Below are 72,089 nucleotides of genomic sequence, written 5' to 3' on the forward strand. Positions count from 1 at the left end.
ATATAAAAATTGTAAAACATACAAACAAACTATGCAAATTAAATATACATAATACATGGTATGTTATTCCTCCACCACCATTACCCGATAAAAGTCATAAAAATAGCCCCACCCCACTCCCCAAAATAAAATAAATAAATCTGAACTACGATATGTTTGCTTTTCATGTTTTTTTAAGTATGCCCTGGTTATTCTCATGATGCCCTTGGATTTGCTTTTTTCTTTTTAATAACAAAACTATTTATCATGGTATGATGGTGTGTGTGTGTGTGTGTGTGTGTGTGTGTGTGTGTGTGTGCGAAAAATTATTAATAGCAGTAAGCCAATATTTTCCTTGTTCGGATACAGCAATGATTGATTTCTTTTTCCATCCGTGACTTTAAACGTTGATTTGGTTGGAACATCGATGAATCAAATTAAGTGGAAACCCACCTTTGTATTGCCTGTTTTATTCAGTATTTCTCATATTGATTTTCCATCTTTATCTAATAAAATTCGATGAGTGTATATGTTTTTCTCCTAGAGAACAAGCATTTTTCTTAATTTATCCATTTTAAACTTTTACAAAAACTTTTTAAACTTTTTCTTTATTCAGCCAAAATTTATGACCTCAGTTTATTTTAATATGAAAAAATAGGAATTAAGTGGAAACCATCACTCACTAATATTTCATTATTTAATTTATCAAGTTTTTAAGCGAGTATCATTTTATAGAAAATATGGAATTTGTTTGTCTTCGCTTTTTAATTCTATCTGAAAATTAAGAATTACATTATTTCTTGTATCAAAGATTGTCTAGTTCTTCAATCCATCCTTAAATATTATGATTTGTTTAGTATCAATGGATTTTTAAACCGATCTGGTTTAAGGGACAGAAATCGTGCAATCAAACATATATTTGTAAGAGTCAGCTCCATTTGACCATTGAATCAAGATTTGTTCTTCACAAAGCTAGAAAACGTTTCCACTATAATACGAACATTGGCTATTTTTTCACAACAAATATATTTTAATCTCTAAGTAGATTTTAGACTTATTTGAAAGAAAACTAAACCAGAATTACATTTATGAGTGACAATCGTTATGTCCTCGGTGCGACCCGTGATTATGTACCAGCTGAAAAGATATAGCAATGTGTAAGAGTTCTGTTCTGTATAAGAAATTTGACTTACGTTTGTATTTAACAGAATTGTTACACGATAAATAAAGTAATTCAGAATATAGTTCTTAATGGCGATATAGTACAACCGATGTTTCTTTCTCGACTTGACAGACAAAAACCGAGAATATTCCGATTAAACATACATGACACTCTAATTTCCGTGATAATTTGCTTTTTTAACGAAGTGTAACGGAGTAGAGAGCAATCAGGGAACTTGACTTACGGGAAGCTCTACATGTATTATAAGAGCCTGAGAGAGTGACAGGTGTAAGGTGAATTTGTTTGCATTTGCAACATGCGCATTGGTGAGAATGTTGACATACCTTTGTTAATCGCATTCACTGTGATTGACATTTCTTTGGATATTGTACTTGTGCAAATTGTAACTGATCTAAGCATACAGCTAACCAAAATGACTGATCCCATGTTCTAAATAAAAATCAGTCTGAATTTGTCTAAAGTACAGTATCTATAACGGTTATTAAAATAGGGAAATGAATTATGGCAGACTAGACAATACCAGCTCCTGAAAGTGAAATGAATGAATTATCAAATATATAAAATGAAAAAAAAGAGACCCTCCCAAAAAAAAAAAAAAACCTAAGAGGTTATCGCCTTTTTTTTTTTTACAACTTACCAGAAGTCCCAAAAAATTATCAAGCGGAGCTAGCAGTTTTTAATAGATGCAGATCTGGAGTAAGGCCAAGCTTGTATTCTATAACCCACACTACACCAATCCAGCATGCACGTTGATATATACGAGGTATTTTTAAAGCTAGTTTAACCAGTGAGGAAGCCGATTAAATTCTTTATTTTGCAAAATACGATACTCTAAAACGCTACATAAGTTGGCGGAGATCTCACGGAACGAGAAACATGTTTTTACATAAAACAAGGAAGGGCTCCGAATGAGTTTACAGCTTTGATACGTAACTTCCGCTATAAATGTAAATTTATGTTCACGTTGACAGGTCGACTCAGAATATTGCTTGTTTAATATCTTATTCTTTTTTTTTTAAATTCGAAACCATGCAGTTTGATGTAAGAAGGTTTGTATTTGTTTATTGAAATAATGCTTATTTGCCATTCGTTTAATTTGCAATGGTAATACTGGGTAGTTTATAGGAAAGGCCCAAAACAAAAAAACAGAAAAAGCGCAGGGGTTCGTCATAAAGAAAATGAGGAGCATTCTCCATGAGTCAAGGGATGGCGGGTTTAACCTGTAACAATATAGTGTTACATGTTAGACCTCCCCTCCCTTGATTCATGGAGGATACTCCTAATTTTCTTTGTAACGAACCCCAGTGAGAAAAAGCGTTATAGTTATTTGTGAGGCAAAGCATACCGGCGGCAGGTATTAGCAGCTGTGCACACGAATGACAAATGTTATTGAATATTGGATTATCTATATATTGTATTTTGAAAGTGTATGCTCCTCAACACGAACTACAACACAAACCAACGATCTGTGTTTTGTTCGTACACCTTCAGATAGCTTTAAATCACTGGCCTCTTAAACGTGTCAATTTGAGGTTACTCGGAGACACACTAATGTTGGTGACTAAGATGTTTTCCTGTACATTTGATGATTTGTAGCATTTGTTTCATAATAATGTTCGAATGTTGTAGACTTGGTCAGTTTTTGGTTGAAGTTTTAGACATTAATAAAATATATTTCTTGTAGCTGTTTGTTTAAATATATTCTGTCTACAGTAAAATCGGATTTGAGTGATCACTTCTAATGCACAATCGGAATCGTCGTGCATCAATTGGTTTCAGTATGTACATGCACTGGCGTGATCAAACGCCTACACAAAAGAGTAGAAAGCATGCGTTTTTGGCAGGGTTGTGAATCATTACACTTGCACTGAGCCAGATACAAATACATGAGACCTTTATTTAATATTTTGTAACCATGATTTTGTTGATGGAAGGGCATTAATTTAATTATGGGGCATGATCTAAGTAGAAACAGACCAAGGCACATTCACATGTCATTTAAATTAATTTGCATGCTTATTCTGAATTAAACAGAAACATTGGTGAAATAAGTTGAAAACATTTTTTAGTTAACAGCAGAGGCAGAGGTGAGGAATCAGAAGAGCGCTGAAGAAAGAGGGAGGTAGAGTGTCTCTGTTTCTGTCTGGTGGAGCACAATATTTGCTGTAGGGTTGTATATGGTTATAATTTTCAGTCATGCATGAATTTGCTCTTGATGTCTTTACACTTTACATTTAATTTGTTCTTGAGATTGGGTGGGAGTAATCTGTGTCACAAAGCCAGGGGTCAAATGGAGAATCCTTTTAGCATTAGCTGCGTACATTACTGGTTTTCAAGCCATCACCTTTGTTCATGTGTTATTCAAGCCTATATTTCATTTTCCCTGTGATATTTAAACATTTCAGAGGCAGGTCTTCGTGTCACTAGTAATTCTCTGTTGTTGTCTTTGGACACATTCCTTAATGGGATGGAAATTGGTCCCCTAGTGGTTACCTTAGGTTTACTTTGAGCATATTCAAAGAATGGGGATGGGAGGTTGCTCGTACTTTGATTACTGGCTTGTCGAGTGCCTGTTTACATTTTGAAATTACACTTCTTTTTTTCAGGTTTGACATCTATAGAAAGATCCCCAAGGATCTGACACAGCCAACACTAACTGGAGCTGTTGTGTCCATCTGCAGCATGATCTTTATTGCCTTTCTCTTTATTTCGGAGCTTTCACTTTTTCTCACCCATGATATGTGAGTAGCACTTGTAAAGTTTCAGTATGCAAAACAAACATTTGTATATACATCTAACATATCACAATCATGGCTTTGTGAATCATGTCGTACCACCAGCATGTGTGCAAAATGATTATACAGTGATAATTTTCACACTGTAACATGTACAAATTCAAATTATTTTGAAATTCTCATAATAAAGCAAACATTTTGTGTGATTACATTTGCAAAGGAATAAATTTAGTTTTATAGAAAGATGTTGTAATGAGTCTTGCATGGTAATCTAACATATGATTAATCATATTACAGAGGTAAATCCTCATCAGTCACACTTTTGTAAAATTTAACAAATGTTTATCTTGTTAATGAATACAATACTTGTAATGTCTTGTTCATCTCTAATAAAAATGGGATTGATATTATGTGCAATATGGCCACCAAGTGGCCATCTTGAAAATTTTCTTAGTGCTGCTCTTGAATGGAAAGACTTAACTTGAAAATATTGTTATTTTACTCCTTTCAATAGATGGCTATATCATATCATCATCGGGTTTTCACCATTAGCGTTCTTATGATACTTAGTTGATCCTGAACGAAAACAGTACCAGTCATGCATCTAATGTGGCTGCTATAATGACTGTCATCAAAATCCTGTTGTCACTACTGTCCCTGCATGGATGATTGCTAGGATGGGGTTTTTAAGTACTTATGATGTTTGCTTCATCTTAAATGAAAATGGTGCTTAGCTGACATCTACTATGTGCACCTCATTAGCCAGTTCGAAAAGAAATTTATCACTCAGGAATATCATTGATGGTTTCAATGCTTGACAGTTAAAAAATAGAAATGGGCTTATCTTGTATTCTTGGAAATTCTTTTCGTACAATAAAGCTCCAAGTACTTTCAAGGGACCTCATATTTTGTTAGGGATAACCACTCTCATTCTGGTCCTGCATTTGAAAGCATTTACCTGGAACAATTTCAATCCAGCTGAGGATTATTTAATACCTTCATTCCTTTTAAATTTCAAAACCAAACCTTGTTCTGTCATCACAGACTTCTGTAATTATAAAAAAAAGTGATGAGTGCACTGCTAAAGAAATGCTATTTTTAGTAGATACTACAGCCTAATGTGCATTGTAAGATGCAATGTTATGATACAGATGCTCTTGCTGGTAGAAATAAAAGTTGATACATCTTTACTGTTTACAATGTGCATAATACCGACCTTATTTATTGGTAAAATTAAAATAAAGGTGATAAAACTAAAGTACCATGAAAGAATTTTTCTTTTCCTTTTCTTTTTTTCTTCCTGATATATTGCCATTCACATGTCTTTGAAAAGAAGGAATGTGATGCCAAACACAAACTTAATTACCCTATGGATTTGGGATAGTCGGGTACATTTTACATTGTGGTTATCACTCCATGGACTGGGGACAGTGAGTTACATTTTACATTGTGGTTATCACTCCATGGACTGGGGACAGTGAGTTACATTTTACATTGTGGTTATCACTCCATGGACTGGGGACATTGAGTTACATTTTACATTGTGGTTATCACTCCATGGACTGGGGACAGTGAGTTACATTTTACATTGTGGTTATCACTCCATGGACTGGGGACATTGAGGTACATTTTACATTGTGGTTATCACTCCATGGACTGGGGACAGTGAGGTACATTTTACATTGTGGTTATCACTCCATGGACTGGGGACAGTGAGGTACATTTTACATTGTGGTTATCACTCCATGGACTGGGGACAGTGAGTTACATTTTACATTGTGGTTATCACTCCATGGACTGGGGACATTGACTTACATTTTACATTGTGGTTATCACTCCATGGACTGGGGACAGTGAGTTACATTTTACATTGTGGTTATCACTCCATGGACTGGGGACATTGAGGTACATTTTACATTGTGGTTATCACTCCATGGACTGGGGACAGTGAGGTACATTTTACATTGTGGTTATCACTCCATGGACTGGGGACAGTGAGTTACATTTTACATTGTGGTTATCACTCCATGGACTGGGGACAGTGAGTTACATTTTACATTGTGGTTATCACTCCATGGACTGGGGACATTGAGTTACATTTTACATTGTGGTTATCACTCCATGGACTGGGGACATTGAGTTACATTTTACATTGTGGTTATCACTCCATGGACTGGGGACAGTGAGTTACATTTTACATTGTGGTTATCACTCCATGAACTGGGGACAGTGAGTTACATTTTACATTGTAGTTATCACTCCATGGACTGGGGACAGTGAGTTACATTTTACATTGTGGTTATCACTCCATGGACTGGAGACATTGAGTTACATTTTACATTGTGGTTATCACTCCATGAACTGGGGACATTGAGTTACATTTTACATTGTGGTTATCACTCCATGGACTGGGGACAGTGAGGTACATTTTACATTGTGGTTATCACTCCATGGACTGGGGACAGTGAGGTACATTTTACATTGTGGTTATCACTCCTTGGACTGGGGACAGTGCGTTACATTTTACATTGTGGTTATCACTCCATGGACTGGGGACATTGAGGTACATTTTACATTGTGGTTATCACTCCATGGACTGGGGACAGTGAGTTACATTTTACATTGTGGTTATCACTCCATGGACTGGGGACAGTGAGTTACATTTTACATTGTGGTTATCACTCCATGGACTGGGGACAGTGAGGTACATTTTACATTGTGGTTATCACTCCATGGACTGGGGACAGTGAGGTACATTTTACATTGTGGTTATCACTCGATGGACTGGGGACATTGAGTTACATTTTACATTGTGGTTATCACTCGATGGACTGGGGACATTGAGTTACATTTTACATTGTGGTTATCACTCCATGGACTGGGGACATTGAGTTACATTTTCCATTGTGGTTATCACTCCATGAACTGGGGACAGTGAGTTACATTTTACATTGTGGTTATCACTCCATGGACTGGGGACAGTGAGGTACATTTTGCATTGTGGTTATCACTCCATGGACTGGGGGCATTGAGTTACATTTTACATTGTGGTTATCACTCCATGAACTGGGGACATTGAGTTACATTTTACATTGTGGTTATCACTCCATGAACTGGGGACATTGAGTTACATTTTACATTGTGGTTATCACTCCATGGACTGGGGGCTATATAACATGTCCATAAGGCCAAAACAAACAAGTTTGTAATAATGGACACCAACAAAACTGGTTATCCAAAGGAACCGAGACTAAATAAGCTTCAGTTCCTGAAAATAAGTTGTAACAGTCTTTCTGCATTAGTTTAAAGCAGATACCATGTTAGTTATTCACCAGTTTACAATGTTACCAAGCAAACATTTCACTCACAGTTGTTTACATAAACTCAACTGTTGCAAGAAAATAGATCTACTTCCCTTTTGCCAGCCACTTAACTTTTTTTTATGACATCTACTATGGGTAGAATATAGTTGTTGTAAAATAAACACTGCTCGATGTAAGCTATTTTTCCCATTATTCTAATATTCTGACACGAAACCAGTTTACACAATTCTGAAACAGTGCTATAAAATAATCTGGTAGCCCAACACCCTGGGACCGTCTAATTCTAGATCGGGCCCAACTTATATACCAAAAAAAAGGTGCCTGTTGGGCTTGTAAAAAAAATAATCGAATTTGCCAGAGAAAACTTTGATCACATTGATGAAAGGCAGAAATATACTTTCCAGATGTTGACATACCTGCCATAACACAATGGAATCGATTAAAATCAGATCACCTCTGTCCTGTATGAATGGGACATCTGGTTTTAATCAAATTGTAACATCACATATCATGCTAAAAATGTGATTTGTACTCCCAAACCCCCTCAGTAATCTTCAAAAATAGAAGAAAAACCCCCACCACTTTCAGTATATGCCCATTACATGTATAACATATATAAACAGTAAACAGTCATGATTGTAGCAGACTATCCTTTGGGCAATTAAAAGGCAAAGAGGTCAGGTTATAAACCACCATTTCACATATTAACTAATTAGCTGACAATAGCTAGTGAGATATGTTTGAAGACTGCATTGTAATGGAGCAACCCAATAGGTAAATCAATGAGATGTTAGATGCGTGAGGAGAACAAAATGTATTATGTATCTATCATTGCTTTGAATGAAAATGTTTAAGCCATATGTATTATAGGTTTTTGACAAGTTTGTGAACAGTGGCAATGTTTTTATGCAGTCAGATTTAACTGCATATTTACAATGCATGATCATTTCAGTTGACAGAATAGTGTTCAAGTGCAGTTCATTTTCAAAGACATTTTAGGAAGCAAGGTTTTCACAGAAGGTTTCTTCTTTAAATACGTTACCTCGTCATAATACCTTAGGAGAACTTATACAGCTCGTAAATACAGTCCTCCAAGGTTAAAAACTTTTAGCAAAAAAAGCTAAGTTATTTGCCCAACTTGGTACTTGAAATCATAATTACATATCTCGGTTATTACTTCTGCTTGTGCCAAGAAGCATGCTTTTGTTATGAGAGACCTTGCAAAAGCCAGAATCTACTTGGAAGATATACAATTACAGGTTGGAGAATTTTTTTCAGTTCTAAAGAAAGTATACTCCATCTGTATTTCCAACTGTTTATTTTCCTGTGCCAACAAAGTTCTGGGTTTACAACTTTTTGACACTTTGTCATCGTCACTTATTTAGGACTTGAGTCCTAAAGTTCTGACATCAGGTGAAAATTACCTAAGGAAGATTCTTCTTTCAATTGCTTCTACAATTGGAATCCTGATTGGTCACCACCATAGGAGTCATCATTGTTGGCTTCATAGATTTGCCTGTGAATACTAAGTCTGGTGGAAAGCCAAAGCCTTTCAGCTTTACGGCGGTCTCTTTTAGTATAGACATAATCAATGATAGTAGCATTCTTATCTGTTACTCTAGTTGGGGTGTTAATTATTTGAGTTAAAGTTGTAAGTTTCAAAGTTACTTATCCATGTTAATGGTAAAGTTTTCATGTAGTCAATGTTAAAATCACCTAATATGATAGTTTCCAAATCTTCCTTTAGCATTGTTTTTTGAATTTGCACCTGAAAGCTATCAATCCAGTCAGCTGTGATACTAGGTGGCCTGTAAACTGAACATAAGAGTATTGGCTTTGATTGAGCAAGGGTTACTTCAATCCAGATACTCTCTACCCCAACAGTCTTTAGATCAACACGTCTGTTATAACTAATGGAACTGTCTGCATAGCGAAGAACACTCCCACCTCCATGGATTCCCTGTTTTTTCCTTTAGAGAATTTTAACCCCTGTATTTGGAGTGTTACGTGTTTAGGCTCTTACAAAACGTAACAAGAAAAAAGACAACAAGCTTTATAAACTTTAACAAATAATTTATTTCCCTATAATAACAAGTTAAAAATGAGAAAAAGAACTTAAGGTTTTACGAACTAAATCCAAAAATAATCCAGGAATTAAAAAAATTGAAGTTCTAGAAACAAAAAATCCAAATGAAATTAAGTTCGAAACCCAATGAAATCCATAATGGAAGGCGATGACATGTGTTGTAGTCAGCATCATACTGATGTGTCAACTGGTCTTTGTTGAATCACAGAAAGTAATATTTCAATTTAAATTCTGTATAATTTCAAGAATTAATTTAGAGCACTAGGATTTCCAGGGAAAAGAATCACTTTTCTTTAAAATAAAATAAAATAATTAGCCCCAAAGCTGGTCATGACATAAAATACCTGGATGTCTCCAGTGTTAAGACAAGTATGACTATTATTTCTCAAAACATCCAACAATAAATCTAGCTACCATGCAAACCTGATGCCCAGATATGGGTCAGTCCTCTGGAAAAACCTAATTGATACATGTTATTTAAAATGTAGTCCAAAAATGGCCTCGAGTTAACTTAATCTTACTCTGAGAAAGAATTTAAAAATATTAAAAAAATGTTGTTTACTACAAACTGACACTGGTTCTGAATCAAGGCCAGGAACTAGGTCAGCATTAAATACAATTTTTCTATAAAGTAGTTTACATCAGAAATACAAATAAAATCAGTCAGAACTGAACTCTATTCCAGTAAATAAAGTTACATTATAATAGCAAGTACAGTAATGGAATTAAAAATATTAAAACTTAGAAACAATTAAATTAAATCAAATATAAAATAAATCAAATATACATAACACTTCCCACATAAAGAAAAAGAAATTTAGCTTTCTTTTTACCATAGATTAATTATATATGAAGTTTTTTAAATAACAAAAACATAGGAATAACTCTTTTGAATTATGCAAAGTATACATAAAATAATACATTTCCTATCTGTACGATTTTGGAACTACAATTTGATAGTTCACTGACCACTCGTCACCAGCAGGTATCTCGGGAGGTCTCCATTTTCTCATAAGAATTACATTTTTAATGAAATAACAAAGGTATTTTAGTGGATTTAGTTTCACTAATGGCCCTTTGAAACAAACAGGAGATCTAAGGATCTTTCTCCTGTTCAGTGACAAGTGATTGTCGTGTCACCCTGATTAGAATAAAGAGAATGAGTAGTTAAAAGATGATCACTGTGATCGATACCATTTGATTGATCCAAAAAAGGAGTGAAAGTTACCTCATCAAAAGCCTGACCAGTACATTTGTCAGCTAAAGGAATACTTTCCTGATTGACATTCTCAAGAGCCTTCTTTGCCATAGCTCAAGTAATTGCATAAGCTGGGTATAAATCAGGGAATTCTTTTTCAATAGGATGACTTTCTGACCCAAGCAAGGCTTGTCAGTTACAAGTGGATTAACCACAACCCTATCTTCAGCTAGGTTGTTGCCTAGTAATAAATGAATCCCCACGACGGGTAAAAAAAACACTGTTCCAACTGTTGTGGGTCCTGAGACTAAGTCTGATGACAACTTTACACAATGTAGAGGAATATTAACAAAGCCACACTTTACTCCCTGAATAAGAACATTCTCATTAGAAGAATACTTCTCAGAAAAAGGCAAAGTACCTGACAATAAAAGACTCTGAGAACCTCCTGTGTCCCTTACAATTTTAATAGGGATAGGATGGGCCAAATCACCCAAGTGATATAAAACCCTTAGACATGAATGATTCATAATTCTTCATAATATAATCAGACTGGGGTTTATTAGACCCAACAAATGTATTGCTTTCAATATGTGACCTTGACCTCTTAGAAATAAGAGCATTTGGAATAGGTCTGTCTTGAATCTGATGCTTATTTTTTTCAATTTGTAATAATCAGAAATAATGTGTCTTTTCTTCTGACAGTAGGTACAATGATTTTTGACCAAGCTTATCAGAAGCTTGATTTCTAGAAGCTGTGCCAGTCTGAAATTTAGAAGGACTTGTATTAAGCTGAAATAATTTTTACTAATTTAAAAGACTGCTGAGTGGAAGACTTGCCTACAAAAGGAACTTTATAAGCCAAGGAATACTCGTCAGCAGCACGAGCAGCATTTTCCAAGGTTTCAACCTTATGTTCATCAATGTAAGTCTTAATGTCACTATGGACACAGTTCTTAAACTCTTCAAGTAATGCAATTTGTCTGAGACTTTCATAATCTTGATCAATTTTCTTGGCTGACACCTTCTTTCAAATAACTGCTCTTTTTCTCTTGCAAATTCGACATGAGTTTGTCCAGCTTCTTTTTTTAGAGTTTCTGAACTTTTGCTGATAAGCCTCAGGGACTCGCTCATAACCCTTTTAGACGGATTCCTTAACCGGATCATAGTCACCACTTTGCTGTAATGGCAGTGAATGGTAAATATCACTAGCTTTAGCAGTAAGTACAAATTGTAATAACAGAGTCCATTGCTCCCTTCGCCATTTCATATTTTCTTCTATTTTTTCAAAACGAGGGAAATATTTGTCTACTTTGTTTTTCTCTGAAATATTCTTTGTAACATCGAAACTTGAATTTGTATCCAAAGTAGGAATGTGCTTTTCGCTTGCCAGCTTCTTTTATTCTAAGTTGATTTTCCCTCTCTTGCTTCACTCTTTGCATTTGTATTTCCATCTGTCTTTCTTTCCACTTTCTCCAGTTGCAACTGCATTTGTTTCTCTTCTTTCTGTAACTATGTTTGCTCTTTTTGGTACCTGTATTTGTTCTTTTTGTAACTGCATTTGTCTTTCTCTCTTTCTTCCTTATCTAATTGTATTTGTTTTTCTTCTTTATCTTTATGTAAATGCATTTGTTTTTCTTCTTTATCTTTATATAAATGCATTTGTTTTTCTTCTTTATCTTTATGTAAATGCATTTGTTTTTCTTCTTTCTGTAATAACATTTGTTCTTTCTTCTCCAATTGCAACTGCACTTGTTTTTCTTCTTTGTCTTTCTGAAGTTCCAGCTTACTTAATTCTAATTCCAGACTTACTGATTGAAACCAAAGCACATTTATCCAAAACACTCTTTTCTACCAAATACTGGACCAAATTGTTCTTAATTTCTTGCTTTATTAAGGAAGCTTTTGCCTCAGAAAGTTCATATTGTCTGGCAAGTTGAATCAATTCATATTTTCTCAAACAGTCCAACTGGGTAGGATTTGAAAGAAAGATTTCCTCTTTTGATGTCATTGTAAAATTGCCTGTTGATTTCACTAAAGATTCCAAGAATGAAAAATAATGCTTGGGATTTAAAAAAAATTCAAAAACATGGGAATTTAATTTAAAGAAAACAAACAAAGTTTTCTGAAATATCTGAAACTTACAAACAATTAAATTAAATCAAATATAAATTAAATTAAATTTACCTAACATGGGAGCCAAACCATCAGTATCGTCAGAAAGAAAGGTTCACATTGACCTAGGATATTGACTGATCTAATTTGCTGTAATATAATTTAATCTCATTCAGTTTAGGGAGGATGTGTTAATATTTAGGTTGATTACTTGCAGACCTCATTTGAGGAGTACAAATACATGATAATTTTGATCAGAGGATTGATTTTCAGACATGGTAGTATGCAATGTATTGTTTTTAGACTTGACAAATTTTGTTTCATCGCCTTGATTATTTACATAAACTCATTGGGTCTATTTAAAATCTCCAAGTCATGCAGGAAGGATGGGCACCTGCAGGGGGGTGGGGGTCAGTTAGTCATGGCCAGGAGAGTTAGTTGCATAGTGCCGTGCATAAGCAGTCTGAAAGTAAAGCTAATATTTACTAAGTGTTTTGAACAGAATCTTGTGATATTTTCAGCTCCATTTGCATTATATATATATATATATATATATATATATATATATATATATATATATATATATATATATACATATACACAGTATGATGGGAGGGGGTCATGTGACCCCTCCCCCTTGACCTATGTTGCGGGCGCCCATGCTAGGAAGGTCATTCGAACTGGTGAATTAAAAAGGAAATTATCACTTAAGGAACCAAACTAGACTAGTAATAACTTGAACAGAATAAAGGAGTTTAGTGGTATGTCGACAAAATACTGACTACATAGCTTCAGTTATAAATATTTACAATGGCTACTGGGGAGTAATAAAAGTTTCATTTACAAGGGTTGGCTGATTATAGATTACATGCTAAATACTTGCCCTGTGGGCAAATGGCGTAAGAAATTCTGTCAGTTTGTACAGCATCGGATTCGTACTCCAAAATTGCATATTCATTACCCACCCCGTCTAGCCCATATTGGCTACTTTGGTGGGTCCTTGTGAAAGGTACTTGCTCACATTTCTTTTGCATGACTTCACCAATAATGTATTCATCATGAAGTAAAGTGCAAGAAAACAAAGAAACCACCAAATAACTACCTGTTTTGGTAAATTTCATAGACTACTAATGAGGGCATGTCATTTAATTTTTGCTGTGTTCAGTATAAGTATGTTTAGAGTTGGTTCCCACCAACAAAAAAGAAACAACCTCGCTACATATCATAGTTTTACAACCTTCCATTGCACTGACAATAAAAATGAAATTTATGGCCTGTTGATAAACTCCCGAGGCGTGGATTTATTGCTATGTGTATACACCGCGTAATCACTTGACAGCCGTGTCCGTAAGGTAATATACATGTCGTTTTCATGCCAATCTCAAGGTCAAGCTGTAACCACATATGAGCAGAGGTACACTGAGCCTATTACGTAATATTAAAGCTTGTGTGTTTCATTTAGGAGTCTGAAAGGGGGAATGTGAGTGAATCTGTCTGTCTGTGTAAAGATATAATATCGATACTCGCTTATAAGATGAATCAAATTTCAGTCAAGATCCTGACCTGAAGTATCACAATGCACCTGAAGATCAGCGTCTGTATTGTTTGTTCTACTGATTATTTTTAATAATCTGCACAGAACCAGATCTGCTGGTGTATTATTTGATGGTAGGTCCAGGTTTGTGCATTTTGCATTTGGACTAAACTTATAAGTGAATATATGCGGTTCTGATCTGTAATATGTAAAAAAAAAAAATATATGCAAATCTGGAAAGCAAAAACTTAAAAACTTTGTTTTATCCCATAGTAAATACTAATACCATTATAGCGTCATTTGTTTCATACTTTGATATATATATATGCATAATGAGCTGGTATATCAGTGTGTGTGCATATTGAGCTGGTCTGTGCATAATGAACTGGTATATCAGTGTGCACAATGAGCTGGTTTGTTAGTCTGTAAATAATGAGCTGGTATATCAGTGTGTGCATAGTGAGCTGTGTATCAGTGTCTGCATAGTGAGCTGGTATATCAGTGTCTGTGCACAGTGAGCTGGTGTGTCAGTGTCTGTGCATAGTGAGCTGGTATATCAGTGTCTGTGCATATTGAGCTGGTGTATCAGAGTTTGTACATAATGAGCAGGAACATCATATTCTATGTATAGCATTGGTATGTCAGATTATCTGAAAAACTGCTACTTCAAAGACCGTATTGTTTGCTTGAAATATGCAGTACACTGGTTACTAGAGCTTGGTATGCTGGTCATTGTGTGATGAAAAATCTAGGTTTACATTATTTGCAGTTGGATGTACAATATACATGAAGAAATATACCTTTTTATGGTTCATATTTACTGTGTATTTCAGCATTAGTGAATTAACAGTAGAAGATCCTGTCCGCTACTCTGAGAAAATCCCGGTTTTTGCAAATGTCACCATACTTAACACTAAATGTGATTGTAAGTATTATATATAAGATTCACAAATCTGAAAACTTTTTCCCCTCAACAGATATTGTTTACAATCACTGTAGATTTCTGCTGAGAGAAATCAGGGTGTTTATTTCATTATGAAATTTAAAATATTGTTGAAGAATAGTGCAATGAGCTATTCCATGATCCTGCTGGAGGATTGTGATTATATAAAGTCTGTATGAATGTGTGTGTGTTTGTGTGTGTGTGTATATATATATATATATATATATATATATATATATATATATATATATATATATAAGCATTACCAATACACAATTTACGGTCCATGAAATATTTACACTGTGCATTGAAAGCTCCCCCCCCCCAATACACATACACATTCTTTATGCAAGTACCATGGAAATTTAATATGTCAACAAAATATTAAGTTGCTCGGGATTGTGTATGCCTTTTCAAATTCATGACGAGAAAACATAATATCTTTATTCATATTTTATTATCTTTTTTCCAAAGTTTCTAAATTAGGTACATATTTTATGTTGCTTTCCATTTTTTACACTATCCAAGAGATAAAGTATGTAGACTGTATTTGCCAGACTGCAACATGTTAAGTGAGAATATTTACTGTATGTCAGAAACATATGTGGGACTGTCAGCTTTAGACTACTGTTCTGGTTATTATTTGCAATTGTGTCCAGCTGTGGCCAGTCAGTACTATTTAATTTCCCTCCCACATCAAACTATAATTTAAATGATGATGACATAGCACTGCAGTTATTTTTATCAGTACCAGCTGTTAGCACATGGTACACACAGCTGGCTTCTGTGTTGATATAGATGATCTGAGGATGCATACATTTATCTCTAAACCAGTTTGGTTAAATATCAGCCATTCCAGATGTGTTCACCATTGATTATAATTTGACACCAATGCCACATTTCACATCCAAGTATGCTAGTCATTTAAGATAATTGATTACATGCATAGTGGGAGTGGCTGTGTGGTTGGGTAGTTAAAATGTATATGAGATAGAGGGGTGGGGTGGAGATCATCTATGTTAGTTACTTTTGAAAGCCATATCGAAAATATAGCCTGATAAATATCATCAAAATTATTTAACAATTTGAAAAACCATCACACTAATTAAAAAACTAGACTATTGGATTTTCAGAACAGTGTAATAGATCATTAACATCTAATCTCTGTCTCTTCTCTTTTCTTTTTTCTGGATTTTAAAAGGGACGGAACCCGCATGCTAGCAAAGTATGAGACATAGATGCTGCAGGGCTATGTCACAAGGCGTTATGCGAAGTGAACAGGTCTGCAGCAGAAACTCAGAAAAACTGGCATTCTGGACACATGCATACAGTACACAAACACAGGGTATAGGTTTTTTAAACTAAATAACACTAGACAGGAGAATCCAAATAACCTTAGGGATTAACACATTTTTTATCTTTTCTTGTTCAGACCCTTTCGGACCCTTTTTGTTCAAGAAGGCATATAAGGCAGTGCCCACAGATGCATTGTAATTTCCAATAAAGAAAAATTTGGCTCCTTGTTTAGGGCTTAGCCTTAGTACTCCCAAATCAGTCCAAGAAAAATAAGAATTGACACACCATAGACAAACACATAAAAACACTAGGCTTTGTTTTAAATTTTTAATTCAAGTCACCGATTCTTATTTCATTTCTGATAAATGCAACAAAAATTATGAAATTCCCCCAAATATGTCTTTCTCTTCTTCCTTTTTATACCTCTGAAAGAAAGAGGAACAATCAGAAAAACTCATGGGGATTTGAAATTTGACATAGATGCTGTCCTTATACATATATCTATAGCATGCACACAATATAGCAAAATACACATAGCTAACACAGGATGTAGGAGACTTCTAGCAAAGGTCACTATATCTGTATGGGGGGTGCTTCGAACTAGGTGAATGAAACCTGGCTCGGATGAACAACCCTGTAGAAAACACTAGGGATAAGAAATACCTTTAAATAAATTTTTGATCTAAATTCTTTTTATAATAAAAAACAAACATACCTGTGAGGGAGACAATTACACACAAAACACCTTTTTCCTCTTTTTTTGGGGAGGATTTGTCTGATGCCCCAAAAAGCCAAATAAAGATAAATATCATCTGTTGCTTCAATAAAAGATATAGAGAAGATTCAGAACGCTAGGTAGCAATTTAGCTATCAATCTCTTGTTGATAAACAGTTATAGTGGGCAACAAAGCTAGACAGCAAACTTCTATTTTTGAAACACACACACACACACTTCAGAGATTCCAATCAAAAGTCAATGATCGCAGCAGTGATTAAGCATTGGCAGTTTTTAATGTGAATCTCTTCTCATTTGCAGCTCTTACTGTTTATAAAAAAAATTTTTTTATATCATATTTGCTTTACTGACCTTTCATCAAATTTATGTAATTTACATTCAGAGATACAAATGGAATTTCCTTTTCAAAAATAATTTTTTTATATACAGTAATATCTCGTGCATTTGCGTTTCTGGATTAGCAAATTCACGGATTCGCGAAATTTTCATTGGAACCTAACTAACTGCTGGAAGGGTTGGAAGTAGCCAATCACACAGGAGGGTACCAGCTTTCCTGGTTGTTGATTGGCTTGTAGCTTGGATGCTTTGTGTACGTACTGTCACTTGTATATGAGTGAAGCCGCAGTTCATCTTCCTGCATCTCAGTTCAACACGCGCGTATTCCGTAAATGAAATTAAAGTGCTTTGGGAGCACGATTTGGGTCATATTTAGGGTTTAAACCCAAGAAATAAGCATTTATTAGCATTTTTAGTGACTCGTACCAAACATTCGCGATTCCTCCTGATCCGCGACTGGTTCTGGAACCTAACCTCACGAATGTTCGAGGTATTACTGTACAGATTAATTTGTTATTGCAGAAAATAATTATTTTGATGTTTGAAGATGAAGATTTTTGAGATATAAAAATGATGACTTTTAAAATATGAAAGCAGTAACAAATGTTCCTTTTTAGTCATTATTGAAACTGTGCAAACAAAAACATGTTCTCTGGCATTTATTGTGTGATTAATTCATTAGGCCCCCCCCCCCCCCCAATTTGTGTGTTTCCTATTGCACTGCTTTTTTAAATTAGGATAGGTAGGGTTGTTGTTGTTAGTTCTTTTTTTGTTATTTTTAAAACAATATGTATATATATATATATATATATATATATATATATATATATATATATATATATATATATATATAGAAGAACATGACTGAGTGAACTCATTGATAATTTTGTGACTTTTTCAGTGATGGACTTATATTTATCATGTTTTCCTCATGAATAAATAATTAATCCTGCAGTTGCCATTTGAACATTAATTGGAAAGATAATGAATAATGTGATTTATAAAAACATGGTTGAAATTAAATTAATGCAGCTGTATTATTGGTTGTTTAAATAAAAAATTCTCAATCCGTCTCTCTTAAAAATCTAGTTATTCAAAGCCATATTCTATATGACCATTTTTTTCCCAGGGGCAAGTTCAATTGTCCAATCTTAGAAAATTTGTAAATCCCTGTGTGTGTGTACTTACCACTTCAGTTCAATGCATAAATAAATTTGAAGATTTTTAAAATTTATTTTTATTATTATTGTGTTAAACTTTATATATATTATAATGATTAGTATATATAATGTACAAATTACTTGAAGTACTGAGCTAAACGTACACACAACTTTGACAAAATTCATCACACTGTCAGCTGAATAACATATGGCAAGTATCAAACGAATGTCTGGTACAGGTACAGAAAGGTAACAGCTAGCTTGCTGTACAACTCAGAAGAAGGTGATCATTACTGAGTATGGTGTCAGGTTTTACCTTCTTGTATTATAGCACAATGAGATTGAGTCTAGAATTAAATAGGTGCAGCTTCTGCCTCATATTTATGGTAAAAAGGAACTTTTACAAAGGCATTTTTAATAACTGTAATAAGACTTCTTTGGGAAAAATGAAAAAAAAAATAAAGATGACAAAATGTATTGGAGATCTTGGGAAGTCTATAGCATTTTAGATAGAGTCGACTGTAAATTAGCTTCCCTGGCTTTCTGTTGAGAACGTTTGTTTCATACTGAAATAGTTTGCTCACCAACAACTTTTCTTTGTGTATTTATTAAAAGGAGTCTGCAGTCTTCGGCTTTTGTAAAATTGATGAATTATTAAACTCATTATTTTATGAGGTATTAGTGACAGGGTATATTTTCCCAAATGTTTTCTAGATAATGAAGTTAGAAATGGGGTGCTTTTTCCCCAGACTTTTTCTTTGTAATGATCCTTACTTAAGATGAATGTTCAGTTTGAAGTAGCACAAGCAAATTAACACCAACCTATACATTTTTAGTCATATTAGATTGCTTTGAAGCTTAGATACTAATATTTAGTATTTCACAAGTAATCACCCTTAAGTTAGATTTAGATTGACCTATTCAAGGTCAAGACATAAACTTGGTGGGGGGGTATGTTACCAGTAGAAAATTCGTGTTGGATCCTTTTTCTGTTTAACTCTTGTACCTTTTGCATCATCTGAGTTTGTGTGTGTGTGTGTGTGTGTGTGTGTTATAAACTTTATAATTAAATTTCATCAACATCTTATATATCAGTCATTTTGATTACTTCTGAAAGACTGTGAGAAAAAAGGTACTAATTATGTATTAATCGTTAAATGTATCTGAGCTTAATATTTTTTTAAAATTTAGGGCAGCAACAACATTTACCCATTATTTATAAAATTTTATTCACATCAATAGGAATGAAATTGTACAATCTGCATATTGACACTCAGAAGATACTGATTTAATAAAATATGCAGAATTTACACAAATTTTTATATCTTTATATAGTCTGATAAATTAGCCCCAAAGCTTGTATTGGAATGGTGGTACAGTGTTGAAGGATCTGATCCCATCTATAATTCATAAAACATTTCAATCATTGCAGACATATTTGTGCATGGCAAATCAGTGCTCATATCAACCATGTGTAGACATTTGCCATTATTTCTTGAGTCCCATGACTTGTGAGTCATTTAGGGGACTTTTTGGCAATGTTTACGTCATTTTTTAAATATTATATCAGATGTTTGACAACTAGTAAATCCACATAGAATCACATAACGCTACCTCCTGTCCCCATTTTGATTCATATTAAGTACCTGTCTTCCACCTGGCAATGGAATAAGCAGTATGCCAGACTTTATGTAAGTTTTTGTCTTTGATGTACAAACTGTAGACAAACCTCTTGAAAGGTTTGCTCTACCATTATTGCAAATTAGATATGTAGCACCACTACTTAGCCTTTATGAGACCATTGTGTATGTCTGTATGAACAATGGATTCAGGCAGTTGCATTGCATCTAGGGGTCAGTACAGTGTACTGCCATACACCATGGTCTAATATGAAGTATCTAACCTGTTCCACATATTGGCACTGACTTCACTGATTTTAAATGGTTATTTTGGTCATACAGTTCGTGTATCTGTTGATTGATAATATGACATTATCATATGACTAATTATCAGGGTTTAGAAATGTGCCAAATTAGAAAATAGAGGATTCATTCAGTGTTCTGTGTGAATTTAATTACAGTATAAAATTAATACATTCATTTTGTAATTTGATGTATTGTTGAACCAAGATAGATGCAGTGGTCACATGACAAGATATTCATCATGAAATAATCACATAATTTAAACAACTAAAATATTGTGAATGAGCAAAATTGCATCTTATTTATCACTTAATTAAATGGAATGGATACTTGTCTGCTGGTGTATTCAAAATGGTGACTGGCAATAGGGTTGAGTTTTGGTACATGGATTTACAAGTTGTCAATCATTGAATTTGATATGAAACATGCTGCATAAATTGATTAAACTGACCAAAACTCAGGAGCAACAAGAAATACCAAAAAATGTCTAAAATCAGTTTATGTGTATACTGATGTGTTGCAGACAAATCTATTTGCAAAAGTTGCAGTGTTTTATGAATAGGTGAGATCAGATCTGTACTAATCCAATAATCATGCCAATACAGGTTTGCGTGATGATTTAATTGACTTGTACTTATGATGCTGTTGGACAAAATAATGTGGTTGGGAGTGTATTGATGTGGTATTTTTGTTTATTCATCAGCCTGTCTGTCGATACTGTTCAGGTCAGTTACTTTGGCACTGTCGTGGGTGCTTCATGTTCTGCAAATATTTATTGCAAAGTTTATCATAAACATCAATTGTTCTGCAGATTTAGGGATTGATATACAGGATGACATGGGGCGTCATGAAGTGGGTTTCAGAGACAACACACAGAAGTTTCCAGCCAATGAGGACAAAGGCTGTAGAATAGAGTCACATTTCCTTGTTAACAAAGTAAGTCCCTTTGAGGTTTAATTTTTGGTTAAAACCCAGATTTCTGATGGAGGAAAATGGAATATGTTAACTAATGCCTGTGTACAATTTAATTCATGTATATTATGTTCATTTTCCTTGATGCACTTTTTCTTTACTCATCAGCAGATTGCTTTTTTTTCCAAAAGATTTAAGATTTATTCTCACAAGTGTAATTTGCTTTTAGGAGACAAATGGTACAATGATGGAACTTAGGAAGAAAATCTAGGTACATATTCACATAATATTAATGAATTTATAATATCCAGGTTGTATATGAAAGTGAAAATACGGATGATCTACATTTTATACAAATAATTTAGGAAATAATCATGGTGCTTCTTAGCTTAAATGCTTGTTAATATAAATTCCTTGAATAAACAGAGATTTCTTACATTCATTTAAATATTGATGGTAGAAGTATTAAATAATCTTTTCTCTTTATCATTCAGTAAAAATGTGGTTATTCATCCCCATTTCCTGTGTATTGCAAAATGCGCAAAGCTGTTAATCAGCATCTGCCTGAAAAGTAAAGAACACAAGGAAGCTATTAATTTTTAAACATGTTCTTTGATTCAGATTCTTTAATATTTACAGATTTTTTGCATAAATTATTTAAATATGACTTTATTAGCTTAATAAACCTCAAATTTACTTGAATTTCAAAACTCCTTGAATTAATGCAAATATCTTTCAGTCTGTGCTCTAAGGTCATTTCAGTAATTTCACTGGATCTATCTAAAATAGTTTGGACTACATGTGCTGCACACAAAGGCTTATAAGTTTGGTTCAACTGAAAACTGCATTGACTTAGACCTGCCATTGCATGTAATCTGGCAGATATGGGTCTGTGCAGTTTGTTAGGAGTAATCAGTAGAACAAGCAACACAGACCCTGATCTGCCAGTGCATTATGTGGCTAGAGATTAGTCTTTGTTGTTAGCATTTGTACCAGACCCGTACCTGACTATATAAGGTAGCCAATTCACACATTTATTGTTTGACACTTAGGTAGATCATACATTCTCTTTCATATAAATGTTTTTATTTATTTGTACTATAAACCAACATTTAATAGGTCTCCAATTCATGGAAGATATCTACTTGTTCACCATACAAAACCTGGCTGTATGTTGAATTTTTATATTTTACAAACTTTACATAAATTAATGCTGTCCTTGTTCAGTTGCATCAACGGATGAAAAAACTCCTAATGAGGCATAATTTGATATAGGTACCATATGTTCTTGCTTATAAATTGATTCTAGTTGCAAACTGTACAGACCCATATTTACCATTACATAATATACTAGTTGATCTGGGTCTATGCAGTTTTCTTATAGTAATCAGATGAACAAACAACATAGACCTTGATCTGCTGGCACATTGTGCAGTGGCAGATCAGGAACTATGTTGTTTGCAGTTGGACAACTTATAAGCAAGTTTAAATGGAAACATACACGTGTCAGATATTTTGTTGTGCATCATTAACATTCAAACAATATTTAATGAGATGCAGTAGTTTCACAGCGTTATCTGCTATCTGTTCTTGTGTCGACAAAATCTTAACATTGTTATTGAGCAATAAACCTAAATCATTGCATAGTTCAACATTATCTAGCTATAATCTAGATCCATGCAATTTGACATCTGGGTTTAAAACCCCACTTTTTCAAACACCATTATCTGTTTTTTTTTTGTACTTAACACCAAATCCCATTCTATTATACATGACATATTCCAATAGCTTCCCAGGGCCCCAGGTGAATGAATGGTCTTAGGCACTCACCTTTGCAGATAACTGACATCTCACCATAGTTCATAAGGGTATGAGTCTTGGGCTTGGCCAACGTGGATATGTGAGAAAGCCTGCCAGTAGCTTCCTGCAGGTTGCTGATTTTTCTTGGAGTTGTCCTGTGTTCTTCCTCCTCCAGACATACTGGCTAATGTACAGCTCTAACAACAACCAGTTGTCTAGTAAAAATTTTAATCCCTCAACAGTTTTCAATTGACATCACCAAATAACAAAAAAAACCAAAGTTTATATAATGTGAGACCAATATCTCAACTTGTCTAGCTTGTAAACAAAATTTATACAATGTGATAATATTTCAACTAGCTTGTAAGTAAATTTATACAATGTGATCTCAGCTAGCTTGTAAGCATAGTTTATAGAATGTGAGACCAATATCTCAACTAGCTTGTAAGCAAAATTTATACAATGTGATCTCAACTAGCTTGTAAGCATAGTTTATACAATGTGATAACAATATCTCAACTAGCTTGTAAACATAATTTATACAATGTGAGACCAATATCTCAACTAGCTTGTAAACAAAGTTTATATAATGTGATACTAATGTTTCCACTAGCAAGTATGCAAAGTCCAGAATCTTCCCCAAAAATTGTATAAAAAAAACCAGTACAAGTGAAATGAATGATCTTTAATTTGGCTTACATTAGAAAATCCTACAACAAAAGGTAGATTTATTACACATGATTTTAACCTGTGTACATTAATGTTAAAATCTCACCAAGGTTGATTTTATTTTTATAAATTGTTTCTGGACAAGAGAACAAAGAAAATTTCATTAGGTGTATTCAATTTGGAGAGTTTTTCTGGCTGCTGAAGCAGTTTGTTTGTTTTACTAGCTTTTATATTGCTTAAGATAAGGTTGAGAACATTATGTTATGGTTTTTTTCTATCATTCAGTCTGTCTGTTACCAATTTCATTTCAACACAATCACTCAAGTTATCCACCACTTACATTTACCAAAACCTTTGTAGAAAGCTTGCACTTGGGTAAGAAGGAATCTTATTGATTTTGGGCTCTAAGGCCAGGGTCACTATGGCTGAAAGAAAAAAAGTTTCAGCTAAAAAGTTTCAGTTATCAACACATAGGACTGTTATACATGGAGTGGGTGTGTAGTGTGCCACTCACAGTACATTTGTTTTTCTCTTTTGTTCACTTGGATCCTTTTTCAATTAAAACTATTTTGGCACACCTTAGAAGAAAATGTTTGACTTGGGATAAGACAATTTTTCAAGCTTGTTTAAAAACAAGGTTGATGCAGTTAACCTGATTATAACTTAAAGCCAATGAAACATTTTATGTGATTTTTTTATTAGCCTTTTTGCACATTTTATTTTCAGTAAAACTCTTGTTTCTAATGTAATGCAGAAAATCTTCATCTTAAGCAAATGTATAAGAGTCAGTTTGATTTTGGGACACTTTTAGAAATATCAGCAATATTGTTTCAGTCATTTGCACATTGTGGACCTAGACTTATGGTGGAAACCTATTTCTGCATATGTTACAGAAAATGTTCAGCTTATGACGTTTAAATTTAGTAGGCTTGCTTATATAGATATGTAGATTACCTGATTAAATCTCTGTGCCATTATAGTTGGCAGGTTTTATTTGTAAGGAGTAATTTGCAAAACAAAGAATATACCAGTAGACCCTGATCTGCTGGCACATAATGCGATGGCAGATCAGGGTCCATATTGTTTGCAGTTGGACACAGCTTATAAGTAAGTTTGTAAATTATACCCTGAATACTTGGAATCGTGATATCTTAATTTGGTCTTGCCCTTCGATCTGTATGTTCTTTCATCATGAGATGCTTGTTAGCAAGAATGTGAAAAAATATTCAGATTCAGCAAATGACATTTAGCTAGCATATTTTTATGCATACATGTGTTTAGATGATTGATTATATTTTCAGAACTTTAAAGCAGTGTTGTAACTTTGTATACATTTAGAAAACCTTTTTGTATTTAGAGCTTTACAAATAAACCATGTTAGCAACATTAAGCAAAAACTAATTGATGTGTTCATATGAAATTTGGTAGACATGTTTGTATTCTTATGCAGAGGACATGGTTAAACTTTCTGGACATTCAAGATTTTATACTTTCTTTTAACATAAACATTATTGATGTAACAATTAAGCAAAACCCAATTACGGTAGAGAAGTTAAAATCAGTTTGCATGTTTGTATCAGCATGGAAGATGAATGATATTTGATAGGCATGTTTTTATGTAGATGCCATCATTTCATTTTCAGGCGATTAATACAGCAAATTTTCATTTTTTAGACATTTTTATTACATTTTGGATTTGCACCTTTTTATGTAAAATCATGGTAATACAATTAAGCTGTATCATTATGGGGGTGACCTGATTATATGTTCATGCCATTATAGCAATTTTTCAATTTTTCATTGTCATGATTAATATGCACTAACAGAACAGGTAAAAGGGCAAATATTATTATTTTTGTATTTTGCCCTCACAAAATTGTAATTTTCTTACACCACCAAATGCATATATACTGCATTTGTGTACTTTTTCCTCTTTCTCCAGGTGCCTGGTAATTTCCATTTGTCAACTCATTCAGCCCAGGATCAGCCACAGAGTATGGACATGACACATATCATTCATCAGGTTCGATTTGGAATGGAAATGACTAGAGGAATTGTAAGTTTTTGTATTGTCTTCTCAATAGGATACGTAGTAACTGCAGACATCAGTATGTATGTATTTGTGTGTGTGGTGTGTATGTATGTATGGATGTATGTATGGATGTATGTATGTATGTATGTAACTGCAAACATCAGCATGTATGTATGAATAAAATTTATTGTCACATCAGCACACTCCTGGCTATAAAATGCTGATAGCAAAAGCTCAGTACAAAAATAGCAAAGGCTAAAACTTTACAGAAATCCCCCAGAAGGTAGACCCCTCAGCCAAAGTAAATATGCACCATATATCAACAGAAAGGTAAGGTTGCAGTAAAGTCCCTCGAAGGAAAACATAAAACAAAGATAAAGGAAAAGAATGCATTATAGTCTCTTCTAGTGAACTCTTATACGAAGGGGCGGGGGCATTTAGGGTCAGTTCTATACTTCAAGAGGTACAAATATTAGACACACCTAGTTATTGGATAAACAGGTTTGATTTAGAATTTTGTTGAATGCAGTTGTTATTGACCTTGCCTAGATAGAAACTCAACATAGCGATCACTTTGGTGTCAGTGCGTATGTCTTTATACCAGTGCACACACTAGATGAAGGTAGGTACATGTATTTAGTATATTTTATGTATATATTAACTGATTTTATAAGAATAATGGTCAAACAATGTTTTCTATGTGCAAATAGGGCATTCATAAAGACTTGGAAGTCTTACACCCATGGGTCAACTCTTCCCACATATTTTAGCAAACATCGTGCACAGCAGACTACACGTTATTTCATTATTAAAGAGAGCTTGAGATTTCTTTAGATAAGAAATTGTTGCTACTGTTTACATGTCTGGGTTATTCAAGTATTACATGAAATTTTGTTAAGTTACATTTGATTGGCACATTGTGCTCTGGAGTAAGCATTATGGCATAGTTTGAACCTTCCATCAAAGAAGTTTTACAAACACACATTTGTAAAACTTCTTTGACAGAAGGTTCAAACTATGCCATAATGCTTACTCCTGAGCACAATGTGCCAATCAAATGTAGCTTAATAACCATTCATGTCATACTTGGATAAACAGGAGTGTAGAAAAATTCCCCCCAACAAAAGTCACCAGGATGGATGCTAGTTGATATTCCCACAATAAAGGCCCTTATAAACTTACGTTTTGCCATGGGAATAATTCATCTTCCATCAAGACATAATTATTGGTGGAAAAATAAGTATATATTTGTCTCATCCTTCTATAAAATCATGTCATATGACAGATCTGTTTTGATTTGGAGATACTTGCATCTCCATGACAACAAAGAAACAGCTGCAGAGCCTCAGCCAGAGGGAAGACCAGATAAATTAAAGAAAATCAGATGGTACGTGGATTATTTAGACCAGAGATTTTCATCAAATTTCATACCCAAAACAAATGCAACTATTGATGAAAGCATGATCAAATTCAAAGGAAGGCTCTCTTTTAGACAGTATCTTCCAGCAAAGCCAACTATGGAATGTGGCCAACAGCTCAACTGGATACATGAAGTAAACAAATTGTTCCAGGTGTCTTGTTGTCCAATTTTAGTAAAATTATTATAACTTTTGAACTAACAGTGCTAGAAACTTCAGATTTGGACCAAAATACTTGAAATAGAATTATCTTTATTTTCTTCACATACCATTAGGAGCATTTCATTCATCTTCATGAACAAAATACAGTTGTGAGCACGTATATTGGGAAATGTTAACAAAGCATATATCACTGTTGCAAATTTTATTACCTTTTCAGAGATATATAGTTTTATATACTTTAAAAAAGAAATAACATTGTTACAACAATTTTAGTAAACATGGTGAAGGTAGTCACAATTTCTGCTGTTGCTGCTGCTCTATGATGCTCCGTTTTACCACAATGTATTTAGAATTGCTTCTCAGGAATCAGGCACTGCAGTTGAAATTGGTAACCGATCCGGTGGCCTAGTGGTTAGAGCATCCGCCTTGGATGCGATAGGTTGTGAGTTCAATCCCTGGCTGAGTAATACCAAAGACTTACAAAAATGGTACTAACAGCTCCTGTGCTTGGCGCTCAGGATTAAGAGGTTAGTGTTAGGACTGGTCGGCCTGGTGTCAGGATAATGTGACTGGGTGGGACATCATGCTACATGTCTGTGGCATGATGCCTCAGTGCCTGACATAACTATAGACTGCCACACTGCAGACATCATAGCAATGTGACTGAAAAATTGTTAAAGCTATATTAAAAATCTAAATCACACACACACACAATTTTTAGTAAACATGGTGAAGGTCGTCACAATTTCTGCTGCTGCTGCTGTATGATGCCCTGTTTTACCACAATGTATTTAGAATTGCTTCTCAGGAATCAGGCACTGCAGTTGAAATTTGGTATAAGGGATAAAATGGGTTAATCAGTTATTGAATGGAAAGGTATATATATGAGAGAGAGAGAGAGAGCGAAGAGAGAGAGAGTCTATCAATAAATTGTTGAATGGAAATCCAGAAAAGTGTTCATTAACTATTGCAGGAGGTGAAAGGGTCCTTCAATCCTTTGGAAAATGTGGACAAATCTAATGGAAATGGTAAATAACTTGTACTTAAAATCTTTTTAAAAAATTTCATTTAGATTTTGTAAAATACTTTGCAGGTTAATATTTAGTTTTGCAATATTTATGCATGACAATATGTTATTTTCTTAACATAATGAATTGCACATACATATCAATTTATAGGACTGACTATGAGAAATGTTTCAGCCATAGAAGGGACATCAGTAGGTGGGGGGGGGTAAAGAAAATTTGTTAAAAAAAATTGTCTTAGTATATCTGTGTTTTACTGATATTGACCATTGTTGTATCTGTCATCAGCGTTTTTCTGAGCAGCAGATTCCATGTCTCTGTTGTAATCTGAATGCAATAGCTATTCCTGTACTAAGAGTTTTGTCCCTTGGATAACACTTTTTTAATAATAATAATAATAATAATAATAATAATAAAAAGAAGAAGAAGATTATCAGCTTTATCACTTATTCATCATGTTAGATTGAAAACCTGTACTAGAAGTTATGTTCCTTGGATAATACTTTTTAAAAAAAAAAAAAATAATAATAATAATAATAATAATAATAATAATAATAATAATAATAATAAAAAGAAGAAGAAGATTATCAGCTTTATCACTATTCATCATGTTAGATTGAAAACCAGTACTAGAAGTTATGTTCCTTGGATAATACTTTTTTTAAATAATAATAATAATAATGATAAAAAGAAGAAGAAAATTATCAGCTTTATCATTATTTGTCATGTTGCATTGAGACAAAACAAAAATAAGATGTCTTTATAAACATTAGCTGTATGGAACATTCCTTCCCATTCCAATTCATGCTGCTTCTGAGGAATGCCATGGAGTCATAAACGTACATTATTATGCATACAAGTTATATTGTGTATTGTATTGTTTAAGGTAGAAGTTCCTCATGATCTGACTTCAAGATCTCTCTGTGTATTCCTTCCCTTGAAATGGTTTATCACATGGTATACCCTGGTGTTTTGTGTTTTATCACATGGTATACCCTGGTGTTTGGTGTTTTATCACATGGTTTACCCTGGTTTTTGGTGTTTTATCACATGGTATACCCTGGTGTTTGGTGTTTTATCACATGGTATACCCTGGTGTTTGGTGTTTTATCACATGGGATACCCTGGTGTTTTGTGTTTTATCACATGGTATACCCTGATGTTTTGGTGCATGGGATGTAATGCATGCAATGGGATTGACTGAGTTTGGGAAGAGTTGTATCACTTAAACTGTCCTTTCGTTTTAAAATGTGCATTCAGAGACCTGTGTGGAGGTTTTCTAAGTCTGTTCAATCAAATAGATAGCCATTTATATCCTTTCTTAACTTTTTTACAGCTATAGGAACCCATGATTACATCTTGCGTATTGTGCCAACAGTATTTGAAGACAGATATGGAAATATAAGGTTTCCTTACCAGTATACCTACTCTTACAGGGTAAGTCCTTTTAAATCTATTCATTGTAAACACAACATAGTGATCACTTTGGCATCCATGGTACATCTCTGTCCTTATGCATGTCCACAAATACCAAATACACTGTTTAAGTGTTTCCCTTTTTATGCATGTTATTTCTGGGTAAATTAAAAGGTAGACTAGACAAAAAGGAGTTATGTATTTAAGATAGCCAGGGATATGTAAGATGTTTAGAATATGCCTACATGTGATTATATGTAGTGTGTGTGAGTGAGTGAGAGAGAGAGAGAGAATGCATTATACACAGTAGCCAGTCTTTTTTATATTTAATCATTGTTCATAATAGAATTGAGCAGCTTGGCATGTCTGTGTATCTCGGGGAATAAAGGACACTTACTACCTCAGTGGAGCATTGTGACCTACCATTTCTGCTTCAAAGACTTTGGTGGACAGAAAATTTAACTTCACATATGATTGAAAGAAAAAAAACAATTTCAGTGGACAGAAAATTTAACTTCATACCTGATTTTAAAAAAAAAGCGCAGAATGTTTTCAGAAAATAGGTCTTGACCATATTTTGCATGAGGTTCCTTTCTTGCCATATTTGAAGTTCCCTACAAGTTTATAACATAATAACATGCAGTTTGATTATTATGCCCCTCCCATGAAGTTTAAGGGGTATGCTGGAGTTGGCTTCTTCCATCTGTCTGTCACTTATTTGCTTATTTAATATCACCTGAACCCTGTGAGGCCTCTTCATCAACATGGTTTGTTGATGTGTCATGACTAGACATTGTATCCTGTAAATAATCTGTTGCATCTCAGGTGTTATGCCTTATTTTATTACAAATTGTATTCATCTGTCCATTTGTCCTAACACAGTTTATCTGGTTAATATCTATTGAACTCTTTAAAATATCTTTATAAAACTTGGTATGAATTTGTACCATGACAAGACTGGTCCTTCCAAATAAGGTTTGGCTTTGTCAGCTTAGTACTTTTGGATTTATTTCTCTATGTTTGAAAGTTGTGTTTACTCTTCATATCACCATATCTGTTTACCTGCAGAAATTTTGAGATGCCATCATGAATGTGGCATGGTTTTGTATTGTAAACAGACATTGTGCCCTTTACATAAATGTAACCTATATGATTAGCATTTGAAAAGTTATCCCCATTGTTATTACATATTGTGTTCACCACACTTTTCTCCAGCCAATGTCTTCTAAAATGTTTGAGATATTGTCATGAAATTTGATTTACTTTTGCATTATGATAAGAAATTGTGCCCTATGTAAAATGCAGCTTTGTTGGATTAGTTCTTTCAGATTTATCTCCCCATGTTTGAAAATTGTATTTGAACTTCACATCTCCTAAACCATTTAAGGTATCTTCATGAAACTTGGTATGCACTTGTACCATGACTAGACAGATTTTGATAAGTTAGCCCTAATCTGGTATTCTTACGTTACTGCTTTGAGACCTAATCTAACCTACTTACATGGCAATCATTGCAGACATATTTGTCTGTAAGACATCATTCCACACATTGACTGTTTTTATATACTTTTTGTCATGGCTCTCGAGTTACAGACAGTAGAAAGGTCCTTTCTGAATTTTGTACAGTATATTTTCATATCGAAACCTATGCGGGACAATTTGTTAATCATTGGAATAGCACAACTCTCACACCTATTGCCATTTGGGTTTATTGGGCTATCAAGTTCACAGTCAGATGCTGCTTTTACTATTTACTTTAGTGTTTAAAAATCTGATGGCAGAGTGATAAAATGATTTGAATACCAGCTATTTTTATGTAACTGGGTTTAAACTACAGGTCTTAAATTATGTAATTCTGGGTTGCCCTGGACCTACATTTTTCCTCATTTCTTCATAAATGCTCTTAGCCCTGTTGTTATTTCACATGGATTTAATATGAATGTTATTTCACATGGATATAATATGAATGTTATTTCACATGGATTTAATATGAATGTTATTTCACATGGATTTAATATATGAATGTTATTTCACATGGATTTAATATGAATGTTATTTCATATGGATTTAATATATGAATGTTATTTCATATGGATTTAATATGAATGTTATTTCACATGGATTTAATATATGAATGTTATTTCATATGGATTTAATATGAATGTTATTTCATGTGGATTTAATAGTTATGAAACATCAGATTAGATGCAGAGCTATGCTGTACAGATTACTGAAAGGCCCCATAACTGTTTAACTCCTATGAACAAATCTGTCAGCAAATATTGCAATGAATAGGAAAGATGAGACACCAAAATGCCAATACAGGTTTGAAATCTGATTTATCTTTCTCTCTCCTTTACTCTTTTGACAGTTAATATCTTCTGAACTATTTGAGATATCTATAGGAAACTAGATATGTGCTTTTCTTATGATGAATTTATGTCACATACAAAAGTATTCATTATCATATTATTATTTTTAGAGTGGGGGAGGGTGGTTTTCTGCTTCATTTATCGACAGATCTAGGTTTCTGTGTAACTGAATGTTGAAATAAATGATATTGATTTGTTAAGTTTACTCCCTTCTTCGAGCGTTAGATTGGATGTTTACACTGGAAATTCATTTTCACATGCATTTTTCATCAGAAGAGTTCTTTTGGTGTCTAGTGGATTCTTTATAAAAATAATGCAGAATTACCCTCAACATAGCCACTATGGTGGCCATCTTAAAAGTACTCTTATATTATATGTACTCCATCCAATTGAATGCCTATATCAACACAGGTTTATCCCCAGTAGACTTATTATGAGATATGGTTGGTCCTAATTGTAAAATAGTGCCAATCATATACATGCTGCCATAATGACTGTCTTGAAGATTTTACTGTCACTAATTCCCGTGGATGGATGGTCATACTGACATGGGGTTTTCAAGAAAAGACTTCAGTAATAGTCTTAAATGAAAATGGTGCCTTTCTGACATTCCATATTTCCACCACAGCAACTAATTTTAAAGTCTTGTTATCAGTGAAGAATATCCCATTTTCCTTGGCTGTTAAATGGAAGAAATGGTCTTATCTTATCTTGAATTCCTTAATGTTCTTTTTTTCCAGTTGAAAATCATTCGCAAGTGAGACTTCTGCAGAATTCTTTTATGATTGTCTGATCAAATCATTCATTTATTTCAGGTGAATTCTTTATTCTGTTAAGTTTGTTATCTTGGATAGACTCTGTTACTGAAAATGGTTGCTGAAAATTATACAAATATTTTATAGATAGGTATGGAAAATAAAATCAACAAAAGCTGTAAAAGGTTGGATGGAAACATTCATCAGCAATGGCAGTAGCAATGCAGAAGGTTTAGTTATTTGTTAGTCTATTATGAGAACTTAGTTGCACATTGAACTTTGTGAGATGTTGCATTTTATGCAATACATTTATTACATCTGTTGGGTTGCCATCAGTGTTCAAGTTTTGTGTTAAGTTTTCCATCAGATTTTGTAAAAAGTGAAACATAATATTGCAAGGATGCAGTTAGACATCAGGTTTTGTGGAATTCTTGTGAATGAAAATTATTTAATACTGGATTCTTATGCCAGAAAAACATCAAAACATTGCGAAGCTTATTAATACTTTTGTGTGTTGTTTTCCATTGACATTGTGACTGATAATGGCAGCTGCTTAATAGAATTTCACATAATTCTTTCATCTGGTTAGATGAACAGTGTGCCTTCAATTTATGCTCAGAATGTTATGGTGGTAGTAATGTAATTAGGTGGCAGGAGATAGAATTTGATGCAACACCACATAGGTGAACATTCTTGATCAGTCATGTGCCACTGTAGTCTGTATTGTAAGTATTATCTTGCCTATTTGAGTGGACTGCATCACTCGCCTTTGCAGATCACTAACATCTCAACTCTCTCGATATTGGTTCATGTCTCAGGCTGAGAAAGTGTGCCAGTAGCTTCCTGTATGTTGGTGGTTCTTTCCGGTGTTCTCCCTGTTTCCTTTTCCACCAAATGTACTGGCCGCCATGTTATGATGTATATCCTATTATGTGCTGAAAAATGGCATTAAACCATTTACAGCAGAAACAATTGTCTTGCCTCTACCTTTTTTAATCAATAATAAATAAAAGAGCCTATGTAAAAAAAGAAAGAATATAAATTAAAGCAAAATGTTTACTGAGGTGGTGATCACTCCAGTGGCCTAGTGGTTAGAGCGTCCACCTTGGATGCGGTAGGTCATGGGTTCGATCCCTGGCTGAGTCAAAACAGAGACTTACAAAAGTGATACTAACAGCTGCTTTACATGGCGCTCAGCATTAATAGGTTTGTGCTAGGACTGATCAGCCTGGTGTTAGGATAATGTGACTGGGTGGGACGTCATGCTACATGTCTGCAGCATGATGACCCAGTGCTAGACATCACTGTAAACTGTAAAACTGCAGACATCGTAGTGATATGACTGAAAAATTATTAAAGCTACGTTAAAAATCCAGATCACACACACATTACTTTGGTGGTAGATGACAGAAAAGCAGCTTAAACCAAGGAGCCTGTTGAGCAACTTTGCAGGGCGAGTTGAAAGCATACTGTCTTTGCTAAAGAAGAAAATATTGCTATGAATTCATTTAATCCTGTATATATTAAATCATTTTAGATATTTTGTAGGCCATTTGCTTTAATAGATTTTTAGATGCAGCATTAGGTATTGCCATTTGAAAACAACTATAATGTTTTCTGTGTGTGCTAGCATCACAGTGTTTCTACTGGTAATTTGATCAATGTGTTAATATTTTCTTGCAGGAGATGGTACAGTACAGTCATGGAGGGCGTGCAATGCCAGTAATTTGGTTCCGTTATGAGTTGAGTCCAATTACAGTCCGCTACAAGGAGAAGAGAAAACCTTTCTACCAGTTCCTAACTACAGTAAGTGACATCTGTTGGAATTTCATTGTCTGATTTTTGTCTTGTTATGTATAATTTTTGTAATTTTTGTTTATGACTGTACATTTTAGTGATTATCTATAGCTGTATTTGGTGTATGTGCACATGGTCTATTTTATTCTATTTTATTCTATATACTTGCATATAAGCCAAATAAATTTCAGAAAAATAATATCCGGGGAGGGTAGGGGTTGGCTTATCTGCTGGCCAAGGTCTAAATTTGGAAAAGTTTTTTCCTTTGTGATTACCATATAATGGCTGTTGGGACATGAAAAATTAATTATTTTATTGTGTCCCAAGACATGTTAAAAACAATACAACATTTTCTGTAACAAAAACTACTACAGTAATGACAAAATTGGCACGATCAACACTGGTCACAGACCAGTGACCAGCTCTTTCAGTAATCACATCAATAAACTGTTATAAATTAATATGATTGTTTTTGTTATTATTGTACATGTGCTTATTTTCTGATTTCTCAAACATGAAATTAAGTAAAGATAAATAAAGTCTTAATAATTAAGGACTGCTTCAAGTTTTCTGGGAAGGTCTGGCAGTAGTATACTGTACATTGCAAATCATACTTAGCATGACTTAAATCCTTGTTTATTCCAAAAATATTAGATGTATATTTTGTTTTATTCACTGTTTCCACCCAATCACATTCTTCCAGATCACATTTCAGCTTGACGTACATAGCTGTTTCATTTATACTGATCCACTCACTCACGTTTTACTCTTTTTAAATTTTATAAGTGATCCTACAAATTTAGGTAGTCTTTATAAAAAGTTACACATGTTTAAATTGTACAATTTTAACAACAAGCATATATTTACAGCGTAACTGTTACATGTTCATGAACATACGATAATAATAAAGGCTAAAATTTGTATTTGTATTTTGTTTTCTGACCACAATCAAAGCCAGTTAAAACTCTAAAACTGGCTTGGTTTAAGATGGAATTTTGTCTGGCAACTATGTTAGTACTTTGATGTGCAAATTGCCTTTTATTCCATAATATTAGCACTATTACTGTAGATGTGTAAATGACGTTTAAGATTGCTAACATTAAAGCAAAGAAAAACTCGGTTTGTACAGTATTACAATAATTTTTGAATGATTATTTCTGGCACTTCATTATTGTATTTTGGAGATATTATTTTAGTTTAGTGCCTATGATGCATACAGCAGTTCAGACCTTCAGTGAAGTGGTGCTCCATTTCCAAGAAAACAGATGGGTTTCTTTAACTTGAAACATTGCCTTGCAGATTCATTATATTCATGGTCAACTTGGTTAGCAGATCAGTTGGTACTTTTAAAGAAAATGGTGCAAGATATTAGGCCTAAGTGAAATGGGCTTTTACGATTTGACTTGTGAATGAAAATTCTTTGAGCAGATGGGTTTTTAAATATTTAAAAAAATATGTACAGTAGTCCCCCTCTTATAAGGCCACCCCATATGCAGCAGGGAACTGGCCTTATAATGCAGGTGGCCTTTCTAGAGGGGGATGACAAATGCAAATAGTAAATACATATGAAGAAAGCCACAAGTACATTTAATTTTAAATATCTAATATTTTCATTAAAAAATCACATGCATGTGAAATAAATGTAAAACAAACTGTGTCATCAGTTTCAAAAGACTGCTATGAATAACCATTGATATAGTTTTAAAACTGTCTTTATAATTATGTTACAGATCACATCATCTGTCACTTTGTTGGTAACAGTCTAAAAAACAAACCAGTCTCGTCACATTAAAAATATCCTTGCTGTCATATCCCCTGCATATATCATTTAGTCTTTTGTTCCAGTCTTCGACAACTTCATTATTAACATCAGCTGATTCTCCACTAAGGACAGAGTACTTAATATTGTGTCGCACTTGAAATTTGTGCAACCATCCGTTACTTGCGGTAAAGTCGTCATATCCCAATTCAACTGACAAAATTGTTGCTTTTTCTTGTCATTCAAATCAGGATACAAATGTCACCTGACTCAAACAATCTTCCTTTCTCCGTCCATTTCACCTTCCCACTTCTGCAGAATTGTTTCATTATCATTCACGATATTGTTTATCTGAGTCTTCCCGACATTAGTTTTCTGCAAGGATCCTCGACGCCTCCACACCCCCCCCCGTCAGTTGAATTACTTTCACTTTCTCTTCTAAACTGATAATTTTTCTTTTCCTCGATGACATGTTGATCTTTTTGCAGTAAGTTATTCATGTTTCCAACTACAATACTGATAAACCAATTTTGTATGCATCTAAACAAATTGCCGTGTATTTTTAAAGGAAGTGATCTTGTCATGTGATTCGTTAGTCACAGTCTGGTACCCTATTGTTTTTATACGTTCCTTTACACTAAATGAGAGAAGCCAAAACGGCTTCGATATGTACCATTAACATCACGCAGATTTGACCTCGCGGCCGTTAGGATTCGTAATTTTGACAATTGTTGTCAGTAGTAATAGCCACTGATTATTAAAGTGAACAAGCTCAACATCTTACTAAGGGAAGCCATAAAGGCTATCAAACCATTTTCCTGCTGACTTGGGTATTGTACATCGATGCTGCCACTTCTCAGCTGTTACTACTGTTCAATAATTGTAATCTTGACAATTATCAGTGACTAAACCGGACATCTAATGATAACACAGCAGTAAGGCTAATTGGATTACATGTACGTACCCTTTTGTGTGGATTAAAATTTGAGTCTTTCTCAGTTTTTATGGAATAAATTTGGCTTCTCGTGAGGCGTAAATGATATAATATTAACCTTAGTGGTAAATGTACTTTACTCAACACTTATTTCAGTAATGAAAACCTGACAACGAGGAAACAGAAATCGGATTACTTAACACACGTTATGAATAAAATACTGGTTCTGGATCTATATTCAAATAATATGCGGCCGCTTGTGAGGGGTACATTTTATATTATTGCACTAACATGCTGGCCGCTGGTCGCGTTAGCTGGGTGGCCTTTCGCGAGGGGTACTTTTGAACACAAACTCGTCGGTGCCAACGGATTCTGTCCGTAAGGAGCAGGTGGCCACTGGTCAGGGGGGGCCGTTCAAGAGGGGGACTACTGTAATCAGAAAAAAGACAAATCAACACAGCTTTACAAATTTGTAAAGAAGAATATGAAAGTGATGCAATACTTTTATTGCAGAATTTGTGGACTTCACAATTATTCAGTGTTTTGTGTTTGTATTCTGTTTTTAATCCACATGGATTTTGGTGATTTTTGCCAAATATTTTGACCTGCAGAACCAGGTTAGTAGTAACAACAAATTTACATTTTTCATACAGTGTGCTATAATCATGGCATGTAAAATATTAGCTGTGATGTTGTAGCCTCAGTGAAGTAGGGGTACTTATATTAGTACTAGTAATATAGAGATTACGCTTTTAATGGTCCGATTGTGCATTTTTGCTAATTAGCAAAAATATGCTTGTGTTTCTCAAAGGGGTTTGCATGTATGCTTTATACATACATCTTTTTTTTATTAAACTTTATTTTTTGACAATTTTGCATGCATTCATATAGTCATAACATTTTATATATGCAGGTTGATCGGAAAAGTTCTAGAACAGATATCTTCTAAATAAAGCAATGCAGTGTCATAATTATTTGCTGATCTATGGTTGAAAATGTTCCAGTTCCAGCCAGACATCATCTTTAGCTCTAGTGAACATAGACCATGAAAACTTTAATAATGGCCTTTTATCCATCATGCATCTTCCATTAGCACAGGTTTTTTATCATTACTCCTCCTAAACTACTTGGAAGATTGCTTTGAAACTTCACACAAAAATTCATCCCATGGTCTTGTTCATCCTACAATAAACTGGTGCTGCTCATACTCCTAATATGGCTGCCACATTGGTAATCCTGAAAATCTAGTCATAATCACTCTTATTATATGGTGATCCTAAAAATCTAGTGATAACTACTCTTATTTTATGGTAATCCTGAAAATCTAGTCATAACTACTCTTAATTTATTGTAATCCTGAAAATCTAGTCATAACTACTCTTATTTTATGGTAATCCTGAAAATTTAGTCATAACTACTCTTAATTTATTGTAATTCTGAAAATCTAGTCATAACTACTCTTATTTTATGGTAATCCTGAAAATCTAGTCATAACTACTCTTATTTTATGGTAATCCTGAAAATCTAGTCATAACTACTCTTATTTTATGGTAATCCTGAAAATCTAGTCATAACTACTCTTATTTTATGGTAATCCTGAAAATCTAGTCATAACTACTCTTATTATATGATAATCCTGAAAATCTAGTCATAACTACTCTTATTATATGCTCATTTTATTCTCTGTTACCTTTACATTGTCAGAATCGTTCAATATTTTATGATATTGCACACCTTCATATTGCATTCACGTGCACAAAGGAACTACTTTCTATTGCAAACAAACAATTGATGCAGAAGCCAGCACTTTTGATTTGTAAACAAATCATGTACACTCGCGTAGTAGGTGCTTTACGTTTTGATTGATTAAATTTGTTTCTGAATGAAGTAAAGCAGATGTTATGCCCATGATTTGACTCCAAGGGATGTACTTAAATCAGCACGTAATCAAACCTACAATGTACATGTGGTGGCACCATTATGTAAATACATTCAGTAGCCAAATTGCAAGTGTTGAATCTAACCGTATTGTTGTTTGTTGTGTTGGGATTTACAATTTCAAAGCAAAGTAAAAACATAATTACCAGTGCACTGATATGAAATGTCCAATGCAATAAATGCAGAAACAACAATAATTGAGTCAAAAGGGAGAGCTAGTGTTACAGCAACTCGCGATTCCTAAATTCTTGTCATCATTCGATCAAATTATACACATATCTTAATTGTATTAGGCAGAAACAATAAGAAAACAGAAAATTAAATTAGTTGTCAAACAAGTTTATACCATTTCTTTTTAATAATCATGCATGCCAACCTCTCGATATGTATACATGTCATTTTTTAAGATATAAGTTTGCCTAAATAAATGCATTTAGAACTTACCGTGTGCATCTTGTAATGTTTCGGAGTTGTGGATCGGCTTATACTCGGGTCATGCACTTCTTCGTGTTTATACGTGTTTGGTTTGTGGGTCGGCTTATATGCGAATGGACTTATATGCAAGTATATACGGTATCATGTGACAAGCTACTGCAAATGTTCAGGACATAGTTCACAAGATGGAAGAAGCGTATTAAATTGAAAGGAAGTTAACACCGAGTACTACTAAAGGTCATTATAAATGGTAGCTTTTTCTTTAGAGCATTTCTTGAACGTTTCGATCAACCCTCTTTATGCAATCATTTTGATTATGGTTTGTTCACACCTGAAAAGGTAAGCCACATTGACTTCATTAATCTCCTAGCACCCTTAGGTATTTGAATATTGCAGCAGAAGTGCACGCAAGACATAGAATTCCTTGGAAGTCTGGTTTAATTTGTTTCTTTAACTTTCTTTGCAGGTGTGTGCAATCGTTGGTGGAACATTCACTGTAGCTGGTATCATAGACTCATTTTTATTCACTGCTCATGAAATTATCAAAAAAGCTGAACTTGGCAAATTGAGTTAATATAATGGTGAATCCGTGTAAACTGAATGCTGAGTTATCATCCGTTGATACATGGGGCAATTAGATTACATAGAGAGGACAAGTTTTATGAATGTTTTATGCTTCTGAAAGGTGTATGTCTTGAATGAAATGAATACAGATTCAATTTATTATTATGTGGACTGAGGGTACATAGTTTTCTTTTAAATTGCAGATCAGGGTTTTGCTTCTTTTTTTTTTTCATGATGTCCAAGACATTAAAAAGACAATTTTCAAAATGGTTGTGACTCGTAGTCCAATTTATGTCATGCAACTGACTTGGCTGAAACCAAAGCAGTTACATTTTGCAGAGTACACCTTGCCTTATGAGAACTGTATATTCTTGAATAATATGGGCTGCAAAAGTTTGAATTCTACTTCAGAGTATACAAATTTTGACATTCCATAACTTTATTTTTAATTAAGCAAATGTTAAAATCATGCAACTTTCAGTCTGTCTGATTTTGGTTTAGTAAAATAAATGAGAAGTGTTCTTTTACTTTATTCCATGAGAAAAGACTAAGTTCATTCCAGATGAATATATTCGTTACCAAATTCATATCTTGTTATAGCTTGACAAAACTTAACTATTTGACCCTTCAGTAAATATATACAGCTCTCCTTCGTTACAGTGCAAAAATACATTGGACCCCATGACCAGAATCATGAAAGAAAACAATATAAAGCTTATTGTTATGTCTTTATTTCCATTTCAAAACACAAGTATTTAAATTTTTTATAATTCTTGCTATACAGCTGATTGGTATATAACACTGTTCTCAATATATTACAATTCATCACATACTGTGGTTCTCATTATAGCATTGTTTGCTGCAAAAACATCGCTGGTAGTTTTGGACCCCGACTACCATGTTATGGTGAGGGAGAGCTGTGGGATATTAATATAAATGCACTGTACTTCCATAGCTGGATGAAGTACCTTGTGTGCATCTACTTGTCTCAAGGGGGGCCCCGAGTGGCCGAGTGGTCTAAAGCACTCTTCGTTACGGATCACTGCCATCTCACCTCTGTCTGCGTGGGTTCAAGTCTCGGATTCGGCCAATGTGGGTATGTGAGAAAGCTTGCCAGTAGCTTCTCGTGGGTTGGTGGTTCTTTCCATGGTTTTCCTCCATCATTAATACTAGCCGCCATGTATAGCCTATCTTGTGCTGAAAAATGGCGTTAAACCCTACAACAACAACTTGTCTCAAGTGTAGTAGGCTTTACTCAGTTTTGTAATTAAAGGTCTGGCAAACATGTTAATTTTGTCAACTCCTATCTTGATTCATATTCAAACAGGACTTTTGTGAAAGGTGCTTGCTTATGAATCATTTCTGGATATGAATTATTTGAGTTCTTTTCTACATGGAAGAATCTTATGTATAAAAACACTTCATAATAATTAGTCAAGTGAAGTCTTAGCTGTTGGGGTTTTGCTTGTGTTCAAAGTATTTTTCTTGTGAATTTCATAAAACTGATCATCTCCAATAAAACAAACAGTAGAGGTTTAGATAGTGTACTAGTTTGTGATGGCAACCAATATTTACAGAAAAATACATTGTACAGGATAAGTTTTCATTTCATTTTTATTTTACTGTTTTTTGCTATGTGTGTCACCATGATATAAACTAGTTTTCTTTGATAATAATGGTCTGAGGTTAATAAAAAATGTTTATTAAATTTAATTCTACCAAATCATTTGATCACAATTTTTTAAAAAATTGTGTCATTTTAATGGTTTTTTTTATATATTTAAATTTAATTTTCAAATATTGACCATATCATTCCTTATTTTCTCAGGTCATTGATTAAACTAAAGTGAATACTGTAAAATTAGAATTATTCCTGGGGATAAAATTTCATAGGGACTCGGTGAATACCATTACACTTGTTATTAAAAAATTATTTTTGTGTTATGGATTTGATCACATGGGTATTTTTAACCTTTAAAAATATCAAATCTTTTAGATTATGATTTACCTGTAATTGCCTAGTGGTGACATTTTGTAAAGAGCATGACAAAGAAACTAAACACCAAAACCTTATAACTACCAAACATTTATTGTTGTTCTTAGGTATAAATTTAATATATCTAGTGTGATATAGCCATTTTTTTTTTAACCTACAGATCACTGACATCTCATCTCTATCCGTGTTGGTTCGAGTAGAATGGGTATGTGAAAAAGCCTGCCAGTGGCTTGCATTTGGTCAGTGGGTTGTTCCTGGGGGTTTCATCTGCCAAATAATCTTGCTGCCATGCATATCCTATAATGTGATGAAAAAAAGGTGTTAAACCCATGTAACCAAATAGTCAATAACTGAACAATATTAAGTCTTTATATTTTAAACTTTTTGTTTTGAAAATCAAGTATTATAAGTCCTGATCATCCTTGGGTTTTTTTGTAGTAAGACTCATTTATCACTTAGAGTCACAACTTCTACACAAATTATAAAAAAGCAGCAGATAGTTTTTACATCAAATCTGAGGAAATCATTTGTATGCCCTTCAATTTTGTCCATCTGAGGAAGTCATTTGTATGCCCTTCAATTTTGTCCAACTGAGGAAGTCATTTGTATGCCCTTTGATTTTGTCCATCAGCAGAAGCTTGTTAGTACAGTAATGCAGAGCAGAGTTCATCTGACAAATAAGTTAAATTTAGTTGACATTTTATGTATGTATGCATATTTATTTAACCTAATTAGATTTTCATGCAATTTAATACATTTTTCATTTGTTAAAATAATTTTTGAAACTTCTTCCTACTTGCACTTCAATGAAAACTTGGCATGATTTTGCAAACAGATCTATTCCAACACTCATAATTCAAATTTCTAAAAAAAAACGTGAAAATCCCTGGACATTACATTATTTCTACATTAAACACCTCATATTTACCATGACACATATATGTGACATATTTGCCTTTACCTGTTGTTTTTTTTTTTAAGTGGAGGAGAGAATTTCTGAAAATTGTCAAAATAGACCCTTATCCATTATATAGACAGATTAAATTTGCTAAACATCTTTACATGCCTATGTAGACGTATTTTTTCATACCTTGAAGAAGTGTGCAAAACCTGGAAAAGACGTATGACAATTATTTGATACATTTGATGGAAACTGCTGGTCAGAGTTAATGATGGATGAATGTGTTATGCTGTGATCATCTTTTTTGATGAATTAACAGATTAATTTCATGTGTTGAACTTGAGAAAATAAAGGAACATAATGCAGACATACTGGATTGTTCTTGTGACTTGCTTTGAAAAATACATAGCTTGTGATTTCTTTTTACTACTTTTGTTATATAATATATAATATTAAATATTAAATTTAAACTGTCCTGAATTTCCATCCAGAAGTCAACCTATGAACATGATTATCAGGAATCAATTTTGGGAAATCAGGAATGGACAATTCATTTTTTTTCAACAGTGACATACTTGTATTCAGGCATACACTTATGATCTTATACACACCTGACCACAATCTCAGTAACAATTAAGGTTCATTGAAATTAAATATGATGTATTTATTCATCCAATTCCAGTCCCTTGAGATCCTTTAACAATTTTGCAAAAAAATAACCATAAATATCAGTTTTTCTCACATATTATCTGCATCTTCTTTCACCTACTTCATCTGCTGCCATCCTATTTACAGTCGTAATTGACTGATTTCTTTTGGTTTATATTGAGAAATTATATTCAGTGTACCAGTTGAAGATATTGGCACTTAATTGCTTTTCTCCATGTCCACACTGTCAACATTAAAAATTGTATCTCACAGTTTTTATTTTTTTGAAATTGTGTCGGCATAATTCACCACAAAGAATTTTCACACAAAATTTTAAATGTGGTAGAACAGTTTGGACTGAATGATGAATTGGCCCTTTTAGTTTTAGATTGGATAGAACAGTTTGAACTGAATGATGCATTGGCCCTTTTAGTTTTAGATTGGATAGAACAGTTGGGACTGAATGATGAATTGGCCCTTTTAGTTTTAGATTGGATAGAACAGTTTGGACTGAATGATGCATTGGCTCTTTTAGTTTTAGATTGGATAGAACAGTTTGGACTGAATGATGAATTGGCCCTTTTAGTTCTAGATTGGACCTCTTCCATAAGATGCCTGCTGTGCTAGTCAAAAATAAACTACATTAAACCTCTATGAGATCTAACTTTATATACGATTTGGCTGACAAAACCTCAAGCAATTTAAATTTAAACTTCCATAAAGACACTGGTAACTGATTAATCTCAGGCCCCCCCCCCCCCCAAATCATAGGTCCCTCACCCAATGGAAATATTGTTTTGATTCTGGTATATAAAACTCCAACTTCTGTGTACAAAGGAAAGTGCATTACATTCTTCTCATGTGTCATTCATGAATAATAATGAGTGTCTAGAGTGCTTCATATCTTGCTTACACTGACTGAGTTAATCTAGATGTGTGTAGTACCTTTACAGCAGCAACCAGTATTTTAATCCACTGATTCCATTCACATGTGGCATGGGTTGGCTCCCTGCTTTATTTCTTATGGGTCCACTGTACTTGACTTTTACAGTAATTTAATGTTATTGCTTCAAATGACATTATTAGTCCTGGTGTAAATTTAAAACACATGCAAGAACTATGGATCTTCCAATTCTTTTTGGTCCAGCCTGTATCAGTAGGATGTGAGACGTGGCAGTCTGATGGTGGCAGAGGCATTAACAGTTTACAGTTCTTCATATACCTACATTTCCTAAACTCCTTGGGGTCACAGAGATAATGTGTAATTTAAAGGTTTTGATAAAGTTTTTTAATTTGCTTATTTTTGTCTAAACCCCATGATGGAATTTCCTTATATTTGGGATAATTCATCATGACACTGTGACAATTAATTTGGCATGTGCACACTTACCAAAGTCCAGTCAAAAAATCTTCATGAAGGTTTTGGTTCAGATTTTCTCCTTATATTTTGTAAACCCTTGATGGATTTTCTTCATACCTGGGATAAATGATTATGAAAGTAAGATAGTTCATTCTGCAGCATGTTCTAGCCCCTTAGATTTGGGGTTCATAGCCACTCTCATAGAAAGTTTGCTTTAAGGTTTTGGTTATAAAGTTTTCTAATTGCTTTTATTTCCTAAATTCTTTGATTGATTCTGTTCATACAATGAATAGTTATAAAGCTAAGTCAATTCATTCTATGACATGCTTGCTCTTCCCTTTTGACCTTGGGTCAAGGTGACATGTTTTACATCAATGCTTCAGTCGTGTGTTTGTGTATTATCTCAGTTGTACAAATGATGTTATTTGCCATCAAATTTGACTGATATGACTAAAAATAGAAGAACCTTTTCATGACTTATCTCAAACATTGCTGGACAAAATTTGGTCAAATTTGACTATAAGCATAACTAAGATCTTTCCAATTTTCACAAATCAGAGCGATCCATCTTCAACTATGGCCACCATTACTAACAGGAGCAAAATCTACCCATTGCACATCAATATTATTTTCAACTGTTTGAAACCCACCAACAAGTTTTCATTGAAAATCAACACAATGCATTCTGGCATGAAGGCCTTTAACTATGTCCACATGATGCCAATTAGCTTTCAGATATGGCCACCATTACTAAAAATACAATGACCATTAAAAACACATCATCTCCGCATTTGGTTGTATTTGATGAATGAATTCTTAAAGAAAAACCTTCAAGATAATGCTGACTGCAGTCAAATATGGTCACAGTTACTAATAAGAGAAAACTTTCAAATATCTTATCCAAAACAAATGAAAAGATTTTGACCAAACAATTTTAAAATTGTTATTATTATTCCCCATACATATATATTCTACAGGGAATTGTGATTTATTATATTTTAATGGCTATGAGAGAGAGAGAGAGAGAGAGAGAGAGAATATGTATGCAGATGTACACATATGCAGATTTGGAAACAAATATTACTTTATCAATTTACTGCATTAACACCTAAGAAATTATTCTACTTTATAGATGTGTGTGTGTGTGTATGTGTATATATATATATATAATTTATGACTAAATAGAGATATGTTTTATCAATATTTTTATGTATAATGCACACTTATTAAAGATATAGAAAAATAAATACATAAATTTAAAAAAAAAATATATCTTGATATATTTTTGACAAATGTTAAATAGCCATCAGAACTCAATTTATATAATAAAAAATTATGGCGTGCATAATGCTTACTATCAAGTATTTTATAAATAATTAATTATATTATAAAGAGAATTAATTTAAAAATGCACTTTCATGTTTAAAGAATTAGTAAACTTATTTTTATGATATTAGTTTATACTTTTACCAATTAAGTTATTCTACAAAGTAGAATAATATAAAAATATTGTTTTCTAATTGTCATCAGGGGACATAATTCATAAAAATAAACCAAAAAACAAACAGGATTAATGAATGTCATAGTGTATTTGAATTTAGACCTTTTGGATATACCATATTAAGATGGTGAATCCAATAGATTTCCTTTAGCAGATGTTCCATCTCAGAATCAGCTTTAACAATATAGGTTGGAAGGAGAAATCTTGCAAGGTATGGGAAATTTTTTTAAAATGTGCGATAACACGAGATGAAAATGATTGATCGATATAATTTTTTTATAGCTGATCTATGTTGGTTCATACGTTTAGATATTTGTTGACTGGTTTGTCCAATATATTGGATGCCACATCTTTTGCATGTTATCAAATAAATAACATTTGATGTTGCACAATTAGTATCACAATGCATATTAAAAGTTTCTTTCATATTATTACTATTGAAATAAGTATTTTCATTAATAAATGAACAGTGTGAACATCTAGGTCTATTACATTTAGTTGATGATCCTATTTTATATGATGTTTTTTCTAATTTAGAATTAGTTAGGAAATCTTTTAAGATTTTTAGTCCTTTTATAAGCAAGTGTTGGATTGCTTTCATGTAGCAATTTAACACTTGCTTTACATAAGTTTAATAAATCCCAATATTTACTGATAATCTTACCTATAATAGGCGAACTGGAATTATATTCAATAACAAAAGGAATGATATCTTATTTCTATTTTTGATTTTACATTGTAAAAATTCAAGTTGTGTAAGAGAAGATACTTTTTGGAAAGCAGTATTAATGATGTCAGTAGGGTAATTTCTATTTTAAAAATGTCATATATCGTCAAACTTTTTTATGTATAATTCATATATACATATTTTTCTGACATGTAATAGAACTTCATTTCTTTTTAAAAAATGAGCCATGTTTGGTGTTTCATCGTTAAAACTACAGTTTTATAGATATACGATTTCAGTTGCAACAAAAGGAGATTGATCACTGTATCTCTTTTGTTTTGGTTTATTATACCAAAAATTCTTTTTGAAACTTGAAATTTATGCAGATGATTACACTTACTGGTTTTATTGGGTGGATAAGGAGTAAGTAATGACACAGGTTTGGAACAGTTCCAAAAAAGACCAATCTTGATTTAAGGCATCTTGGCACGAAGATCTTTCAAACTTTACAAGTGATACCTATTTGCCATCAAATATGGCCACCATTACTAACAACAGAAAGATCTTTGAAATGACTTCCCCAAAACTGCAAAATGGAATTTGACCATACTTGATAAGAAACATCTTGGCATGAAGACCTTTCACTTCTGTATAAATAATGCCAATCCGTCATCAAATATGGCCACCATTACTAAAACTAGAACAACCATTACATGACATAAAACAGTGCTCAAGAGAATTTGACCAAATTTGACAGAAATCACCCTGGCTTTGAAGTTTATTCTGATGATGCTGACCATCCAATATGGCCACCATTACTAAAACTAGAACAACCATTACATGACATAAAACAGTGCTCAAGAGAATCTGACCTGATCTGACAGAAATGACCCTGGCTTTTTAGTTTATTCAGATGATGCTGACCCTCCATCAAATATGGCCACCATTACAAAAATCAGAACAACCTTTACATGACATAAAACACTGCTCAAGAGAATTTGACAGAAATAACCCTGGCTTTGAAGTTTATTCAAATGATTCTGACCCTCCATCAAATATAACCATTTTAAAAAAATGGAGAAACCATCAAAAGAGAGCATCCTACTGAGTCAGGCCAACTGTTCTTTCATTTGGCTATTAGGCAGATGTAAGCACGGTGAATCCCCTAGTACAGGGTAAGAATGAGCACTTTTGAAGCAAGTGAAATTAAGTCCAAGAAAATTATTTTCTTAAAGCTACTTACCCCAGGTCAAATTTTCCTTTTAAAAACATTATTTCACAGATACTGAAATCTTGAATCTGGGCATCCCATACTAACAGTTCTAGTCTAGTCCTATGTACATGGCTACATCTACAGGGTAAGTCATGTACACATAATTAACTCTACAGGCCATCATTGGAAACCCATTTGTAATCGACTCCTATCCATTTCATCAGTGGAGTGGTAATGAAATCGATCGCTCTTTGGTTTGTGATGATGTCTAATGGAAAATGTTGGAAAAACACATTTAAAAATCTAATAATGGCGATTATTCTTATAAAAATCAGAGTAAATTGCCCAAACTAAAGTACACTTTGAAAGACTTACATTAAACCATTATACAGGACATAAGGATGCTGATTATTTTTCAATCAGACACCACAAAAAAATTAGAAATGACATTTTGAACTTCAGATAATTTAAATTCAGCATGAAATGATACCAGTTTTTGTCAAGCCCTTGTTAAAAGAAAAGCAGTCATTTTTCTTGCTGTGCCCAGTTTGAATTTTTCTCATTCTGAAAAATTTCATGGTGTGTATATCTTCTGATCAGTTTAACTATCCTGAAGATTCCAGTGTTTAATGGTTATATCTACTTTAATGTGGTTGTAATGGTTTATTCAGCATACTCTTGATGGCTTGGATGTTTATCTGACACAAGTGGGGGATACAGAAGACTGCAGATGAAATCTCCTTTCATCTAATGGGAGATCACTTAAAAATGCCTGCTAATGCAAAGACATGAGATGAAACAGGGTCCTGTAAAACCAGAAAGCAAGCATGTCATGTACTATTTACAAATCTTGTCTAAGTTTTCTGCTTGAGAAACTGTTTCTTTTCAGCTTTTCTACGTTGCTGCTAAAAAGTAGGACACAATTTCCAAAAGTTAGTTATTAAAAACATTTAAAAATCTTTCACAGTGACTTACTTAATACTGTACTACTGATAGTTTACATTATACCTATAAAAAGACATTACACTGTTTAAAATTTGCAGAGAATTGCAAGAAAAAACAAATGAGAGAAAAGACTCCTTTCTTTGACAAGTTTAATTTAATGATTAATGGTGGCAGAGTTGTCAAAGGCATTCACTGACTTCCCACCTGTCTGCATGGGTTCAAGTTTCAGGCTCGTTTAACATGAGTATGTGAGAATGCTTGCAGTTTCTTCATGGTCGGTGGTTCTAACTTGGGTTTTCCAGGTTTCTTCCTCCACCATAGATACTGGTTGCCATGTATCGTGTACTGAAAAATGGCTTTAAGCCAACAACAACAACAGCAACAATTAATATCTTTTCTTCATTATGAATACATTAATCAACACAAAAAATACTTATTATAGGAAATGTTGAGCCTCAAAATAACATTTGTGTTCTATCATATGTCAGAAATTGTCCACTATCTTCAACTGTCAAACTATCAATCACTGACATCAAACAGTTAACTGAGTATTCAGTTGAGAAGAGTTTAGTAACATTTGTATGATATGGACGTGATAGATCAGTATCCACTGTCCCCGGGTGTAAGGCTACACAGATTACACGATTTCGCCCACGGCCCAGTTCAGTGCTGAGATTCCTTGTTGCCATGTTCAGTGCAGCTTTTGACATACGATAGCTGTACCATCCTCCCAGTTCTATTAAAGAAAAGATACAAAGAATTATCAATTACAGCTAGTGTGAAAAATATCATGCATAAACATCTAGCTATTTAATTTTCAGTTAGTCATGAAGGATTGATTTGACTTTGTGGGGTTTAACGCCATTTTTCAGCACACAATAGGCTATACATATCTGACAAAATGCAATACAAGTCATAATCATGTAATGGTTCACTGGATTACCTGAATTTTACATGCACGAATTTCTGATAGTCCATTCCAAGCAGTCTGGTAGATCTGTCAAATGCCATCTGAACGTGACTGTTGTTAATGTAAGGTAACATACAACTACTGAGCTATGAAATGTTGGACTAAATGCCCTGGTAAATATGGCTAAAGAAAAGACTTAATTATCCAAAGTGAGACAAGCTGAAAGACAACTCCTGTCACTAAGATATAGATTGGATTAAGTGACAGTCTATAAAAAATAAGTCACTGCAGGCTATGGTCCAATGCAGTCCTGGGTTCAAACCCCAATTGTGGCATTAATTACAGGATTAATTCTCCATTGATCATCACGTAAGGAATGTGTAATTTCCCTATCAGTACTAGAAGCAAGATGTCAGTACTACTTTATGTACTTGGATGGTAATCACAACATCAAAAGAAACTGAGCCATGCCTCTGATTCATTACAAGACATGTTCATAACAAGGTTGCAGGAATTGCGTATCACAGTCACAAACTAGTGGGGCAACTAGATTTTGGTGGTTAAGGTTTATAACAGTGTGATTACTATGCTGAAAAATCAATATTTGCATAGGTAAGCTAATTGCTATTTATGCCAGATGCTAATATTTACTAAAGATATGATACCTACCTGGCAAAGTCAATCGTGTGTAATAATCATACATCCTGCTGTCACCTGGCATTCAGTTCTGGCTATTGCCAGATGCTAAGCTCATTGTAAAGGGCATGTTTATTTTCTGTCACTGATTAGGTATTTTCAAAACAACAACTACCTAAAGAGTGGACACTAGGAACAATTCTATACTCGAGTAATCACGTTCTCTTTAGCCCCCATTCTTACACAAATACATGTAGAAATTGTAGTTTTCAATCCCTCCACATCATGCTTAACACCTTTATCTTACAAACGGATGACTTTCAATGGCAATTACTCTTTCATAATAAATGTGATAAACACTTGTACTGTGCTAATTATGCACTTTTTTCAAAAGTATGACCGATAACTTGATTTACAAAAAAATTAATTTCAAATTGGTAACTTGTATGATACATTCATATGCAGCTTATGAGTGGAAAAATAATAATTTCCACAAAATGAAATGAAGTTATATAATGTAAAAATAAAAAGAAAATTTTAGTAAATGAAAAATAAAGTTGTTTATTGTGATGACCAAAGAAATTTATTTGGTATAAGCTTAATATTCATATAAGGAAAGAAAGCTTGAAAACATGTGAAACTAATAGAAATTCTGAGCTTTAAATAATACTGATTATGCATGATACAGAAAAAGATTAATCAATATGCAAAATGTTACATTTACAAGACAATAATTCACAGACAGCCATAATGTCCATTTTAGCTCTTTCAAAATGGCACTTCATATCAATGTTGGTGTTCATTGGTGCTCCAATAGCATACTGGGAAGCTGACGAGTTATAAATATTAAAATCCAGATGTCGTTTAAATCGTATGTTTTTGGTATAATTTATTGAGAAATAAAGTTAATAATTTAATTAGCCATTTATAGCAAACTTTAATTTGCTGTTGACTGGTCATTTTCATTTGAATTGCAAAAGAAAATTTCTAATGAGTACAACCACATTATTTTACTGTTAACTAGGTTTTGCAGTCTGGTTGTCCAGTAGGCAACCATGTCTTTTGAAAAACTGTCCCTCCCTCCCTCTCTTTCTACATCACAGTTATATACTAGGCAACCAGAAAAATCTTATGGGAAATAAGGTTTTCAAAGCAAATGACTCTGGGAGAACAATGGATTTTCAACATTTTCTGCCCCTGCTCTAGTTTTGTACCAACTGTATTCCAACCCCAATCCCATTATTGTATACATGTGCAACATTTTCCTCATTTAAATGACTTGTCTCGCACTGTCTGGACCCCAACCAACATATTAGTCTGGGGTTTTCATGTAATGCTGTTTATATTTCTTGCTTCTTTTTTGCCACAAAGTGATTGCAAATGCATAAATTCAAACAATTTTTAAAACAGAAATATATGACGTGGCAAGAAAACAATTGATATGTCTTGAATGAAATGGTTGGTTTATTGTTTTTTTATATATAAAAATCAATCCAAAGTTTTGTGGCTGAACTACCAAAAAAGCATTTTCATCATTGGCACAATAGGGTGCAATGTAAGAGGTTCATGGTGCAGTGTGAAGGCAACTGGGTGGACTGTAGGGCAGGGAAGGTAGTGTCATGTCAACTGGTTGCACTATGAGGGCATGATGAATCGGAGCATCTTCACACCATTTCATACAACGATCCATTACTGTGTAACCAATCCATGCTCAGTTGTACATGGATGTGATACTTCTGGAACAGCCCTTATGGAGATTTATTATTTATTCCATTTCTAGAAGATTTTTCCAAAATATTTACAATAAACAAGGAAATGAATGAGATTTGCAGGGTTATCATTTCTGGTCAAATTTTAGTTGCCAAATCAGTGAAATATCCTGGGTGATCAGGGAAGTATGTCATGTATACTTCAAAGGCAATTATGCATATACCATATAGACTTGATTACAACTTGTGTCAAACTGCAAACAACAAAGACACTGATCTTGAGCAGCGTAATACACCTGCAGATCAAGGTCAACGTTGTTTGTTCTACTATTACTCCTAACAAACTGCACCAACTCAGATCTGCTGTTGCGTTATGCGACAGTAGATTTGGGTCTGAGCAGTTTGCAGTTGGACTCATCTTGTAAGCAAGTATATATGGTAAATCATTGTTTGCCTTGAAAATACTATATTGGCAGATATTGCCAAAATCACTGCTGGTGATCAAATTTATCATGTCTTCTAGTACAAAACCAGATGTTACCACAACCATTCATTTATAAGTATCCATGTTGGATGTCAGATCAATACTACTTTCATTCAGTTCCAAGTAAAGATCATGTCTTTTAGTGAAAACCCCAAATAATATGGCCATCCCTTCAGGAAGAGCTGTGGCCACCCCTGTGGTTATGGTGGATGGCAGAGTGGCACAATTTTTATTTAAGACCATTATACATCATAAGATGTAATTCAGTGAAAACCTGATGTCACTCTGACCTTCCATTCAAGATGAGTAGCAACAACTAGGTTTTCTCACAGTGGCGATATTGGATGCAAGATTAGTACCATTTTCTGTAGGGCTAACAAGGCATCATATTAAGTCTTTTAGTAAAAAACCCATAATGATATGACCATCGAGTCAGGATTAGTAGTGTTAAGATTTTTAAGATAATCACCATGGCAGTCATAATATATGTCTGATGGGCTCCATTTTCATTTAGAACCAACTAGATATCATTAGTCTTTTAGTGTAAAGCCAATGACAATACAACCAGTTTAGAAGAAGAGATACACTATATCAAAATTTTCTACATATATGCCATGGTATCTATACTGAATGCCTGAGTTTCATTTAGAACCAACAATATATTATAAGAAGTCTTTTAGCGAAAAAACCCATATTTACATGAACATTCACCCAGAAGAGGTAGTGATAACAAGATGTTTTTGGTATGACTTGGCTGGGGTTCAAACCTGTGACCGCCCTCATCTGAGGTGGATGCTCTAACCACATAGGTCATCGTAGCAGTCTCTCTAATCATATACCATGATTTACAGTACATTTTAAAATTGTGCAGAAACATCAACATTTATTCAGCAATGCAAAGACCACTGTGTGTTAAAAGAGAGCTGGATCATTTTGTCCTTGTTTTCTTGGAAGAATTAAAAGGAAAAAATTCATAACATACTATTTTCAGTAATGGAACCAACTTTAGCAGACATGTTGACTAGAACAGCAGCATGTCTATTATTGACCTCTGCAGCCTGCTGGCCAAAACAGCCACTTCCTCTGATTAACATTGGACTGAAGTATTTGGCCATCATCAATGGCCCAAAGGTGTTGGTCTCAAAGGTAGTCTTCAGTCCCTGAAACACAATACAGAATGGTTATGAGTTCAAGTCTGGACATCATCACATGTCCCATCAGCAAGGGATTTAACCCTGATTATTGCTGCACTCTCAGCTGTAGATGTAGCATGTGTTGGGTCATGTGTCCACTTTGGGTGGGAGAGATGACTGTCTCAACATATTTTCCCTGAGAACTTAAAACTCTAGTGGGTGCTGAAAGCTACAGTTGTAAGCTTTATCCAATATATTCCTGTATAGATATTTATTATTAAATCTTAAGTCATGTAATATGTTTTAGGCTAATTAGTAAAACACTAAGACATGTAACCTCCGCATCCGAGCTGGATGCTCTACCACTCAGGCCACCAGAGTGGTTCATCTCCTTAATAAGGGAAATTTGTACTCTTGGTTTCTTGCCAGGGAAACTGGGATAAGCTTTGAGGTGTCAGCAAAAACTGGAGGCTGGGGATTCCACTCCACCCAACTCATGCTTATTGGACAACATTAATGGAAGCAATACTTGATTCTAATGATGTTTTAATTCCCAAAATCCCTTTCCAATTTCAGCTTTTTAATACAACCCAAAAACTTTAAAAATTATACTGACACCCATGTTACTTATGAACTAATTGTGGGCTGCCATGCATAGACTTCAACCTGAAGATGCCAATACTTCGAATATGATGACAACCACTGTCATCCCAAGAAAAACAAGAAGAGTTCTTTGAATGAAATGAAGCTCTACTGGGCAAAAAGAATTTCCAGGAATTCAAGACCATTTCTTCATTTTAATTGCTAAGTACTGAAATCATCAGCAATAACAAGATTTCTAATTAGCTGCTGTGGTGCATATACTGCATGTGAACTTGGCACCATTTTCATTCTGAACGAAGTAGAAATCATTAAGCCCTTTGATGAAAACCCGATGTCATAATGAACATTCATTCGGGGGAGTTCAGTAAAAAGCATTTTTAAGACAGTCATGGCAGCCATACTGGATAAACAATTGACACCATTTTCATTCACAATCAACTAGGCATCATATGGATTCTATTGGCAAAAAAAAACCATGTTGATATAGCCATCCATCTGGGAGGAGTAGAAATAAATATTTGTAAGATAATCACCATTGTGGCCATCTTATGGGTCAGTCATTTTCATCAAGGAGCAACTCACCAACATAATAACTCTTCTGATGAAAACCATATATCAAAATGACTTTCCATTTAAGCAGAAACATTGGTCAGCACCATTTTAGTTTAGGATCAACAAAAACATTATAAGAAGTCCTTTAGTGAAAATCCCTTGCTGATGTAAGCATTCATTCAGGAGTAGATTTTCAAGCTGGCCGTTGTGGCAGCCATATAAGATTAGCACCATTTTCATTTAGAACCAACAAACACGATAATTAATGTTAAAGGTTCTTCATATGATGTACTGTACTCTTATAATCATCACATGTACATCTCTGGGTCTTTCAGCCTCTGAATTCAGGCACTGTAAATATCAGTACATTTTCCCACCACTCAGCAGCTAGTGGAAGTCTTTGAACCTGCCACCCAGCTATTATTGCATCATGTTGTTGTTGTTGTTGTGGGGTTTAACGCCATTTTTCAGCACACGATAGGCTATACATGGCGGCCAGTATTAATGGTGGAGGAAGAACCCGGAAAGAACCCCCAACCCCCGAGAAGCTACTGGTAAGCTTTCTCACATACCCACATTGGCTGAATGTTAGACTTGAACCGCCACAGACAGAGGTGAGATGGCAGTGATCCGTAACGAAGAGCGCTTTAGACCACTCGGCCACCCCTGCATCATGTTCTTTTGATGTACTCTCATAATGACATTATGTACATCTGGGGTCCTTTTCAGCTACTGAATTCTTTTGTAAATATCAGCACAGCTAAATTATTAATTTATCAACATATTTTCCCACTCAGCAGTTGGTTAAAGCAGGACCAGGAAGCCTCTGAATTTGCCATCCAGCCACGGCTTGCATATGGAGGACTCCTGAGTAAGTGATTTTCTGCATCCCAGACAAAAAAATTGCATCCAAATACACATGATTAAGCATTTCCAAGACCTCTGTTCAAGATGGCTTCTGTGGTGGCCATACTGGATGCAAAATTGACACACTTTTCATTTAGGACCAATGAGACATCAAAAGAAGTCTTAAAGTGAAAAACATGTTGATATGACCACTCATTCAGAGCAGCAGCAGTAAATGGATTTTAAGAATGGCCCATTGCAGTGGCCATACTGATGTCATATTGGAAATATTTTTATTTAGACCCAACAAGACTTTCCGTGAAAACTCCATTTTGATATGACTATCTATTCAGGATAAGTAGCAACAAGATTTTCAAGATGGTCACTGTGGTGGCCATATTTGGATGTCCAAGCAGTATCATTTTCATTTAGGATAAACTAGGCTGTGATGGCTATATTAAATGTCAGATTTCACAAATTCTATTTAGGACATCATAAAATGTCTTTCAGAGAAAACACCATGTTGATATGACAATTCATTCAGAGGCAATAAGAAGATTTTCAAGATGGACTGCCATAATGGCCATACTAAATGTCAGATCTGCTCCATTTTCATTTAGGACCAGCTGTGATGGCTATACTGAATGTCAAATTGGCACAACTTCCATTTATGACTAACTAGGCATTATAAGAAGTCTTTTAGTGAAAACCGCATGTTAATATGACCATCAATTCCAAAGGAGTATTGATCACAAGATTTTCAAGATGGATATTGCAGTGGCCATATTGGATGTCCAATCAGCACCATTTTCATTTAGGACCAACTAAACCATGGAATGAATGTACTCATAAAATTTCATAGCAATCCTTCAAGTAGTTTAGGAGAAATAGCAATAACAAACTTGTGATAAGACAGACAGACAGACGGATGACAGACAAAAGATAATCCAATAAGCTCTTTTGGTTTATAACCACTTGTGCTAAAAATGAAAAACACTCAATTCCAATTACTCTTAACTTAGAATTAAAACCTATTCAAGGTTTATCAAATATCTCAGCACGACCTCCTTCATTTCTGAAGTCGGACAAATAAAATTTTCCAAGGCAGTATTCAGGGGCAAGAGCTTTTCTTTCTATTTTAAAAGAGGTCAGACAAGTCTAATTTTCGTATACTTTAACGATTTATATCTACCTTTACCTGGCCTTTTCATACTGAATGCCTATATCTAATTTCTCTATTTATTCACATCCTATGATTGTACAGTAAATGGTCACTGATGACTGTCACATGTCTGCAAGTTCCATTACTGCTTGACTGGACACTGGGTTAAGCGACCAAATTATCAGCAAATCAAAACACTTAAAACAAAGTAAATCTGGTTTTATTAATTAGCAGTGTTTTAAACAATACTGTTTTATTGTGCTTTCCCAACATAGCTTGTTGTTGTTGTTGTTGTAGGGTTGAATGCCATTTTTCAGCACATGATAGGCTATACATGGCGGCCAGTATTAATGGTGGAGGAAGAACCCGGGAAATCCCCGGAAAGAACCATCAACCCTCGAGAAACTACTGGCAAGCTTTCTCACATACCCACATTGGCCAAATCTGAGACTCGAACCTATGCAGACAGAGGTGAGATGGCAGTGATCTGTAATGAAGGGTGCTTTAGACCACTCGGCCACTTGGCCCCCCCCCCAACATAGCTTATACACAAAACAGAAAACAGTTTTTGTAAATGCCAATCTTGTTACTAATCATAAGAACAGACTTGGTGTGTGCTCCAGGTGAGCTTAAACTTGGTGCTAATCATAAGAACACACATAGTGTGCACTCCAGGTGAGCTTAAACTTGGTGCTAATCATAAGAACAGACTTGGTGTGCCCTCCAGATGAGCCTAAACTTGGTGCTAATCATAAGAACAGACTTGGTGTGCACTCCAGGTGAGCTTAAACTTGGTGCTAATCATAAGAACAGACTTGGTGTGCACTCCAGGTGAGCTTAAACTTGGTGCTAATCATAAGAACAGACTTGGTGTGCACTCCAGGTGAGCTTAAACTTGGTGCTAATCATAAGAACAGACCCAGGGCAAGAGACTTTGTTCTGTCAATTGATAAAGTCTTGAGAGAACAAGTTAGGGGAAGTTCTTGATTGCAGTAGCTACCAAATCAGAGCAGCAAAAAGTCAAAGATACCCTGACATACTCAACCCTACAAAACAATCAAGCAATTTGAAGAAATAATGTTGTACATTATTTCATTTGTTTATAATATGGATTACAATGCACACATAATATGGATTACAATGCACACATCTCATTGAATCTATAGAAGAGAATGACATTTTTGAACAAGTGAAAATGTACGTGGCACAAGTGAATTTTCTGATACAATGGTTGGAAAAACAGTTTGATCAAACCTGCTACACATACTTCAAAAATGTTACACAGTCATGCACATATGAATTCTAAATACCTCAAAAGAGACATCTTTAAGGCTAGTCTCTCCCCTTCCTGATGGGTGCAGCATTCCAGCAGCATTCACCAGCAAGTCCAATCGTCCAAACTGTTTCTCAACGTACTTTGCCACACTCTGGATATGTGACTCATTTCGAACATCAAGCTGACAAACATGTAGTCTCTCCTGGTTTGACTTTTGCAAATTTTTCAAATCAGAGGCTGAATCTGGTGACCTACATGTTGCTATGACAATGCCATCGCCACTTTTTCTCAATAAATGTCTGCAAAACTCGAGACCTATTCCTCGACTTGAGCCTTGAATCAAGGAAATTGAAGCCATTATCTGAAAACCAATGAAAGGCAGCTTCAATAATGTATCACTTACAAGTCTATCTAAATGACCAACATAAAAAATATTTCCCTTGTGATTTGCAAATGTGAACAAAGACAGGAAACACATACAATATATATATATATAGAGAGAGAGACAGAGAGCACATACATTAACTATCACTTTAAAAGTGTTGGTATACAGCTGTTTGATATACCAATATTGTATATATTGTATATCAAACTGTGATTTGCCCATGACATTAAGGTTTCAAGAGCCTAGCTGGTAATGAATTTCCAGTTAAAGGTATTTAATTTATATTGTGTGCTTGACCTTTTTCCATTATGAAGATAGTTTGGTGTTTACCTTACTTTTGTCATGTTTGTAAGTGTAAATAAGTTTAGTTATATTTGAGTTCAAGGTTCAGCCTTATTTACAAACTTAAACATTAAATTCTTATGCATACTGTAATTTATCTGATGCTTTGTTTTTGTTTTTTCTAACCAATATTAATGTTGTAAAACAGATCATTTATAAATATTACAACATTTGAAGGTTTTTCTCCCTCTCTCTTGATCTATTTGTCTAGTTGGTTGCTCAGTTAGTGTACAAGTTTGACCTCAACTGATCTAGATTACACACTGACATTCTGTGAATGTATTACAATAAAACCAAACAGACTAATTGACAAACTGAAAGATGGATGATATAGACAATGTTATAGACAGTTCCCCTTTTCTCTGGCTCTCTCATAGTCAGTGTTCCCCTCCCCACTTCTGTCTTTTGCAAGTCATGGGTGAAACTCCTTGATAAAGAATCGAAGCAGAAATTTGCCCAAGGTATGCAACAATGTCTCTGGACCTATAATGGTAAAATCTGCAGACAAACCAACCAACACTGATGTTCTACTTTCTTCATTTAAACCAACTTTCATCATTAAATCCGAAGAGTCTTGCTTATTTATTCAATCAATATGAATGAAAATATACATGTTCATAAAAAGCTAAATTGGAACAAAGGAATTTGTGCTTAGCCGAGATAATGGGTCCCAAAAGTATTACATATATGCCAAAATTTGAATATAAGTATAAAAAAACTTTTTTTTGCACTGGTTGCTTTGAGATTATACTTATTTATAAAACTGACCTCAGAGAGTCATATCTTGATTTAATCATGACGAGAAAAACAACACATTGAAAAAATTGCACATAACTTGGTGCAACTTTTTCAATGTGTTGTTTTTGCACAAATTACAAGTGGATATAGGCACAAACAAGCACAATAAATATTTCATTTCACAGCAATTTTAACTGAAGCTTTCTGTAAAACTAGACACATAAGAATTACTTGACATATAATGAACATACATAATTAGACACTGTTATATGTGGAACATCCACAAGATGCGCTTTTTGCAACTTAAAATTCTGAAAACATTTTATTATTTAATCTGATGCGTATTGCCAGTATTCAGAGGTCAAGTATACATATGCGAAGAAACAATATTATATGTTAAAAACTACGTCTGTTACACGCATAACTTGACACCAAATCCCAACAAAGACGGCAAATGATCTATAAATATTGCAATAAATTCAAACAAAACGTTACATGTGATGTTGTAGACTCCATAACTTCATTTAAAAAAATGTAAACAGAAGCAAAATAAATACATCAGAAGATGGAAAATATGTATTTTTGTCATACGGTTTCGCATATAACAAATGATATAAGAGATAATTAATTGTCGTGGCCTAGTTATTAGTGTTACCAAAATGATAGTCCAGAAAATAAAGTCAAAGCAGTATATACACTGTACTTGTAATCCTACACTGTTAGACATATCACATGTTATTTATGTTTTAGTGCCACACGCCCAATACTAGGCCACTAAATCAGTCCTTCATCCATGATGATATTGATTTTCGGGTGAGGGGCTGATATCACCCATTCATTAAAAGCTGCAATTATTTGCATTCAATTTATGTAGATCTACACACATAAGTGTACATGTTATACACTTACTGGTATTTCTTGAGGCTGTGCAGCTACCATTGGCTCCAGGGTTCTTTTGGTGACATGTAGATTATATTTCCCGAGCAAATCATATGTTAGGTGACTTGTAAATCCACCTGGAATAGCACAATCATCTGTCCTGTGGCCATTTTGAGTTCCGCGCTTGACATGGCTGTTACCAATAACTGGTATGTGACTAAAGCGTACTCGGGTTTGTTCCGGGATCATTTGCACGCAGAAAAATTGCACATTTTAATGAACAAGTAACATCAGACCCACAATCTCACCTCTGTTTTGAGTGGGTTCGAGTCTAGGATTCGGCCGATGTGGGTATGTGAGAAAGCTTGCCAGTAGCTTTTCGTGGGTCGGTGGTTATTCCCGGGTTCTTCCTCCACCATTAATACTGGCTGCCATGCATAGCCTATCGTGTGCTGAAAAATGACGTTAAACCCCACAACAACAACAACATCAGACCCACAAGATCGTCCATCGGTATCAACACAGATTTGTGGGGTTGATTTATCGGACTAGCCCAATACATAAATATCAGCGTCGAGGTCGTACATACAGGACTACATATACTTGCTGCATAAAGTACAAGTATAAAAGCCACTACTAAATCCTAAATTATATGTAGCTCTGATAATACAAAAACTGTAATATGGCATGTTGGTCAAGAAACCACAAGCACTTGTTTTCGGGAGGAAACTAATGTGTACACTCACTAATTAATTGTGAGTATACACATATACTCGTCCGACAACACAAGCCACACCGCCCAATATTTTTGTTCTGTGGGGTGGTTCTCGCACTAAAACAAAAACAACGTGCTACGTCTTAGTGTATGACTAACACATATATATACCAGATAGCAGTTTCCACCGAATCTAGTGCCAGTGCAAAAACTGCAGCCTGTCTCGTACCCGTTATTTTGACAGATTCAATCAAGCCTACATAAATCTACAGTGAAAGAACATCCCTTTTTCACAAACATCGATTGTAAGATTAAAATTACCACAACCAAATTATCCAATTTTGATTTAGACAAAACATCTGCTATCTTAACAAAATTGGCGCTCCCTTCAACGTAGTCACATTTGATTCCGCATATTACAACTTCGGAACTCCCCTGACAAGAAAAATATGCAATTGCTTGCATTCAAATGGACATAGAACACAATTACTTTTACTATAGGTTCTTTACATTTATTTCTCAATACTGACCATTCCACTGTGTGACAATCAATACAAATCATATGTTAATCTAAAATACCTTCAAAGGTGACTTCACGGTGATGTTCTTGTCAAAGGTTGACCTGCACTTTTTTGAGAGGCTGGACTGTCAACAGAACAACATGTAAACAGAACACAGATTTCACTTCCGGATCATCAACCAAGGCCTAATTACTCACTGTGCGCTGTCGCCGAAATACACATGGAAAACCACATCCTGAGCTCATATTCTCAAGAATAAAAATTTACCTTTAAATCCTTACCAGAAATGCAAAAATATAACTCTTCTATCCCCACAAAAATGAGAGAGGAAAAAATGTTCTAAAAATAGACTAGAACTACATTTGTTTGGATACTGAACTGGAAGTACTAATTGTGACCTGATTCCAAATGGTAATATCTGTACATTTTCTAATGATGCTAGATAGTTTTCATGCACCAGAGTCGTCATGTTTAGAGAAGTATTTAACGTTGCGGACACGAAATTCAGTACGTCGAAATTAAGGCTAGTGGTTTCAAAATATGAACCCTTTAATTACAGAAAGTATCTGTATAATAAAGAGGTTTTAGCATGGTTTATTATCTGTGGGCTATTATTTTCTTCTGGTGCCCTTGTTGTAATTATACAGGACAATAAATAGTACGCGGTTTGGTGGACACGACGAGTTGGTTCGACCCCTAAAACATAAACATCAGGGTTGATGTCTTACATTGTAGGACTGGATGAGTTATGTACGTGACTAACATTTCCGGGTCTGAAAGTATATGATGAATTTATTTTATTAACACCCATATTTAAACTTCCTGTCATTGTACCTCCAAATATAGGCAGTAGCACTAAATTAGCATCGTCAGCAGATTTTTTATTGACCAGATCTGATGATGATATTGGGTTAGATGATGAAGTTATTTTATTAGCACCCATATCTAAACTACCTGTCATCGTACCTCCAAATATAGGCAGATAAACTGATTGTATAGCCAAATTAGCATTGTCAACATACTTTTTATCTACCAGACCTGACGATGATATTGGTGTATACGTTGAAGTTATTTTATTAGTGCCCATATTTAAACGTCCTGTCATCGTACCTCCAATTATCTTAACGACGTTGTCTTTGATAAATCTAACATTTGTAAGACAATCATCGTTGTTAAGAGTAGTGCTACTGAGTTATGAATTTGTAATTAAATACCTCCCATATTTATTGAACCTGTAACTAACCCACCGGATTTCTTTTAGGTAACCAGATAAATCAACACTTCCATTGTTAGACGAGGAGCCGGATAGTGTTCCAAATTTTGTATAGCTCATTATTATAGCAATAATGTTAACAAAATTTTAATAATAATGTCAAAATGTCAAAATGAAGAATCACTAAACTTTGACACAGAAAGATTAATAAAACATAAACATGAAAATGATCATCCTGATTGCCGTTACCTTATAGTTGGTCGAACAGGATCAGGCAAAACAAATCTTTTGCTAAATCTTTTACTTAACAATAATTTAAATTATGATAGAGTTTACATTTATACAATTAATCCTGACCAGAATAAATATGAGCTTTTAAGAGAATTTAATGAAAATCTACGTGATGAACTTGGAGTAAGTGAAGATACTTTTATAATAAGACAATCAGAAGAACTAATTCCAATTGACGAACTTGATTCGACTGAACATAAAATAATTGTATTCTATGATAATCCGTTAAACAACAATGAAACGAAGAAAATTAAATGTTACTTTACAGTCACGTAACAAAATATGTAATTCATTTTATCTTGGGTTTTATAATCTTGATAATTTTATACGCCGAAATACTTGTTGTTTTATTTTATTTCCTGGACTTGATAACGTTGATATTAGAAACAATGCGATCGAACAGTGCAGAGATATTACAAAAGATAAATTTATTGAATTATACCATAAAGAAACAAAACAGAAATACAACTTTTTTTCTAGTTAATAAAATTGTAAATGATGCCACTAAGATGTTTCGTTGTTGTATTAATGAATTTCTTTAAATTTTATGTTTCGTCTAAAAATAATCATGCATGATGAAAAAAATTGAATTACTAAAATATTTGTAACAACTAGAGCAGCTTTTAAGGAAAAAGTGCAATAAGCAGGTCAAGGGCAACTTGATGAAGAAGACCACGCTGCTAAGGTACTTAAACCAGTAACTGAGGCAGTATTGGACAAAGAACCCGAATTATCACCATTATCAGAGGAAGGAAAAAAAAAACCAAGAGAGAAAGGTTTGTTTAGCTTGCTTGGTGAAAGATCGAATGAGGAAAAAACGAAAACCGCAGAAGCGCTTGTGGCAAACATATCTAATCATATAGCACGGCAGGCTGAATTTGATTGATTGATTAATAATCCATCTGCATTACAAAAAAATATTTGAAGCCTCAACTAGTACTTCAACTGCTGAAACACAAAATTTATTAAGACAAATTATGAGGAAATATCAGAAGAACAAAAAACATTAATACAAGCTATTTTAAAATTTATGGAAATTAAGAATAGGATAAATGATTACATAAAAGTAGCGAGAGGAAATATAGCTGCAGATGAAAACAATGATTCAAAAAAAAAAAAAAGAAAATTGGTACCACTTACGATGATCCTAATGATATTTTAAATGGGAAAAAGAAAAGATTTTTTCTTCAGATACAATAAAAGAAATATCCAATGATGCGGCTAATGCTGATGAAGAAACACAAAAAGCTGCAGATGATGATCAAGCAGTACATTTTTTAGATCTCATAAGAAATGGAATTATAGCTAATGGATTTATTCAGATAATGGCTAAAATTAGTGATAAAACAGTTAGGTAGAGGTTGGGGTTTTAAAAGATACTATTTGAATGATATGCTAAAAAAACGTAATAAAGATTTGCCCAAACAGGGACAAGGAGTTTGAGTATTTACATCAAACGCTGCAATGGTTGATAGATTAATTTTATTGATATCATCAAAAGAAGCTGGAAATAAAAGCACTGAAATAGACAGTTAAGTTATTGATATTTTGGATCATCTCCGAGCAAACAATTTATTAACACCAGATCAATATAAAACTATGCACAAGGACTTAGTCTAACGACTTATCTAACGATTTTTTGTCAAACAATTCTATATCGATAAATTTATCAATTTCAAATGTATATATATGGTAGTTTCAGCAACATTATTACTTGATTCATCATCACAATCAACAAACAATAACGCAAATTGTTCTGTAAATTATAATCCACCAACAGAATTAAATCCAAATTTAAATTACGAATCAGGTTTAATTTCAGCAACAATATGGAACTCTATGGTAAATATAAAAAGCAATACAAACGATAATTTTACTTTTAAATCAACTACTAGTGCCTGGAAAAGGCTTAAAATTCCGCAAGGAGCTTATGACATTACAGATCTTAATAAAACTATGAAGGAAATAATAACCGGAGACACCGCTGATAGCTGTAAATTAACTCCAAATTGCAATACACTACGATCAATGATAACTTTATTTTTAGATTTTAGTCCGGCTACAAGCGAAGCCTCAGAACGATACCCACACACACTTTCTCCACCGACGATATAAGCCTCAGACTGATACATTGACGGTTGTAGAACTGTTCTATTTAGCAATGTAGAAACTTCCAAAAATACAATATTATATATGATGATGGAAGTTTAACCACCAACGATAGAGACCCGAACCACTTGTCGGGACCACCAAAATTTTATTTAATAATTGTTTTGTAATAATGAAAAGTAAATATATTGAAAAAGAAATGTATTGAACGCAAGGACAAATTAAAAAAATAGCGGCATCAGTAAAAAAAACTACGTTCAGTTTCAGTTAAAATAAACCCACAATCGGTAACAGATAACAAAATAAAATTATTGCTGACAAATCAACAAGTAAATCCAATAAAAAAAGGGAAAATCATTTGTTTTAAATCTATCTGAATCACAGATAACGGAGATGTCCAGAATTCGCGGGGGATTTCTAGGACTTCAGTGGATTTCAGTTATAGCACGAACTATTTTACCAGTACTAGGAACATTTGGGGTAGTAGCGGAGTAGGGAGAAAATTCTGGTGCAACTCATATGCCTTGGTAGAGGAATCGTTAAACGTGGTGAAGGAATAAAACAGATTATTCGTTAAAGGTAAATAATTGTAACAAGTGACAAATTTTGTGTAAAGCATAACAATAATGCCAGAAATAAATCTAAAAGAACGAGGAAAAAAGAAAAGAAAACGACAGCAAAGTCGAGGCGAAAAAAGTCGACAGTGAAATATGGCGACTTTATTTTAGTGCCTCTACTAGCAGGAATGGCCGGCAGTTTGCTACCAGGTCTTTTAGGGATAGGACGTGGTTTAACGCTTCCGGGAACTCGACGAGTTTAAAACCATTAAGCAACCTTGATATTGCTGATAAATTAAATAAAGTTTTAAAAAATTTCATTGTGTTTATTCGAAGGATGAATTATCCAATGTAACAGCGGGCGGTTTTTGTGTAATTAATATTCAAGATTTCAGCGAAGGTTCAGGTACTCATTGGGTTGCTGTTCATGGTTGTGATTATTTTATTCATTTGGACTTCCTCCGAGTGATGTAATAAAGGAATACATTTTTAAAAATATATAAAAAAATATTTATTCAACTAATCAAGCACAACCAATTGGAACTTCAGCTTGCGGTTGTTACTGCATTATGTTCATCATGCAAGCGTCTAAGGGCTTGAGTGTTTTAAATTTTATCTTACAATTTGATGCTCATGCTTCATTTAGTAACGATAATTTAGCTGTTAACGCTGTGTAACGATTGGTACCGTAGAAACATTTTGTGTGACAATTGATAATGATGAACAATTTTGTGTGACGATTGGTAACGGTGAACAATTTTGTGTGAAATACTCGTATAATGTCAACGACATATTGCCTTAAATGTAAAACAAAAACGTTGAATAAAGAACAATGTTTAAAAGGTTTGTGATGTTTGTGGCAGAAAAAAGAGTTCTTTTAAAACAAGAAAAAGCTATATCTAGACCATTGGTCAAGGTTAAACCTGCGGTTTGACCTATGGTCCATGGAGGATGTCACCCAATTTTTGTAGACGATTAATATAATAATGTGTAGCGGTGACAATGATCTTTGTATCGAGCAAAATAAAATTGTTACATGCTGCCGTAATCGTGGTAAAAGAGAAATTATTGGCAAGACCTTTGGTACGGCAAGCAAGACCTTGACTAAAGGTCTGGGTGTTGATATTCACAATCTCGTTGGAAAATTACCAAAACCAAAAGGAGGTTTGACGCTTCCAGGACATATGTATACTGGTCCATATAATCCTTTAGATGAACAACTTGATGAAAATGATAATTCACTTCCTGGACAAGAACCTTATAACGCTGTTGGTGCTATATCAATGAGACACGATATTTGTTATCGTGATCTTGTTAAAAATAATGTTACTGCTAAATGAACTTAGAGATATAAAACCAGCAAATCTAAGAGAACGAATTGATAGGAGGTTTGTTCAAGGATTAATTGGATCAAAATATAAACTAGGACTCTGAAAGCCTAAGCTTGATGAAGTTTATGAATTACACGCAACCGAGCTACATAAACCTAAACAAAAGTTTCAGCGACGTAAAGTTGTAGCAAATGCTGTTGATGATATTTGGGCTATTGGTTTAGTAGATCTTTCAAATCTAGCTGAATTTAACATTGGCGCTGATGGCGCTCCAAAGAGATATTTGTTCAACGTTATGGATGTTTGTAGTAGATACGCCTTTAGTGTTCCAGTAAAAGATAAAACATTAATATCAATAAATAATGCATTAAAACAAATTATTGTTAAATATCAAAGAAAACCAAAGAAAATGTGGACAGATCATGGACCGGAGTTTCTTAATAGACATTTTGAGCAATTCTTAGAAAAAACTAACATAAATAAAAGGAAAAAGTGTTATTGTTGAGCGATTTAATCGCACATTAAACGTGAAAATTCATAAATATTTAAGATCTAAAAACACAGATATATTGATGATCTTCACCAAATCGTTGATGAGTACAGCGCAACTACGCACACTAAAATTAAAATGTCACCAAATGATGCAGTAAAAAAGAATCCAGTACTAGCAAATGAAAACATGTATCGTAGACATAAATTTAAAGTTCAAGATCACGTTCGAATTTCTTTAACAAAAAATGCATTTGAAGAAGGATTTACTCCAAATTCATCGAAGTATATATAATTGATAAAGTACTTTTAACAATACCTGTGACATGTAAGTTAAGAGATCTATCAGGAGAAACTATAGTTGGTAGTTTTATGAACAATAATTACAAAAAAACTGATCAGGATGTATTTGTTGTTGAAAAAGTTCTATCTAAAAAGGTAATAAAATCCTTGTTAAATGGCGTAGTTATAGTGATAAATTTAATGGTTGAATTACAGATTGCTCAAAATAATTTTCTGATAGATATCTTTATATTTTTGTTTTGTGGATCTATATTTCATTTGTCTACATAACGAAATAAGATATTGACGCCTTAAATGAGCAATCGTCATTATGTTAAACATCTTCATAAATATAAAATCAAATTTAATATTTTTGTTTTTGCGATCTGGAATTTTAATGTTTAAAGTGGTTTAATTAAGTTCCAAAACAACGTTTTTTCTACCGTAAAATTATATTAATTTTTTTGTGTTATATGATACCTAAAATTATAGCGGGTACGTTTTACTTTTTTTAATAATAATTGTCACTAAACAGTTCATCTTCGGTAATCTCACCCATCGCCACTGACGACCAATTTTTTTTTTTCAGATTGAAAGTTTCGCCGCGATCGACATCGTCGATGGCAGCTTCAATAAATTTGTTTATGTAAATTTCATCGCAGTCAGCCTTGTTGATGGCAGGAACTTTGTCGATGGTAACGTTTTCACATTCAACTGGTTCAGCATCTAACAATATTTAATACATTGATGGCAGAAAAAAAAAAAGAAATAACGAAAAAGCAGTGATCATAAATTTTAAGGAACTCGAAAATTCTGTTAAAAATGTTACCTTGATTCTGAATCAAGTGTTTCTGTTAATATTTTACTCGTTAGTGAAGGACCAGACAACATTTTACTGACAGATGAGGAAAAAAAAAGATCTAGCAGATTTTTTTTTAAATCTACATAACATATGGTAGGGAAACTTTAATAAGTTGGTTACATAATTCCATAAGCAAAGATTATTTGATAAAAAGTTTACAAGGTAATTATTTATCATTTATAAATGTTATTCTATCGAATGTTGTTAATGACGTTTATGATTTTCTCAAACCGTCTGCAGCATACTTTATTGCTTTAGAATTTATTTTAAAATAATTAGCAGCTTCTGTCATTGATTTAAATCTAATTTCTTCACTTGTTTCAAGATTTAGCGAAATAACAGGTTTTTGTTTGATAAAGTTTATGTTATCACCCTTACATTTACCTCGCGCCGTATGTTTTCGCCGAGTAACTAATTCCAAATTGCGATTATCGGTTTTAACGCCGTTGACATGATTTATAACTAAACCGTGTGGAATTGCTTTATTCAAAACTTCATAAATAAATCTGTGCGATCTATAATTAACCTGATCTGTTATCCCTTAACCGTAACAACTAAGTAACCGACATTGCTCATCTTTCCCATTATTTGTTTCGTTTTTATATTCCTTATAATTCCTTCATCATTTGCTTCATATAAATCATAAACTGGATGAGGTTGAAATTCGTTCTGTAATGATAAATTTTCAATACTATCGTCAGCAATATCACCATTAACGTGATGAACTCGCTGTCCTTTGGGTATGTCGCCGTGGAACAATGTGTAAATAAAATCTTTTCTAAACACTTCTTCGCTATTTACGCTCATCTTAAATCCTTCTGGTGTTTCCTTAGAGTGCTTTCACTGGTCACCTATATACTCATATGAATTTATTTGTCTAATTTATTTTTCAATTTCTTTCAATTAAAGGCACATTTTTAATAACATGTTGAAATTACGCAACATTACAAAGAAACATTTACTACCTAATCCAGTGAAGATAGCTACAGCTTTTGAGGGATATGATAATACTTATAAATTGTATGAAAAAGATGTTTTAGAAAAATTTACGTCAACAAATCTTTTTCATCTTTCAGAAACTAAATAAAGAATTTAAAAAACATAATGGTATAAACATTATAGCACAATATCATGTTTTGTTCTCAAAAATTACTTTTTACGAAGATGACGTTGTTCAAGAAGCAGCTGATCTATATATTACTGCAAAAAAAAAATTCGAGGCAAATTTGATTAGGAATTGATATTTCACAGTTAGCTGATAAAATATATCAGGAAATAAGCATAAAATAGAGGAATATACATCATTTGGCTCGAGTTGGCATTTTGAATCAATATTAGAAATTTTACCTCACACAATGAAATATAAGGTTTTAAAAGGTAGCTCCTACGTTGATCTACCAAGATAAAAAAAAAAATTGCTGTATCAACGTTAAAAACTATGATAATAAATGTTTTCAGTGGGCTATTCTTTCAGCAATGTTCGAAGCTGGAAAGAATGCCGACCATGTTAATAAATATTTAAGTTATGTTACAAAATTAAATTTTTACTGGAATTAAATTTCCTGTGGAAGAAAATCCGATTCCGAAATTTGAAAAACAAAATAATATCTCAGTTAATGAATTTGGCTTTGATGATGATGACAATGTTTATCCAAGATATATTTCTGTAAAAGCATCACAATGAACAAGAAATTTGCTTTATTATAAATCTCATTATGGTTGGATTAAAAAAGTTAATGGACTTATTGGTCGACATAATAATAAAGATAAAAATAAAAAGTATTTATTTTTATGGCTGTTTACATGGTTGTTCTAGTGAAAAAAATAGAAAAACATGTATCATATCGCAAATTAGTACAGCGAATAACGATGCCAGTTGAAAATGAAAAATCTTAATGTTCGTTAATCGTGATCATAAATTAAGAATTCAGTTTGTTGTTTATGTAGATTTCGAATGCATATTACAAACAGTATTGAGAGCAGAAAATAATCCTAATATGCCAAGCACAAGAAAAAACAAAATCATATTTCATGTTGAGTTGCATATAAAGTAGTTGTACAGATCCTAGTTTATCAAACCCCATGAAATTCTACTGAGGGCATAATCCGGCTGTTTGGTTGTTAAAGCAGCTCATCAAACTAGTTTATGATTTTACACAAGATTTCATCCCTATCATTTTACACAACTTTCGAGGATATGATACTATATTATTATTGAAGCTTTCAAGGATCCTGAAATAATTTCTAAAAAGAACAAAAATATGCATACCAAATAATTTTGAAAAATATATGTCAGTTA

General features: G+C 33.8%; 2 protein-coding genes across 7 annotated transcripts; one reads left to right on the plus strand and one right to left on the minus strand.

Moving 5' to 3' along the window:
- Positions 1–2,096: 2,096 nt before the first annotated feature.
- LOC149795256 (endoplasmic reticulum-Golgi intermediate compartment protein 1-like) lies at positions 2,097–43,802 on the plus strand. Of its 2 annotated transcripts, none has more exons than XM_089964981.1 (9): positions 2,097–2,211; positions 3,769–3,903; positions 14,987–15,078; positions 21,358–21,482; positions 25,870–25,983; positions 28,513–28,567; positions 29,901–30,001; positions 34,791–34,913; positions 40,437–43,802. In XM_089964981.1, the coding sequence occupies exons 1-9, from the start codon at positions 2,192–2,194 to the stop codon at positions 40,542–40,544; spliced, it is 873 nt and encodes a 290-aa protein (XP_089821107.1). In that variant the 5' UTR covers positions 2,097–2,191; the 3' UTR covers positions 40,545–43,802. The 2 variants fall into 2 exon arrangements, with proteins under 2 accessions (XP_089821107.1, XP_089821108.1); XM_089964982.1 differs by lacking the exon at positions 2,097–2,211 and adding an exon at positions 3,265–3,284.
- A 6,095-nt stretch (positions 43,803–49,897) lies between these two features.
- LOC149795257 (uncharacterized) lies at positions 49,898–62,867 on the minus strand. 5 transcript variants are annotated; one of them, XM_089964984.1, is made up of 4 exons: positions 62,715–62,867; positions 59,111–59,437; positions 54,487–54,664; positions 49,898–50,501 (listed from the first exon to the last, which is right to left on the minus strand). In XM_089964984.1, the coding sequence occupies exons 2-4, from the start codon at positions 59,432–59,434 to the stop codon at positions 50,221–50,223; spliced, it is 783 nt and encodes a 260-aa protein (XP_089821110.1). In that variant the 5' UTR covers positions 59,435–59,437; positions 62,715–62,867; the 3' UTR covers positions 49,898–50,220. The 5 variants fall into 5 exon arrangements, with proteins under 5 accessions (XP_089821110.1, XP_089821111.1, XP_089821113.1 ...); XM_089964985.1 differs by lacking the exon at positions 62,715–62,867 and adding an exon at positions 62,457–62,560; XM_089964987.1 differs by lacking the exon at positions 62,715–62,867 and adding an exon at positions 62,307–62,429.
- Positions 62,868–72,089: the final 9,222 nt, after the last annotated feature.

Source organism: Sinohyriopsis cumingii, chromosome 7, assembly GCF_028554795.1.
Source record: "Sinohyriopsis cumingii isolate HCF-2022 chromosome 7, ASM2855479v2, whole genome shotgun sequence".
Lineage (NCBI taxonomy): Eukaryota > Metazoa > Mollusca > Bivalvia > Unionida > Unionidae > Sinohyriopsis > Sinohyriopsis cumingii.

What these genes read in the sequence shown, in the direction of transcription:
- LOC149795256 (XM_089964981.1), top strand. Translation starts at nt 2,192, where the DNA reads ATGCAGTTTGATGTAAGAAG. An exon ending in GGACAAATCTAATGGAAATG is followed by an intron (nt 28,568 to 29,900) that starts GTAAATAACTTG and finishes ACTTTTTTACAG; the next exon opens with CTATAGGAACCCATGATTAC. An exon ending in AGTATACCTACTCTTACAGG is followed by an intron (nt 30,002 to 34,790) that starts GTAAGTCCTTTT and finishes ATTTTCTTGCAG; the next exon opens with GAGATGGTACAGTACAGTCA.
- LOC149795257 (XM_089964983.1), bottom strand. Translation starts at nt 61,669, where the DNA reads ATGATCCCGGAACAAACCCGAGTACGCTTTAGTCACATACCAGTTATT. An exon ending in CACAGCCTCAAGAAATACCA is followed by an intron (nt 59,438 to 61,450) that starts GTAAGTGTATAA and finishes ATTGGTTTTCAG; the next exon opens with ATAATGGCTTCAATTTCCTT. An exon ending in TTAAAGATGTCTCTTTTGAG is followed by an intron (nt 54,665 to 59,110) that starts GTATTTAGAATT and finishes ATTGTGTTTCAG; the next exon opens with GGACTGAAGACTACCTTTGA.